This window comes from Pyxicephalus adspersus, chromosome 2 (genome assembly GCF_032062135.1).
Source record: "Pyxicephalus adspersus chromosome 2, UCB_Pads_2.0, whole genome shotgun sequence".
In the NCBI taxonomy this organism is placed as follows: Eukaryota; Metazoa; Chordata; class Amphibia; order Anura; family Pyxicephalidae; genus Pyxicephalus; species Pyxicephalus adspersus.
Genome location: NC_092859.1, coordinates 135,838,743 through 135,904,293, shown reverse-complemented (window position 1 = coordinate 135,904,293; position 65,551 = coordinate 135,838,743). Strand labels below are relative to the sequence as shown.

Genomic DNA, 65,551 nt, shown 5'->3' with positions numbered 1-65,551 from the left:
GGGGGGGGGGGGGTTATAAAATAATTTTACACTGGGGAGGATGGGGGTAGTAAAATATTCTGACACTTGGGGGGGGTAATAAAAAATCTTATAGGGGTAGGTTGCATCATAATTGCCGGAGTTGTGCATGGGGAAGGAGGGGGTTATAAAATAATCTGACACTGCAGAAGGGGCTTTAGCATTTTATTATTATCACGAACAGCTGATTTCTGGCGTTATATATGGGGGTGGGGAATAAGGGAATCTGTCACTCGATGGGGGGGAGTATGACATTAGCAGCAATACACCTGCAAGCTGTAACATTATTCAGATACAATAAAATCTGCTGCATAAAATCTGTGCAATTAAAGGGAATTTTCATTGAATATGATTTGGGATTTAAGGGGTTAATACAAACTGTACTTTTACCCCAAAGGTGAGATGCCAAAGGACCAATATGATGCCATTGCATTGCCTATGGAAATGTATACCATGCTTATCCTACTGGTGGTGATTTAGTGCACCAGCCCTAAAATTGGTGCATCATCCACCTATTGCATTATACTAACCCCTCCACCAATATGTTTGCAGTAATGATGTCATGAATGAGATGCCGCCACGTGTTGCAGTACAATTGGATATCCGCATGTAGTCTTTTTGCTGGGATATACATGTATCATGCTTGCAATAAAATGCGCCTTATATTGCTGTGTGCTGCAGATGAGTTGCTGCATAATTACCTCTCCTGCCTGTCAAGGTTATAATTGATCAGGTGTCATTTTTTAGGTGAGCCCCTACAATGACACATTTTTATTTCCTGGCACACTCATTTGCATATATGACAGGTAAAGTTCTTTAATCTTTATAAATGGGTTGCCCAGGGATGGCCCATAGCGTTGGATTGGCACATTGGCTGTGGTTGTTTGGTGGTGGTGGTGGTGGGGGGGATGCATGCTGCAGCCCCACATTTCCAGCTGATATATTCCAGAATATAGAGATTGGTGCAATGATCAGACTGAGAGACACAGCTATTTATAGAGTCTTGTCGCCTACACACTTCTAGCAAATGTCTCCCAGCATCCTCAGCACAGAGCAGCGAAGGTGGGGGCAAGTGGGAGGAAGGAGGACAGAGGCTGCTGGAGACACAAAGAAATTGTGTCTGTGTGGGTATGGATGTGTGAGTGTGAGCAGAGCACCATATAGTGCAGGTCATAGGTTCCTATACCCCCTACACCCCACACATGGAGTGAAGGATAAAACAATGTGGATTGCACCCAGGACTTTACTTGCTAAGCGTGTTCACTCAGCAAAGTCAATGCCATGGGGTGAACACTGCTGTATTCCATCACTGGCTATCTATGGGTGCTCTAAGAAACAAATGCATGCTTAATTCTGTATTATCTGCACTTTTTAGTATTCTATAAACAATATATCAGAATATGTAAAGTCCAGTTAGATTTTCTGTTTATATCTCCAAGAAAAGGCATACAAAGTTTTACAGTTCCCTTCTTACAGAGACCTCTATAGAGAGGCCACTGCTTCTATACACAGAGGAAGGGTGCTTCTCTGCAGCATGCTGGCATGAGACAAGCTTCTCTATTAGGTTTGTGGCTGCTTTAGCAGACTTTAAACACCGTTTTTCATCCACCTTGAATATATTTAGCAGATCAAACCCTGCCTATCCTTTACGGCCAAGGAGAGGGTCATCTTGGCCTGTAGATAGAGCTGCCATTCCAATAATGCTGCGCATGTGACCAGGTAAGACACCAACTATGTGAATTGAATGATTGAATGGATCCTGCATGGCTCCTGATGGCTGGCACCTTGCAAGACGCTTAGTTATTCGCACTGCAGAGTGGGATCCTAAAGAACCCGTGTCTGCACATTTGACAGCTGTAGCCAGTGAATGGTACTGGTACCACTTACTGTCGCCCCATTCAACTTCGCTGGCAGAAGGTATTGAGTGGCATGAGTAACCAGTAAATGCACTGCAACCTCATGACCGGTTTGAACATAGGCTTAAGGTTCAGTTGATAGCTGGCATAAGCACAATGGCAGCTATACCCGTTACCAGAGACTTGACATTAAGGTCACCCTTTTTTGGAGACAGTTACATCATTGAGTTTAGTTCCATTTTAAACTGAAAGTCCAGATGGGTTCATAAACATCATAGATCATAGCAGAAAAAGCAAAAAAAAATTCCTTCTATTCATATTCAGGAGCTCCAGAATTCATTGGCACCATATGGTGCCTGTAGACCATTGGCACTGACTTCATAGTACTGCACTCCAGGAGCTCTACGCAATCCAAAGCAACTTTTGCCATTAGTGAGGAGCAGCGGAGAAACAGATTGGCACTTAGAAAGGGTTCTACTGGATCCCAACATCAATAAACTAAAGCAAAATCTGGCACACAGTTATCCATCCATGTATGCAGGTAATGGAAATGTGCGCATCCAAATAAATTTACATTTAGGATGGATATGATGTGCCAGATTTTGCTTTGTCCTTAGTACATAATACCTCTGCTGTACTCCAAATCTCTGTAGGATGCTTTGAAGTCAACGATACAATGCTGGGAAAGGTAAAAGTTGCTTTGGACTGTGTAGAGCTCCTGGAGTGCAGTGGAAGTACTATAAAGTCAGTGCCAATGGTATACAGGCACCATATGGTGCCACTGTCTACTAATGGGATTAATGTTATTATACTGGTACATGTCAAAGCAGCCTTTCTCAACCTTTTTACCAATTCCAGTTCCAGACCTCAGGGAGCCCTGCTAAAACTTGTGTTGTATGTTGTGGGTGTCACTGGGAAGAATGGCCTTTACATTAGAGGTCAGTTGATAGAATGTTTCCCTTACAGTGGTGATATGAATGTCACCTTTAAAGTTAAAGGTAAACTAAAGTTCCACTTTTACAAATGCCCGATCAGACAAGTCACTATTGCAGAAAGGGACAGGCAATGTCCCTTCTGCTATCATTTGACTTACCTGCCTGATTGCTCCGGATTTCTGACAAAAAAGGTAAGCTGCGCAGGTCGTGCAAGTTTAGTTCTGCTTTAAAAATAGCTAAAATGGTCCCTGGTTCTGGCTCTGGTTCTGGTTCTCTGGCTGCTGGTTCTGCTAAATGGTGTTAGCTCTAAAATACATGCAGCAGTAAATGCAAAGTCTACCATGCACAAAAACCCCCTGACAACCTCTGGAGGAACCCTGGTAAAGAATGGCTGCTTTAAAGTGTAGGTCCAGGGTTAAAACCCATATTAGGTTATTTTGACCCCTCTATGGACATTTCATTTTTTTAGTGAAACATGCAACAACATGAAATGGTTGAAAATTTCTCCAAAGTCAACAAAATTTTCATCCCAAAAATGAAAATGTCCCCATTGGTAAATTTTTTCTGCACTGCATTGCTCTGATGATAGACACTGTCGTTGGTCACTAATGCAAATAAAATCAGGTAAATCTTCCTAGCGGGCGTGCAGATAGCAATGTAAAAAATGACTTTGTAAGAAAGGACTTTATCCAAAACTATTCCCTACCCACTCCACTCATTGCAGTAAAGCCTGGCTTTCACCGCAATACTCACCTACTCTCCTCGTTTGGTTATAGGCTGTCATGACATTGAGAATGAGTGCATAAGAGAGAGGTTAAATTCTGACAAACATTAAACTTACCAGGTCAGACCCCGCATTACACTCATAATGGACCATAAATGTGTTTTGTCTCTTTGGAAAACTGAACATATTGAAAAACTGCCAGAAAAGCTCTTTTCTTCCTGTAGGGAGCTGACAACACTGTACATGGGCGGCACTGTATTGTCAGTACTTCCATGTTCTTCCATGTCCTTCCGTCCTGGACTTCAAGTCTCCCCATTATCTCCATACCATAAGGTAAAGGTGTTCTGTAGTCCAGAAGACAAGCAACAAAACAACAATGAAAAATGATGTTTCAAGCTGAATGGATATTTAGCAAATCAACAAATAGTTTTCTTTATCACAACAATAGGAAACAAACCACAGGAGATGTGCATGTACTGGGGAAGATGTACTGAAGATTTTTTTTTTCCCATCATTTCCAACATATGTACTTCCATTCTATGAAACAATTCACAAACAGGTTGTATTTGTGTTGTGCATTATGTATACAATATTTAGAACAGGTTGAAAGCATTTATTTGCTGTGCAGTGCTTAACCATGATTGCCCATGCCAGCCAAAGCAGCCAATTTTAAATATAAATATGAAACATATACAGAATATTTCCATTATGGTTAAATTTGTTCTTGCCTCTCTCATGTCACCTGTAATGGTGGAAGTTGTACAAAACTCATCATGACAGGGGTTGTGTTATCAACTCACATTCTGCTCATCAGGTCGTATGAGTTCCACACACTAATACATCCCTAATCTGCCTTATTCTGCTTAAGCTTCAGAGGTTCTAGTGTGCGCAAGAGTGACGGATGGATGGAACTTCCACATGACTGACTGGTGATGTCACATGAATGCACAGAACTGACCCAGCTTTCACTCACAAGCATAAAAAAGTAAGCAAAGGCATGGATACATTCACACACACAAGTACTATAGGCTGTCATGACATTGAGAATGAGTGCATAAGAGAGAGGTTAAATTCTGACAAACATTAAACTTACCAGGTCAGACCCCGCATTACACTCATAATGGACCATAAATGTGTTTTGTCTCTTTGGAAAACTGAACATATTGAAAAACTGCCAGAAAAGCTCTTTTCTTCCTGTAGGGAGCTGACAACACTGTACATGGGCGGCACTGTATTGTCAGTACTTCCATGTTCTTCCATGTCCTTCCGTCCTGGACTTCAAGTCTCCCCATTATCTCCATACCATAAGGTAAAGGTGTTCTGTAGTCCAGAAGACAAGCAACAAAACAACAATGAAAAATGATGTTTCAAGCTGAATGGATATTTAGCAAATCAACAAATAGTTTTCTTTATCACAACAATAGGAAACAAACCACAGGAGATGTGCATGTACTGGGGAAGATGTACTGAAGATTTTTTTTTTCCCATCATTTCCAACATATGTACTTCCATTCTATGAAACAATTCACAAACAGGTTGTATTTGTGTTGTGCATTATGTATACAATATTTAGAACAGGTTGAAAGCATTTATTTGCTGTGCAGTGCTTAACCATGATTGCCCATGCCAGCCAAAGCAGCCAATTTTAAATATAAATATGAAACATATACAGAATATTTCCATTATGGTTAAATTTGTTCTTGCCTCTCTCATGTCACCTGTAATGGTGGAAGTTGTACAAAACTCATCATGACAGGGGTTGTGTTATCAACTCACATTCTGCTCATCGGGTCGTATGAGTTCCACACACTAATACATCCCTAATCTGCCTTATTCTGCTTAAGCTTCAGAGGTTCTAGTGTGCGCAAGAGTGACGGATGGATGGAACTTCCACATGACTGACTGGTGATGTCACATGAATGCACAGAACTGACCCAGCTTTCACTCACAAGCATAAAAAAGTAAGCAAAGGCATGGATACATTCACACACACAAGTACATTTAGACAATATTGATATTTTTATTTTTTTGGACTAGATAAATGTGTTTTTTATAGACCAAATGTAAAAAATAATTACATATACTTGGTGACAACTTGCTTGGGCACCCCTGTTTATTACAAGGTGCAAATGTTCAGCGACGATACCCAGGTATGCATGCCAAAAAATATGCGTGACACACAACTTTACCACAACCAGACTAAAGATTGACAAAGACAGGATGAACCCATGGATTCTTGATGTGTACAGTATATTGTAACTCTGCTTCTATCTACCTGTTATAGCAGGAATCAGAATTTGGCAGACCAACATGTTTCAGGTCTTTATTTGAGATTTAATGCCTACAGAAACAGCTTTTTGTGTCACCATTAGGAAGCCAATACAAAGCAGTGATATCGAACCAACACTGCATTGAATGTAGGTAGACCAGAAGTGGATAAAGATGTCCGAGATCAGCAGTACTGAGATACGAAAAATATGAATACCATTTTTGTAGAAAAACAATACAAAGGGTATAGATGTGCATTTCTGCTTTACAGTGGCCTAATGATTAGCCCTCTGGCAATGGCAAACACTAGGGTTCCAGGTTCAAATCTCATCCAGGACACTATTCTTATGGAGTTTTAATGGCCTCCTTGTGCTTGGGTGAGTTTCCTCCCACATTGTAAAAACATACTGGTGGGTTGATTGGTTTTCCCCCAAATTGGCTCTAGACTATGTAATGACATAAGGCAATGACATTAGATTGTAAGCTCCTTTGAAAACGACCATTGATTACTGAGTATTGATGTCAGCATTATTTAAACACATAATAAATAATAATGAGCTTTCACCACGGTCCTATATTTTGTTACATTGCCAATGCCGGTAATTAGAAAAATCCATGTATGTTAGAAAAATCCAGAACAACCCTTTCAAACCAATAGAACTTGAATGATCCAGCAACTCAGAAAGGATTTCTTAAAATGAATTGCTAATATTTGGCAAATGTTTTCAATCCTAGACTAATTTGTTGGATCACCCAGGTTCACCTGTGATAATCTTTCTTCCAGCACTGGAGACCTTTAACACATCAGGCCCAATGCAACTTATCATCCAGATAAACCTGAGAATGATCAATAAGGATTGAAGATGGTTGCTAGTTGTTATCTTTTCTGGGGGGTGAGTGATGAGGGTGGACTATCAAGGGTTCAGAGAGGAGGTTGGGTATGGAGAGAAGGATGAGGAGACTGGTTCTGTAATCTGGAGAAGTGGTGAGAGGACAAAAGGAAAAGCTAAAGCTATGCTATTTGGAATATCAGAGTTTATATGGTAACAGGATTTAGTGCAGAGGAGGTGGTGATCATCTAGCTAGGAGATTCTCATAGTCATTGGACAAGAATATGATACCAAAGCAAGTAATGTCCTCCATTAATGTGATATTGTTCATTTTCAGTGTAGACAGCAGAGAGTTCTGGACCAATGTGTGATAATTTTGAAGCCTGATTTTGGTACTGATTACTGATTGTTCATTTATAGGAGAGGTGGGGTGTTTAGTTCATTGTTGCATTTTTTTTCCCAGGTGCAGATTTTGTGGAGCAATTTGTTAAAGAACCCATGAGTGAAGTAAAACTTCTTGTTGCAGCTCTTTGTAGGAGGATGCAAGGGTTGTAGATTGGTATTCTTTCTCTAATAAGGTTAATGGGTGTTCAAAAAGAGCACAGGAGAAGAGAAAGAGAATTTTAAGTAGTGAGAGAATTGTCTGGATCATGTAACAGTCAGTAGTAGACATCCACACTGATTTTTTTTATTGGACACCAAGCAGGGAATAGTGCGTTCTCTATTCTAGTTAAAGAAAGGGATGGATGAGGTGAGATTCATGAATTTGTGAATATTATATGGTAGATAATGAAATCATGGAATATTTTTGGTAGGGTAGGAACCAGGGTACAAATTATAGTGGAGTAGGGTAATCTATTTGTTCCATGGGGACCTATTGCTTTTTGGATTTGTGTTTGCTCCATTTAGGTCCAAGTAGGATAAGTTGCTTTCTGATATAGTTTGATGTCTGGTAGGGACATGTCCTCTTCCTATTTTAGCTTGGAACTGGACAGTCTTAAAGAATTGGATGTGCCTGTAGGAGATAAACATAGACTATACATGCTTAGATATCTTTATTTAAGTTTTGGCTATAGTTTTCCTTTAAATCTATAGGCATTATTAGTTATAAAGATTAAAGGACAGACTGGTCTGTATGTGTTTCTTGCCTAAAGATACACATAAATTTTCAGGTAAATGAATGTTTGAATGATCAATATATTAATAGTTTTGGCTAATCCTGAAGACAGCACAAATCAATAGATCTAAATGGAAATGTGAATTTACCCAAGCCAGTGAGCCAATGTCATCTGCTGCTTCAGTCTTGAAACATCATGCAAACTCAAGGTAATGGCTTAGTAAAGGAAACCCACTAATTTGAAAACACATTCAGAAGAAAAGTAATAGCATATTTCTGAATCCCTTTTCTTCATGTGATGTAACTGTACCAATAATTTCATGCACTTTTACAGTAAACCAACCTACCCACAGTTACATTAATAGAGACACTTCACAAAGATGGAAACCTAAAGAGTGCCACTCAGAAAGTCTTTGATTACACTTAGAAACTTGTGCAAACATGCAAAAATCCTACTAGTGCACCCTTCTCACAATAGCACATAGAGTATAGTTTCTATACTACTAAAAACTTTGGTGGAGTCTTTACCAAAGCAAGGCAAAAATTGGACAGGTAAATGCAAGTGGTATTAGAGCTGTGTGGTATTGTGAAACTTTAGCTTCAGATCTAAAGGCAAGACAAACAGAAAGAGGGCAAGGAGAGATGGGTATCAAATTTCAATTTCCTCATCAAAAGAGTCTTTTGATTTCTTTAAGCATTACCTACACCAAACCTTTATTGATTGTGATGCTTGATTTACCAGAAATGGTCAGAGTACAATAAAAATAAAAAGTATAAATGTATTCCATAATGTTTATTACTTTTTTGCCCTTGACACGGGTTGGAGACACAGGTGTCTTGACCTTCTCCATGTATATGTGTGACGGGGGAGATTGCTTGACATACCAGGTTGTCCTTTTTTCATTAACATCACTTAATTTTAACATAAAGATACTTATAGCAAAAGTGTTTCCATAGATAGTAAATGGCAGCTGCAAAAAGAAGAAGCTATGGTTTTAAAAGTGGTGAGTACATGGAGGGTTGAGGGAGCGGATAGTCTATTATTATTATTAATATAATTATACAGTATTTATATAGTGGTGACATATTATGTAGTGCTTTACAAAGTCCATAGCCTTGTTACTAGCTGCAAGATCGGCAAATGTTTCCTCTTTGCGCGAAAAGGCTCCTTCAGCTTATGCCCGAGATGCTCGGACATGCACAGAAGGAGCACCCAAGAGCCTCCTGGGATGCGTGACGTAGGTATCCTCTGCTCTGCTCTCCCATCCATTCTCAATCGCCTAGGCTATCGAAATTTAGGGGGTGGTGCTGCACGCTTTTTTTTAAAGGGTTTTAAAGGGTTGTCTACCCTTTTATGTAAAGTGAAATTGCTGAGTTTAGGTATGCTTTTAGTTCTGCTGCACTGCATGGCGCTTGTAGGACTGATGCAGAGTGACCGCTGCGCCTACACAAATCCCAGCTGTCTGTCTCTGCAGAATGCGATGGAAAAGGGAGGCGTGCTAATAAAAAAAGAATTTAGCATGCTAAATTTAGCATGGCACATGTTAGATTTTACTTCACTTTGATTTTATTTAAACATGTGGCAAGGGGTCAACAAACACGGCCTTATCCCTTTCAGGCCCTGCTCCAGTGGCATCGATTGTTCAACCTTTTGAAGGTAAAATTAAGCTTTAGATTCTCAGTGTCAGCTTTTATAATGATAAAAGATCTTTTTATTAGGTTTTTACTGAATATCCAATTATCTTTTTACATTAATGACCAGCTACAGTGACAATTGTCAAATCCAGGAAAAAGAAGCCATTTTATATAAAAAGTTCCAAAAATTCCATTGAATATAAAGCGATGTAATGAATATATAGAGGTGCCAGACATATAAACATGATGCACTCTCCCGGCTTAGCAGACACAGAAATGATACTCGCATTTAAATCCAAATAAACAGCCACAAACACATACACAGCCTGCGCGGAGACACACAACACAACACAAAAGCATTGGCATCAACAAAAACACCCTGATAGATATAAACATATATATCATTCCAACAACCAGGAAATTATGAAAATAGCCTTTCTGGAATAGTCAATATAAGTTGTCATGGAAACACAGCAAGGACAAAAAATAGAAAGACATGACACAGCCAGTCTCCATAGAAACAAGCGAACCTGCCGCTAACTACGCACAGCAAAACGCCCAGATATGTCATGACATAGAATATGTGCTGACGGGTTTCTGCATGGGGTGCTACCATCTTATCGCCAGCCTGGGACTGGTATTGTGCTGGATTACAACGAGGGAATACAGACAGCTAGGAATAAATATCTACATATATATATATATATATATATATATATATATATATATAAAAATAAATATACAGTATATTATTACAGTCATATTAATCACAGCCATGCCACACCAATGATGCCACAGAGCTCACCTCTAAATAGCACAGTTATTATGTGGCCCTGTAGTCTCTATTGAAAATATGATGCATGTGCAGCCATATTAGTATCTTACATTCTTATCAAGAATATTCTTATCAAACAAACACGGTTTTTGACAAAATAGGGCCCTGAGCAAATATAAAAGAGGGCCCCAATGCACAGCAGTTCATTTTTCTGCACCTCTGCCATTCTGTTAATTCAGCGTCCAGGAAAAGGTGGGCAATTGCTCTGTTTGCCGTACTCTAATGCAGTGGTCACCAACCTTTTTGGAGCCACAGACCACTAAATTTATGCGCTCCGGATTGTGCATGTGCGGGAAGAAACCTCCCCCGGAGTGACGTCATGATGCCAGAACCCAGCCACTCCCCCATCAGAAACACAACTTGCCCACGAGGCACTTGCGGACCACCAAAATTTTCTTGTGGACCACCGGTTGGCGACTACTGCTCTAATGTACACACGCTAGCACTGGAGACGATCACAGCTTTTCAGGTTCTTGTACAGCATGGTGGCTCAGAGGTTAGCACTCTGGCCTTTGCAGTATTAGGTCACAGGTTTGAATCTTGGCCAGAACAATATGCGCAAGGAGTTTGTATGTTCTGTGTACTCCATTTCCCTCCCACATTCCAAAAGAACATGCAATTAGGATGATCAGCTTTCCCTCAAAAATTGAGATCCTTAAAATCTTTAGACTGTGGTATGATGATATCGACTATGGTAGGGACATTAGATCCTGAGCCCCTTTAAGAGACAGTTAGTGATATGAGTATGGGCTAATCATGTGCTACATTATTAAGCTAATAATGTATAGCCAACATCCTTCATCAATCTGTCTTGGTGGATCACTAACAACCCAGTGGGAATGACCACTGTACTTTCACATAAAACACCGGCCCAGGAAACAAATTTGCAGAGAGAGAGTTATTTTGGTGAATTGGTGTACAGCTGTAATAAGGGCATATTTTTTATCAGACACCATAAATAACCTGAGCCCTGTTCAGTGATGGTACAACAGTGCAGAACACATAAAAAGAATTGTTAGTTATCTGGCTCCATATAACAATTTCCCTTCTGTGTCTCTGGAACCAGTTAGCATTGGTCATTGAGGAGTTCCAAATTCTTCACGCATATGTTTCCGGAGTGTTGCAAGCACTGTTCAGATGTCTGCAATTCCTTGTGCAAATGGAATGGCTTTTCTTTTACTGAGTATTGAAAAAGTGGATCAGCAAATAACAAGGCTGAGAAGCTATACTGTTTTTTCTTCAACATTTCCAGGATTGTAGGTGAACTTTACTAGACAGGTACCTCTAAAAGCCCAACTCAGTTTTTTGTCTTTTGCTTTTGATTGGATGTGCAACAGTTAACATATCTGTGATATGTTCATTACTGTCTGTGTCCCTGCCAAGGAGAACTCTTTTCATTGCCCCAACAGCATGATAGGAAGTGAGTAGAAATCCTCCCTAACCATCAACATGATTACCAGCAAGTCACAGACAGCCATATTATAGCAAAACCAGCTTTTACTGCAATATACATCACTACTTCCCACCACTACCTATCTCCCATCCTATTGTGTGTAAATTCCCCTACCTTCTAGATTGTAAGCTCTTCGGGGCAGGGTCCTCCTCTTCCTGAATCACTGTCTGTATTCGTCTGTCATTTGCAACCGCTATTTAATGTACAGCTCTGCATAATAGGTTGTCGCTATATAAATCCTGTTTATTAATATTTATAATAATATTCATATTGAATTCAGGGATTTCCCACTGCAGTACTTCATTTTTGACACTAGATGTCCTCAGTCTGATGACCATTTGCTTTCAATCCAAAATTGTACCAGACCCATCCCAGCCTGTGAATGGACAGTAAAATGAGAAGTAGAACAATGATGAGCTTATGTCTCTGTCACCCTGCATTTTTCTCCTATCAGCATGCTTCTTGAAGGCATATGAACTGGCTGTTAGCACTGCTTGTTTGTCTCCGACTCCAGCCCTCTGCTACAAGGTTAATACCAGGTGAAAATCAGGTACTTACACTGTATTCATTTTAAATAATGAATTTGATGTATTAATAATCACAGATCTGCATTCATTTGTGTCTTATATCTGTTTAGAAATCAGCATTATCACGCTTATAGTATACTTAAATATCACAAAGCTTATTTAGGGCCCATTCATATTTTTACAATGCGTGTGCTATGGTGAGCAGTAATGTGTGTGTTGTTAAGGCAGCCTATTCATTTGAATGGGCTACCTAATGCATTAAAAAGGAGCATTTTTTGCAGTATAGTGCATATTCGTTGGCAAGGTGCTTCGAAGTGCCAATCAGCATATCTTGATTTGTAAAGGCATTTCGTGCAAACTCACTCTTGTATATGAATCAGATTCCCATTTTGAATTGTTGTTGAGTGCAGTTTAGTAATTGACAGCCAACAATTGCTTGGTGGCCCCATCATTATGACATTGACTCCTATTCTATACACCCCCCTCTAACCCATACTTTTTGCATTGTGAAAAATGATAGAGACACCTAAATTTTCCATCCAAATCTGTTCCTTGCCAGAGCTTGCACTAGGTGAGTGGGCTAATTCAGCGGTGCTGAGTGCACCCAAGCTATATAGACCCTCTATAGTCCCCTTGTGCTGATATCATTCCAGCTACACCCTCCCCCGGATCCTGAGAGCACTCCAATTCTGGATAATAAGTGTCCACATTCTGCATGGATGGCAAGGACGTCCTCAAAAGGAGCCCGCAGTGTCATGAGCAGGACTTTAGCTGAGTACAGAGGAATTCTTTTTTTAAAGGATTTCGAATTTGCCCAGGGATCATCTTTAAAAACTGTTGCCTACAGGATATTTTTTGTGTGGTTTTGCAAACATTTTTGCATTCACTGTCCACATAGTTTGAAATATTTTCCCCCAATATTATTAATAATTCTTCATTTTTTGTAGGCGTAAAATATGGTCATGTGGGATTAGTCCAATTACAAACAAATCTGTTACTATCGCTTCTGTTATGCTGTGTATGTGAAACAAATCCTACAGATGAACCCCAGCTTACATTACATGGTGCAGTTACATGTGGTAGAACTATTTTTTCATTATGGGACATAATAGAATAATAACTGAAGTGTAAGGAAAATATTTAGAAAATACATGGTATTTAAAACTGGCCTTAAAAGAAAAGCCGTAGTAAGGAGATCACTTGGGCAGCCACTGTTTATAAATGTTTATTGTCTGGCTATCTCTCTAGCCAAAACTTTCCAAATCACTTATCTGAAACAATCATGCAGTCAGTGAAGACAAGGCCCCTCAAAAGTTTTTTCTGTGCCAGCAACTATGTTTTTAAAATTATTGGACCAGCATGCCAGCCCGGCAACTAGCATTTTCTAGAGAGAGATAAGCAATGACCTGTGACACCGTGTTGGTCACTTACAGCTTTCACATGCAGTGAATCACAATCGCAAATTTTTAGAAAGGACCTCACCAGTCAGCAAATGTAAAGGAAATGGAGGTTCCTAGGTAAATTGCAATGGTGTGGAGCTGCTTAAAAAAAAGAGGCAAGCGGCAGGGTGGGACCCCACATGACAATGCCATCAACGGATGCTTAGGAAGGGGATAATAGGGGTTTGATTGGCAACAATGTTTGGAAAAATGTAGGGAAAGGGGTAAGAAAAAAAGGTGTTGGGTTAGAGGGGTTTGGAGAGGGATTATTATTTGACAAGAGATTAACTAAGTGTCAGTAAAGACAGATGATAAACATATAGTACCATGTAAGGAAAGTAAAGGTCCCATGCATCAGCTCAGTCCACTATGGAAGGTATCAAACTTTTTTTTTTTGTTTCATGGCTGACCGACCCCAGAATTAAACAGTTACAAGAGGAAGAAAATATGTGCAGCAACCAGAATGAATCCCCTCAGGCACCAATTCTGCTGCTAAACATCAAATGTTAACCCCAGATTTAGAGCAGTCTTTAAATACTAACTCTTCTAACAAATTGTCCCCCAGCAGTTGTAACAAACACTGATCTTTTATGCAGCTTTAATAAAAGTTATCCAACTTGTGTCTCTGAACAAAATTACTGGACTAACAAGTTCGCTTAAAGTTTATGTTTTGGATGACCAATATGTTTTGGACGAAGGGTTAAAAATCCCTATTAAGTAACCGTTGTGTGTCTGATTGGTGAAATGCAATTGGTGAAAAGCAATTCCCCTTTTGGACAGCTGTCAAGAACCTTTAGAAGCAGGACAGGATCTGTAACCTTCAGGTTTTAAGATTTTCAGCTTAATTACAATATAAAATCTTTTGTACGCTTATGAGGGTTTCCATTGTTAAGTTCACTAGTTACTGCCTCATAAAAAAGTTTCAAATGTTCCAACCCTTGCCCAAGCATTGGACCATGGTGTCATGGATGCTTTAAATCTTTCAGAGCCCAATAACCAATAGCCACTATTCAAGTTTTAGTTTACTGTAGTGATATCAGTGAAAAAAACATTTTTGATTGGCTGCCAAAGGTTGCTACCATTGACATTTTAAAGTCCTTTGTATTGCCCCTACTAAATAGAAGGTAGGGGATGAAGTGGTAATTTCATGGACTCAGTAAAGAATCTTGTATGTTGCATTGATTCTAGTGGAGTGCTTTTATTTTTAATATCTTGCACCAATAAATTTAGTGTTATATGTCATAAAAAAACCCATGATTTCCTTTTGGTCATCAGTCATACAATAATATTTCTATAAAATAGAATTTAGATGTAAAGTGTACAGATGTGGGAAGTATGCAGGCTACCCCATTTACAGGAATTCAGTCCAGGTGCTTGGGGCATGATTTTGTGTTTCTTATCTGTAGAGAGTCTTGTTACTTTTCCTAACAGGAATTGCACACACCCTATTTGATTCTGCAGCATGATTTGCAGCACATCTGTGCTTTGCCTATTTTGCACGGACCTATGGGGTGTCTGGTTTGCTACATCAAGCACAGGATAAAGTAGGTGGCCAGCTATGGGGTTTAGTTTCGTATTGGGATTAAGATTAAGTTAGGGATTAGATTAGTTTAGTTTTGTAGTCTGTGGTTAGAAGGTTAGGGTTAGGCATTGTAGCTATATTTAGGGTCCAGCAATGTTTTGGTATTGGTGGGATGTGTAAGGTTAATGTTATATATGTTATCAGATTGATCATGCATCAGACAAGGAGAAACCTACACAGCACAGTAATCAAGTAGCAGACCAACTCAACTAAACAGAAGCAACTCTTTTAAATCTGTTGGCATTTGGTTGAACTAAACAAACATTTTATTATTAGAATATCCGCAGTGTTTCCTGAACAGCATGGACAGAGCTGGGACTGCTTTGCTGAAAACTCTAATCTTTTTTCATCATTGTTTGGGCCAAAAGGGTCCATATCCCACCTCCAAAAATACATTTGCGTTAGTTTTCCTAAAAGTCCAAAAAAAACATAGCTGGGACAAATAATTTCAACAGTTGTACACATAACTGTGTTTAAGAAATAAGTTTTTGTATAGGTGGAGAATGTAAAACCAGGAGAAGTATTCCTACTGTGAATTTCTCAGGAAATGTTTTGCAACCTGACTCACTAATGCTTTTAATCTGCAGCAAGTTGGTTAGTTTAGTTGTGTCAAAGCGTTTTATAGAGAATGCAAAAACACATAGCAAGAAAACTTCATCCCGTGCATCATTAATCCCTGCAGCATGCTGGTAAAGAAATAATTTACAAAATACTATTTAACTAAAGCAATGGAAGGCCTGATGACTTCCAACGGGTCCAGCAGCACTGGGGGACTGGTGTTGGGTGTAAGATGATTCACTTAGACAAATATGACACTTTTATCAGATTACTATGGCTGTAATTAGTATATCACCTTATTCTCTTTAGGCAAAATCAGCAGTTAACCATAGCAGTGGGAAGGGGGACCTGCTGCAGGAGGTAAAGATTTTTCAACCGTCAAGTAAAAGACGAAAGGTAAAACACATTTTTTTTTAATTCTTTATTTAAAGTGAATCAAATCAGCAAATACAATATACAGAAATACAAAACAGAAATCAAAAATTGCATACATATTACAAAAAGAATACAGACTTTGAATGTGACCAAATAAAAACAGAAACAGTACTTAACAAAAACTTGAAAACAAATGACAAACAGAGTAGGAGTTTCATATATACCCTGATGGGCAAAATAAAGTAAAAAAGTAACAATTAGTTTTAGAAGAGATGAGAGTAGTGTATAAAACACATTATTATCCTTATCCATACTAATCTAAAACTATAGCTAGAGTTAGGCTTATATATTATCCCAACTGGAAAAAATTGCATTCCTGTTATAGTTGGGTAACAAATAACCTTAAAGTTAGACTTCCATGCACAATTTACCATAATCTGATTGTGAAAACCGACCGATAATGAAAATGCTGAAAAGGTAGTTAGGTATAGGTTTCAATTAAATCAGAAGATACTTTAAGCAATAACAAACAACAATAAAAAAGGTATAAAAGGTAATTAAGTAAAGTCTATAGAAACAAACGACAAGCAGACATTAACCTGGCAGATGTTATAATAGCCCAGGAGTAAATAAAAGTCCCATGCAAGCGGATGTTTCAGAGCAAATTAGCTCTTTTTTGAAGGAGAACCTCTCCATGTCTTGGTAGCAAATTGTCCCTGAATTTGATTTTGAACTACGATAGGACAGCCATTGCAACTCATCTACTTTATTGCTCCAAGAAGTAAATGTAAAGCCCTGAGCTGTCCACATGTTGGAAACATATTGCAGTACAGCTGAGCAAACCAGTTTATCTAAGCTCAAACAGATCTAGGCTCATCAAGCAGGAAGAGGTTCCAAAAATGAGCTCTACTAAGAGGTATTCTAGCTAATAATCTAAAATATTTGAGAAGGTAAGGCCCTGCTTCTCTGTTGCATGAGGCATGTAAAAACAATGTGTTTCTTTTATGGTTTCTATTAAGGACACATGAAAGAGCCAGAGGAATGATCGGGAACTCCCTGGGCTCTGTGTAAGTCTACGGATTGTGACATGTTAGGTCAGAGATTCTTGGGGCATATCTGACATTATCTTTCGAGGCCAAAGAACAATGAACTGGATAAAAGATTTTTCTTTTATGTTGGAAAGCATCTAATATCTATGTATCTATCTTTTAATATTTTAAATTTTACTTTTAAACATAATAGGCGGATGACTTAGAAAATCTCCTGCTCGTGCTTATTGATCCCCAAATAAAATCCCCTCTTAATGCAGAATAAGAAGTTCATTTTGGTTGCTGTTGCTCCTCCCTGTACTTATGGAACGGGGCAGAGTGTCAGTGAATTGGAATGTCACGATTCGGCAGATGACCCCAGGCAGAGTGCAGGGGCCCAGCCAATGGCAGGCAGCTGGGGGAGGGCACATGCAAGCAAGGGAGGTATGAATGGGCAGGGTGTGGAGTTGGGAGATATATTCATATCATAGCATAAGTACTAGAAATATAAAACTTGAAGGACTCAAAGGAGAGCTGCAGGGGACACAATTGGCTAATCCATAGCTGCCAGCATGCAAAGGATGTCACAGGGACATTATAAATTAGAATGTGTATGTCCTGATCCTATGCCGAAATGCCTAAATGGATTGGCAGCTGGTGCATGAAGAACATTGGAATATTTTAGAATGCCAGAGCCATGAAGATCATCATCAGATGCCAGTATCACTTCCTTATCACTTTTCCAGCCCAGCTTTCTATCATTAACTGTTGGACGGAGAACTGATAAGGCTGTGTGACTGCCACTCACATCTATAGGATGCCACCCGAGGTGAGGGCAAGGAGGACTTGACGTTGAGAAGATGGCCCAGCGTTACTGCAATGCAAGACTCAGAGAAGAAATATTCTGCCTAAAGTTCAATTTTTTAAAAGTTTTATTTTATGAAAGTATTTTGCTGGTGTCATTCTTTTTTTTACAGGAATACCAAGATCCTAAATGACTAGTCTACATTTCCTTGTCAGGTTTCTCTTGTTATCCAGATACATGTTGATTTTATATAATGTTATATAATGTCTCTGCATACCACATAACTTTTTGAAGAGCAATTGCTTTGAAGCTGACCCAGGTGATTTGAGGAATGAAAAACGCTGGCCTTTCTCCAAACAACTCTCATCCACCGTAGCAAGTCAGACATTTTACTCTATTTTAAATGTTGATCTTCTTCATACAATATACTCTTTTTTTCTTTACAATGATTTAATGTCTAGATTCATTTTCAGAATGCTGGAAGTATTTAATGCAATGTAACACACTTTAACTGCTTCTTTATGTTTCCTAAAGAGTCATTTCACTCATGTTATTGCAGATTTTGAGTAGATGCTGGTGGATCAGATTTGGAATACTGGACTCAAACACCTTCCTTCTGGATGGAGTCCAGAGTAAGAATCCCTGCATGGATTCCAGTTTGATTCAACTACTGTCCCTTACAATCAGCATTTCTTTTGCTATTGTGGAAGATACGGAATGCAGCAGGAAAGGTGAGACTCTAGCTCTGTAACAAATTTAGAAGGGCAAATTTGGGCACTTTGGAGGGGAAAGTGGTCAGCTAGAGTTCCTGAGAGATCAATAAAGCATACCAGCATGCATCTTTTACTGAAAAAGATAAAGAATTACTCTTTATAATGTGTATAGTGCAATGTTTCTCAACCTTATTAACATGGGGGAACTTTTGAAATAAATTTAAAGTCTTAACAAACCTTTTCTAAAATAACTGGATGCTCAGTAGGAAGAATGCCCTTTATATTGCTGGGCATTGGGAAACATGTCACCCTTACAGCCATAAAAATCATTGGTCATTGAGAGTCACAAATTGCTCATTGCTCAAGGAACGCCTAGCAGCCTAGGAAGGAATCCTAGGGTACCACAGAACCCATGTTGAGAAACACTGGTCTAATAAATTGCTGGTCTTAAATTGATCTCTAATTGCTAAATTTTATATTCTCAAAACTTTAGCTCAGCCACTCCATGAGCAGATTTTTATTATATATCTGTAGAGCACCAACATATTTTGAAGCATTTTATATTATTATGTAATACATTATTTATACAGTGCCAACATATTAGCCATGTTGTACAGAGTTCATAGTCAAGTCACCGACTGCCTTTCAGATGAACTGACACTCCAATGAGCCACCATAGTCATATGTCCCTAATATAATTTAAGGCCAATTTTGTAGGGTAAGCCAATACCGTACTAGTTGTTTTTTAGGGTGTAACAGGAAATTGGAGCGCCCAGAGAAAACCCACACAAACATAGGGAGGACATTCAAGCCGCATGCAGGTAGCACCCTGACTGAAAGTGCTAGCCACCAAGCCAACCATTAATGCAAAATACAGTAGAACATATGATAACAATAAATATTGAAGTTTGCTAAATTTTTTATTACATCAGCAGGATTTTTGTATGTGACAGATGGCAGAAGAGTGAGGATGCTCCACGTTGATTGCTTTGTCTGTGCTCATATATAGTCCAAAAAATGGTTCCGATCCTAGAAAGTCAGTATCTACCATTCTCTTCCTTGTAAAAAACTCATGTTTATGAACAACAAATAAACTACTCATTTATCACATATATTTCTTTCTGTTTCTTTCTCTTCTAAACTGAAATATATTTAACATGTTTAAATGGTAAAGGAAACATGTGCTAAGAACATATCAGGCTGCTACTACTAGGGGTTTCTTAGGAAATGCTAGAAAGTTTTCTGTTTTGCTAATTCAATGGCTTTTTTATTCATTATTGGATATATGCTTGTTCCAAAGTACTGAGACCAAGGGCAACCAGACAGCTAGCATTTTCAAAGAAAAAATGATTGGGTAACCTTAGCAGAAAATGATCAACCTGCAACTTATCATGCACTTTACAACAACATGGCCTCCACTTTACAAAGCAAGTCAGTCCTCTCTCTTGCTGCATTCCCCATAACGTGAATAAAAACAGCAGCAATAGTGAGAATCCCCTGACAGGTAAGCAGACATGGTCTGAGAGATCTCATTCAGATCCTAATACTTGAGCAATGGGAAAAGTAAGTAGTTCAAACAAGTTTCATCTGAAAATACTACTTTGGGAATAACTTTAAATATGCTGGTCGCAGAGCAAGTGGAGGATCTATCTGAACTTTATAAAATACATTAAATCTGTACATCTGTGATTCCTATTGTCCAAAAAAGCCTCAGGTGAGGGAAGCAGGCTTTATAAAGAGGTCAATATTTTATTCATGAAGGATGACAAAGCAAAGACAGCGCTGTTACATTTAAGGAACACAGTGACTGAAGACACAGTAAAGAAATTATACTTTATTCAGACATACAAACTTTCACTGCACACATTCCACAGCCAAAATAAAGGTTATATTTGTCCAATGCTGCAAAATAGTGAACAGTGTAACCTGTTAAGATGTTCACTTATGTACAATAAATAAATAAATAATACAATTTTAAAAAACTGACAACTGAACCTGAGGATGTTGTAAAAACTGAGAACACAATGACAAATATGTCTAAAGCGAACTGATCAAAAATAATTAGCAATATAATATACAAAAAAAGGAAGTGTTTTTTTGCCAAAAAAAAAAACAAACAAAAAAATCTAAACTAGTTATGTAATTGTATTGTATTGTATTTATGTACAGTTAGGGTGATCGCTACAGTGCTATGTGCTGATAAACAGTTATATCTTCTCACATTCCATATGGCTGTTTTTGAACCCGTAAATTATTCAGGGGCGGTCCATAGTTGCCACCATCATGCCTGGTGCTTTAATGTCCCCATGGGTTCACTCAATTTTATTTCCCTTTCCATTTTGTCAAAATCTCCAACGATAGTGTCTTAATGGATCAAATCTAATGCCATAAAGCTGACAGTCAAGGTGTCAGTATGCTTGCTATGATGGTGGTTTTCTGGGGGAAATTTCATTAGAGGAAGTCATTCTGGGGCTTTTGTAAGTTGCATGAATGTATCTGGATTCACCAATGAAATAGTTACCACTCTGCTAGCACTAAAAGAACAAGTTATTATCATATGATAAGACACTTAAAGGAACTCTTTTTAAGGTAAGTACTTTTAGGTTAATGTTAGTATTACAAATCATGGGTATGCTGGGTGTTACTATACAAAATACTTTCTGGAGATAATACTTTGATTTCCCCAATTTTTGGTTAAGCAACATTTTGTAAGACTAATATTAAATAAGGATTGATAATAATTAGAATTTTAAATCAAATGAATACATTATAATTATAAATATATAATATAAAATTTTAGTAACATAACAAAGGACGTGCTGAGTAATGAGTCATCTCTATATAAAGTTAAAGTTAAGTTACTTTTATAATGTTTAAAGTAAAAACTTTGGCCCTGGGAGACTCTTCACTCCTCTGCACCCCCTCTTGCGTTTTTAAAGTGGTGTTTGAACTAGTGTCCAGCTGATGAAGTGTGAAGAATACACAAAGTAAAGATGTAAGCGTAAATTTGCTATAATGTAGTTCAAAAATTAAAGCAGTGAAAACCTGGGATCAGACAGGGCTGTATTGCAAAAAGGGTCAGGGGATGTCCTTTCTGCAAAAATCATCCTTAGCTGCCTGATTACCAATCAGTCAGGAGAAAGAAGAAGATAGCGATACCAATAGAGGTTACGGGATCAGGTGGTGTTGCGGGGTTTAGTTTTTCTTTAAGGCTACTATTACCTTATTATCTGATCTAATATCTGGGAAATGTATCAAGTAGATGCCTCAGCCCTCTGTAAATATTGGCGTCAAGGATAGAGATGCCTTCATTTGCAAATCATGTTACTATGAACTACAGCTATGAGATGAAGTTCTGCTAATTTGACCATCCAAATTTTTTTTTTTAATTTTCCCTGCATGTAATTGGTTATTCTTTGCAAAGTTACTATCACCACATTCACTACGCTAAATGAATTATCTCTTGCAAAGTGAAATTTTCTCTCAATAAGGTTTGCCTGTTCTATTAAAAAATATATGCTGATCTCCACAGTAGAAAAAACTAGCTGTCTGGTTGCCATGCTAATGTTAGTGCTTTCCAGGACATTGACCTGGAGTGAATATAAAAATTAGGAGTTCTGATTTTATTCTTCGTGATTGTGGTCTTGGACAGTTATAACGTTTAGAGGATTGCCAGGAATCTACCATTTTAATAAGAAGGTCATACATAGAAACCACCATCAGATGAGCGTCAAACCTCCTGATCAACCACCACCACGTGGTTAGGAACCATTTTATGCATGCTTGTACTCAGTTCTGCTTTTGATGCAATTGCAGAGCTTTGCAGTGCAGTTCCTGCATGAACATCTAGCTTCCTGCCACTCTTGTGTGTACAACCAATTCCACTGACTAAAATGGGGATGCATTCTATCTGCATGTTGAGTTGTGGTTGTGTTGCTGTTGTTACCGGAGGACTGTAGATGTTCAATCATCCCTTGCATTTCAGTAAACCACACTCCAACTGCACTCAAACATACAACAAAGCATTATGGTTGACTGTAAAAACTGCTTCTGGGCACATACAGGGGCACTGAGGAGCAGCCAATAACTTTGATTTAGACTGCCCGTCTGAAAGGGGCCTACGTACTTTTTGTTAACTTTAAGACCCCCTTTAAACCTGTCCATTCCATCATTCCATTGTATACTGCATGGACATTTGGCATGCTTGCACATCAAAGTGTTAAGGCAGACCATTCATTAAGGGTGAGCTGCCAACACATTTGTGCAGTGTATTGAAGTGCATTGCAGGCCCATCATCACCAGGACTAGAATAAACTTTTGGCTCCCCTAGGCCAGGAGCTGGTGCGTATCATCCCCTCCCCTTCTCCCCAGCATAAAAGAAGCAAAATTATAGCTATCATACAGTGCTGGCCAGTCAAATATTGCTCCCTACTCATCATTACTAACCCAAAAGCAGAAACTAGTGTACCAAACAATGTTTCCTGTAAGTTATGGGTAGCTGCTACCCTTCTTTGCGCCCCAATGGCTACTTCTAGAGAAATACAATTCATGTGACACAGCCAGTGGATTCTTCATACTGCTACATCTTCAGGTCTCCACATCTCCCCATTCCTGAGAAATTGGGGTTGTGTAGGCCAGCTTTTGGGGTTCATGGAAGGGAAGCTAACAGTTATATGTAACAGGGCAGTACGTTTTGATGGGTAGAGTTAGGGCTAGGTGGGCTTATTGGAAATCTGTCCCTGATTAGCACCTACTGTACATGTGTATTGTTTTAATATATAATAAATAGGTGACAAACAAAGAGTGTAATGCATTATTGTGTATTACAGTAAGATGGGACAACACATATTTTACTATGAGCTATCACCAACACCAACTTAAATGTTTTGAGTGGCAAAAGCGTTCAGTAACCCACCATCATCAACAAAAAATATTATTATTGGCTAAAACTGACTTTTTCTTTGATACCCACTGATAATTTGTCTAATAAAAATTGAATTTATTAGTTAGACGTGACTTTAACACATTTAATGCATTTAAACATTGCCAAAAACTCAAACAATTCTGCTTAGTCTCAGGTGTGCAGCACATCTGCATTGTTCTTGGTTAGAAGGCATTGCCAAGATATGGGAGAGGACCTTCATGCACTTAGCTATGCTTCCCACAGGTGTTGCCATCAAAAAGCACTGAGCATCTGACTGTGACACGAGCTAAAGATTGTGTCATGTGCAAAAGCCGGATTGTGCTTACAGCACACATTCCCTTCCTTTTTTACATATTAGCCTGTCACACCTGGTTTATAGACAAAGACAAGACAAGTTCAGTCACTTGGATGACAAAGGTCAATAGATTTCCAAATGAATGAATTGAGCTTCAGAAAAAAATGCAAACATGTATAGAGGTTACGGGCATTTTCAAATCTACCACACACACATTAGTTTATCATGATAAATACATTCAGCCAAGATAGAATTCTTCAGCAAACTTGTTTTACAATCAAAGTGTGAGGGATGGTTTTAGACAAAATGGTGCCCTGAGAAAATATTAAGTGGGGGCAAATATTAAGTACACCATTCCAGCTTCCTGCACTCCCTGCCGTTCTCTCACTTGGGGCTCTAGAGAAGTTGGGTGTCCTGGGCTATTGTCTGGTTTGCCTCCCCCCTTCAAAAGTAACTTTGGGGTAAGTGTGACGGTGGGAGTTGCAGGAAGAGTTAGTGTTAAGTGGAGTTTAGTCTTAAGGATGGGTCACAAGAAGGGTTAGCTGGAGGATGGGTTAATGTTATGGCTGGGATTACAGGGAGCATTGTTGTATATGTTGGGGCTACAGGGTAGGATAGGTTTTGGTTTGCATTGAATTGGAATATTACTGAAAAGGTTGGGGTTGCAGATAAAGGTAGTGTTGGGGTTGAAGGTACAAGGAGGATTAGTGTGAGTGTTAAGTTGTTAAGTGAGTTGCAAGGAGGCTTAATGTAAAATAGTGTTAAGGTTGGGTTTACAGAGTAACAGGAATATTGTGTGTGTTGGACCTACAGGGAGGGTTAGGTTCATAGTTGGGGGGTACAGGCAGGATTATTGTTTGTGTTGGGCATACAGGGATGGTTAGATTTATGGTTGGGGTACAAGCAGGATTATAATGTCTGTTTGGCCTACAGGGAGAGTTAGGTTTATGGTTGGGGTACAAGCAGGATTATTATGTGTGTTGGGACTACTGGGAGAATAAGGTTTATGGTTGGCGTACAAACAGGAATTGTTATGTGTGTTGGGACTACTGGGAGAATTAGGTTTATGGCTGGGGTACAAGCAGGATTATTATGTGTGTTGGGACTACAGGGAGGGTTAGGTTTATGGTTGGGGTACAAGCAGGATTAATGTGAGAGTTGTGGTTAAGGAAAGTGATTGTGTAAAAGTTGTTGTTGCAGGTTAGTGAGCTGGTTTTAGGGGCATTTCAGACTTGTGGTTGACTGTAGCATTCTACAGTACCATAGGCTCAACCACAACCCCGAATAGTTGGCAATTTTGGACTTAATCACTTTGCAGTTCCTGCAAGCGTCACATTGCATGTGCCCACGAGGTTGCTTTTCCTTATCTTGAAGGAAGAACTGCACCTTAACCTCACTCATGGCAAAGGGGTTGTCAAACTCTTGCCAACATAGTACTAGGAATGGGGTGGGTGGGGGTGGTTAACAGCACATGTATACAAATTAATTTAGGGTTACAAGGGGGATTAATTTGTGGGGAAGGTAAGTTTTAGGGTTACAAGGTGGATCACTGATAGAGTTGGGGATCAACTATGGGTTAGCGTAAGGATGGGGATTTTCAAGAACAGTCCTATCTAACATATGGTTTTGGTTAAAAAAAATACCTACAAATAAATTCACTCAGCTCCTTACCCAGAGTTTTGGTGGACACCATATTCTTGCCATGTTTTAAATGAAATTAATTTGCATATAGTCTTGGGAATCTTCCAGTCTGACCCTTGAGGTCTAGTGATTTTCCAAACCTTTACCAAGTAAAGCTGCACATAGTCAGAGCTGGGGTGCTTTTGCCTTGCACAGCAGTGTCCCACACAGAAAATGTGTGATCTAATGGCAGACAGACTGTTGTTTATACAAAGATCCTGCTGCATTTAGATTTGCAAGCTTAGATAACTCTGGTAACAAATTAAACAATGCTTATTCATGTTGATGGGATGCTCTGTGACAGATGTGTGAAAGTTTAATCCTGCATGTACCACAATCATGGGAAAGGCTACGCCGATGTTATAGATCCCCAGTGACCGAACAGCAAAATTTTATGTCTGTTCATGCAAGTGGGTGCTGTTGTCTTTGTTTGCACCCTGCTTGTAACCTTAGCTCCGGACAGCCCCCCATAGGGTGACAGAGAAGAATAAAATTCCCAATCTGCTAGAGCTGGTTATAACAACAGATGATTAACAGTTCACTTTTGTAAATTTAGAATTCTATAAAAGTCAGAGGTTGTAAACTAGAATGCTATATTATGTAATATGTATTTTAGACTAAAATTGGTATGATTGTATTCCCCAATGGTTATAAAGCAGAAACTACTAACGGGTCAAGCAACCCAAAACTGGTGTTTTGTCAGGTTAAGAAGCTAGAACTGCATATTGAATCACTCACATACTCCCTATTTGCTTTGGGTCGATCAGAACTCTTGGTTTTCCAGTTCTGAGTTTCTGAGGAAGCTCACTCCTGTGAGTGTTGATCATTCCTCCATGTATACTCTTTATGATATAAAATAAAACTTCCAACAGGAAGGACAATAGAAATCCCTGTCATATGGTCATACTAAGAATGTAAACCTGGGTGCCATTTTTAAAAGAATGAACAGACTGTTTGCTAAAAATTTCATTAACAATTATTTTTCTGTCGAACTGTCTGTTCTCTGCTTTTCTTGGAAATAGGATATGAACAGTTTTATCAAGGTATAGCATTTCCATAAGACAATGAAGATCAGACTATAGGGCATAAAATAGTCTATATATGCAAAAGATGTATACATGAAAAGGAGAGTCCCCCAATTTTGAAGATCATTATAAGGGGTCCAGGAAGGTCAACCTTTCTCTAAAGTCAAACAACATAATACAATACCATATATCAGTGCATTTGCAAGAAGGTGATTAAGTGGTGGGTCCATGTAGCATTTATACTCTGGTATATATAAGAATCGGTGCCAATAAAACCACATGGTAAGATATTTATTTTGAGTTCCATGTATATCAACAGAGAGTTCTTCCATTATATCATGAACTCTCAACAAGCACAACCTAACAGATAGGAGATCTTGCTTTTCCAATGCAGGAGAATTCAGGATATAGCTGCATTTACTAAACTGTTCCTCTAAATTTTGAAGATACAAAATCACCGCTTTCTAAGTTTCCTGGCAAACTATAAAGTGACAATAAGCCTGATCAGCAACTTTTATAAATATGGCAATTATCATCTTACAATAGTCAAAGTGTAAATTCAATACATATTTAATATTTTTATAATTATTTTCCAGTCTATGTAATAGGGTGAAAAGCTTTTAGTTCTGTAGCAAAAATTCTGAATGAAGTGTGTACTGGTATAAGCACCCATAGAGAGTCTTGTGGTTTAACCCAATCATTGAAACTTGCTGGACAGGTTGGCCCATAGTTACACTTTATTGGTTCTACTTGTAGATATAAATGTTTTTACATAATTTTCACATTTTCATAAATGAATAAAATATAAATCTGTGAAAGTTGTGTGAACTTTGGGAACATTTATAAACAGATCCCTAAGTGTTCCTAGTAAAAGGTAGCTAGTCCAACGAACATGATAATGTAAAATATTGTTTGAAGAGATTTCTTTTAATACGTTCTCAATTCTATCCACTGATTTGTAGAAGAAATTCCTCCTACTTCAGGCAGCTGCCATAACACTTCCCTGTAGATCATTTATTGGTATGTTGATGTGTTTATTACCAAGCATCTTTTTAAAAATGCCTCCTCACCCAAGTCCAACCACCCTGCTACACAATAAAAAACAAAAATGCATAGCTAGCTTTATTAAATGAAAACTTTGGAAACACTGAAAAAGAAAGGGACATTAGGTTCACATCAAAGGGTAGAAGTTGACTGACTTATTTTCTACTGATAATAAAATATTCACTACTAATGAATAATTGCTCCATCCAATTTCTGCCTGTTCCTGCCCACCTACCTCTCCCTGGTGATATCCACCAGTAACACTGCACCAACACCTACACATGCCTGCCCACTCTTCATTTTTTAACACTAATGCTGTGCTATTCCACAAGCTACCTGCCTATGCCCACCCACCTTACCCTGGAGGACTCTAGGACACATGGCAAAAGAAGGGAAATGTCCTTTTGGATATATGTACAGTACAGTATATTGGCTTTAGATATACTTTTAAGAATGATTATTGCTGTGGTAGGACAGAAGAGAAGAGAACTTCTGTGTTCATCTCTGGCTTCCAATAGGCTCCCATGTGTTGTGTTAAGTGATTCTCTTTTTTCCAACAAAAAAAAATTTAAAAAGCAAATAAAAACAAAGACCCAACAAAAAATCCAGAAAGGGGCAAACTTAATACAGCAAATGGTCTTTTTACCCCCAAAATTCTTCTATGTTTGAATATCCCCTAGCAAAGAGAATTCCTATTTCTTGATGGGGTACAACCTTTTAAAAATTGACAGATGTGACTTTTTGTATTTGTGGAAAATATAAATAAATTGACAAGTTCTAGTGGTGTAGTATCTGGCCACTGACAAATAATTGATATAGGACAGGGGTGCCCACTTTTTTTGGTTTGTGAGTTACTTTTAAAGTGACCAAGTCAAAATGATCTACCAACAATAAAAACTTGGAATTAATAACTTGGAATTGAAAGACAGGGCTCCGCAATCTACTTGCGTTGTCTTTGGGATCTATGTGTACATTGCGATCCACCTGTTGGGCACCCCTGATATAGAGGGTCATGTTTGGAGACTGCAGGTGACAGATGCTCTTTGCTGGCCTCTGCTCTTGCTACTCCTGTCTTTTCTCTCTCTCTCATTCCATTCCAGACTTCTGCTCTTGTTTTATTAGCTCTGAATGGATGGATTTAGGTCCCGACACACAGGAATGTCAGTGGCAGCGCAATTTCCAGGAGGAATAATCACTTGCTCATCCCAGCAAATCCCCAAACCCAACACAGCTTCGTCTGGTATGTAAGGCTGGGATCAAAGGCTGGGCAGCCTCTGCCACCCTGCAATGCTCTGCAGACCGTGCTCCTTCCTGCTCCTGACATGCAGGCCGAGGACAGGAAATACCAGCATTAAGCGAAAGCATACGGCCTGCATACAGACGCCAATCCCAAGAGCACTTCTTCCCATGGGCAAGGCCATTGCTGCACACTCTGCAGACACCTAGCCTTGTCCATCACCTTCTCAGTGTCACCTGGCATAATGATACCACATGAGAAAGCGTTATCATTCTATTCTCTCTTGACCTGTGTACAATACCATCAACCTGACATACAATGGAATGCTTGTAGAGCGAGCAAATACATTATATGATGGAAGTGCCATCCATTTCTTTTTTTATCTGTTTTTTTATATCTCATCATTTACATTGTTATATAGAGCTAATGTACATATGTTCAAATATTTAAATCTGCATTAACCAAATGTTTTAAATTATGCTTTTTATTTATTTCATCATATTTTCACTTATGTAGGCTCGAGGATATAGTATAATAATGATTTAATGTGGAAAGTTTAAAGACTTCTTCATACTGTGTGCTGTGTTGCAATGCATTAATGAACTTGCATTTTGAATGTGCTGCCAATGCACCACAAAGCAACCAAAACTGGATAATTCCTATTTTTTTAACACCATCATAAGGTGCAGCATGCTTTGTGCTGAAGTATAACGTTTCTGCAATGTTATTAGTGTATTTGAGGGTATTTCCAAGTAAAATTCCCAGCACCTTCATGCAATACAGGTAGTCCCCGGGTTACATACAAGATAGGGACTGTAGGTTTGTTCTTAAGTTGACTTTGTATGTAAGTTGGAACAGGTACATTTTTTAAATAAATGCAATTAGGACAGATGTTTGTCTCAAAATATTATTAGGCAGCATGGTGTCAGGTACTGTATAAAATCCTCACTGTTAACTAATCACAAACAACGGAGCCCAGATATTCATTAACTTTCTGAGCAAGCTGTGCTTTGCAAAAAGAAAACTGCAAAGTTTGTCTTGGTCATTAAAGATTTACAAGATGTTACAGATCAGCTCCACTCTTAAGATCACCCACAACCTCAGCTGTGTTTAGCAAAATATTTCTTTTGAAAGTCATGCAAACCGCCCCTCCCCCCTATCAAGCCTCCGTCCTGCATGCAAGCGAGCAGGGAACCCCTGTTCGTATCTAGGAGTCGTCCGTGTGTCAGATTTCCTTAACATGGGGACTACCTGTATGGGATAATACACAACAAATGATTGCATATAACAAAATACCAAATATTTGCACTTCTGCAAAGACAGCAGAAAAGAGCTGACACATTGCTTATAAGAAATAGAAAAACAGAAATGTCTACTCTCAGGAAAAGAACTTTGTACAGCATTCGGATATAACATATTGGTGCAAAAGTTGGAAAATTCAAAATGGAAAATGCATACAAGGGATGCTGAAAACTACATTCCAGCCATTTCTTCAGTTTTGCACAGTTGTCCTCTCTTGTTACTGATACTGCATATCCTAAATTATTTGTACACTGTGAACTTCTCACAGTGTTTATTAAATCTGCAGCAAGTCAGAGCCTGGCTCATTTCCTTGCTGGCTGGAGGACTTCCGGCATCATCTGGTCCTTTTCTTTCCAGTGACTCACTGGCCTGTCCTTTTCACTTACATGTGAGCATTACCTAGGGTTGTATGCATGCAAAACCAGCCTACATGAATGCTCCCTCTTCCAGATGACTTTCAACCATTATGGCATTGTAATATTTGAATTATTTTTTCCCGGAGGTAGCTCAGTTACATCTGTGTTGATGGCTCTTGAGAGGAGTTCAAAGGCAAAGTGCTGTAATGTATTCAGAAAGCTATGTACAGCACACTTTGCATGATCTGCCTGCCTTGCATACTAAAGCACAGAGGTGACATAACATTTGTATTTATTATGTAATATTATGTTTTATCATTTATTAGTATGCTGGTAAAGCATAAAGAAGAAATGAGGACCACTGGCTAAATATAAGCTAAATAAGCTTTAGCTTTAAGGCATATTCAGACACAATGTTTTGAAAAATGCAAACCCTGGTATTTTTTTATATTGTGTCCCAATAGGGACTTCCTTCTGGTCAAAGCAATGGAGCAGGTAGGTAGATCCTCCTCCCCCCAAAAAAATATGGCTATGTTCACACTGGCCAATTAATGTTGCAGTGCAGGCTTCCTCATGCCAGTGAAACGCTGCCTAGGGCGACATGCTACTTGTAGTTTCTCCCAGCAGCATCTCTTTAGAGAATGAATAGGGGTGACAGTTAGCGGTACCAGTATCTCTTTCTTTTTTCAGCTGTCAAATGTGCAGAAGCTGTTTTTGAAAGTTTGCTAGGCACCAGGAGCTGTGCAAAATTGCTCAACCCCAAGGCAGGTCTGAAATTACCCCAATTTGATTTCTGCTGTGACTACAGGTAACACCATCGGTGGTCTGGCATCTGCAGTCAGTAGAATCTGGCTTATGGTGAGGATTGATCCCTTAGTATGACACTGCGCTAGATATTGAAGAGTCCCAGGAGTTTTAGGGACTAGAAGTGTTCAGAACATTCTGGCTTTGATCAATCTGGAATCTGATTGAATTCTGAAATTCTAATTTAGAAATTGTTTGTTTTTAACGAGAAATTTCTATACTTGTCAATACCAGGTACAATACAGATCAGCCAATCCAAACAGGTATGGTAATGGTAAATCAGAACTGAGAATGCTCAAATTCTGAATTGTGATTAGTCGAAATGGACTTTTAGTTGAACTACCAGCATTAGGGACTGACTATTGTTACACTGAAATAGCAAAGATAATGGTGAAAAGGAGCCTATTGCAATATACATTGTATTCTGTGGGTAATATATAGTAATTATAGTATTTTGTATATTTGTTTTTTAAATTTCCTTTTTCTTTGTTTTTCCCACTTTTACTTGCCAAACAAGCTGAACAGGATTAGTAGAAATGAAAACAATGCTAGGGGGTGTTTGAGTAATTGTAACAAAAGCTACAAAAACAATCCAAAACATTTAAACCATGGCAGTGTTGTCCCAGACTCTATAATTACCACTCCTGCTGGACACCTTGATTGGACAAGAAATATAATTTGTCCATGATTGCTATTCTTGTGCTCGAGAAGCAAATAAGATTTAGTAGATATAATGACATTGCAGGGTCAGTAACTGATTATCCGTGTCTTACTTTTTCACAAATAGGACTGTTTCATTATATTATATTATAAATATTATTAATAAATAGTATTTATATAGCACCAACATATTACGTAGAACTGTACAATAAATAGGGGTTGCAAATGGCAGACAGGTACAACAGTGACACAGGAGGAGGAGAGGACCCTGCCAAGAAGAGCTTACAATCTAAAAGGTGGGGAAAGTATCACACATTAGGAGGGGGGATATGTATTGGTAGTGTAACTTTCATAAGGATTATTATATATGAGGTCCAGCCAAATTGTTTATTACTTATCCCTGTTTGAACAAACTCTAACCACTTGCAATTTCTCAAGAACCAGCGCCTGCACCTTTGACATGGGATGACAGGTACTGGTAATGCTCACTGCTCCTCCTATTCATTCCCTATGGGGCTGCTGCAGGGAGATGCTACCCTGTAATGTCTCCCAAGAGGCAGTGGTTCCTGGTGTGAGGTAGCCGTAAATGCACCACAACATCACCACAGGTGCCACATAGCCTTCCAGCAGGTCTGGAAGGTAAAATGAATAAGCAGCACAAGGAGCCAACCAGTTCATGTGTTGCGTAGAAGGATACTAATAGGAAATAGAAAGCGGAGTGACAGAGAGAGGAGCTTATCGCTATGTAGCAAAATCTTGGTTAAACTAAATTTGTAGCAATCTTGGTACATTTTGTTGCAGTTGACTAGCCTAAATATGTTTGCAATAAATTATTATTATTATTAATATTATTAATAAACAGGATTTATATAGCGCCAACATAATACACAGCGCTGTACATAAATAGGCGTTGCAAATGACAGACAGATACCGACAGTGATACAGGAGGAGGAGAGGACACTGCCCAGAAGAGCTTACAATCTAGGAAAATAAATGTATAGAGGGTAGGTCAGTATATTCAGTGTTGGCATGCAGACATGACCCTTTAGCATTCAATGTGATGCCAATCAAATTCTGTTACAGATGCTGGCCATAAGACTGGGGACATCTAGCGGCAGAAAGAAATACTGCAGGAAAAAAAATCTGAATTGGAGGAAAATATGTATTACAGGCTGTTTTTGTTATTTTATTAATTAGATGTCCTTTCGTTTTTATGTATTTGCTTTTGCAAAAACATAAATAACTGCTCATGCCACAGGTAAACAAGGACAGTTTCAAAGAGACACCGACAAATTTCACTGGGTGGGCCCTTTGCAGAAGCAATTGGATTCATTTACTGATGGAATTTAGTGTTTTCACTTAGCAAAGTAAACTATTGGTCTGCAAGGAATATTTCACTTAGCTTAGTAAATGAGATAAAACTTTGCTGACTTCAACCATCTATTTATGTGCAAGGAAAAATACTTTTAGATATCTTTGCTCACAAGTGGGTATCTTTAGCAAAGTGAATTTTCACTACATTCACTAAGCTAAGTGAATGATCCCTTTCACTTGCCAAAGTAACAGTATATCCTACAATTAAGGTGACCTTCTAATTAATAGGCCATCATGTCATTATTTAAAGGACCAATTTATTTAAAAAAAAGTATTGCATTCTTAAAATGATATGTGTTGAAAATATGTAACAATAATAGTTGATATATGATTTTCTTGTTTTATTTCATATGCCATTTTTATATATTTATGCATTGCAGCAAACTAATTATATTTCTAGGTACTGAACATCAAAAGCACTACATTAAGGATCTGGGATCCATGGGATGCCTTCTACGCACGATTGCACGTTTAGGGATTAGTTGTGCTCACCTTGCTCTGGAATACCTCACTAATAATGACCACCCGCCTTCCCTCTACCCTTCCTCCTATTGTTCATAGTGGTTACTATTTTGACTTCCTATATGCTCCTGTTTTTTTTCTTTTTTCTTTTTGTATGTTTCCCCCCCCCCCCCCCCTCCTTTCTCTTTTTTGTTTTTCTTTTATTGTGATTTGTTTCCAGCAATACCGGATGGGATTCTACTTGGAGTTTGGACTTAATATTACTCGACAGTAACATTACTACCTTGGATGAGGACTTGTACTTTGATTGTTGGGTATTCCGCTTCACCCAATGTTTATTTGTACTACCGTATGTATATTGCTCCTATACCTGTATTGCTGTGCTTCTTGTTTATATTTACAAAAATTCAATAAAAACTCAATTTCAAAAAAAAAAAAAAAAAAGCGCTACATTGACTCTAATGTTAATTATGTTATGATTAATTGTCTTTCCTTTTATAGGTTCCTTCTATTCATTACTTACTGGACCTATAATACAGATTTATATCATAGTACCATTTAAAGCTAACAGAGTTTGGATGAGCATCAGATATCCATAGAGAATGAGGGAGCTGGTGCATCCTTAGTTTAGGGGCCAACAATATCAATCTGTAAAAAAACTCCACCCCTTGGTCTGTCAGCTACAGATCTACCCAAAGACAAATGATAGTTTTCAATTCTGACCATAGCCTGTATTATCTTTATAGGAGTCCTGACCATTTATTGAACACTATTCTAATCATCTCAAAAGTTGAAATTTTGCTTTGAACTATTTGAAAGTAGCTAAAGTGTATAAAAGAATGGACAATGTGTGCCAAGCGATATCCTGCAGATCTAGCCAACAGTAAGGACAGACATGGAGGTCCTGTGAAGATAAAGATTTTATTACAGTGGAAAACTTGTGCTTGTTTTTGGTCAGTATATTGTTCATATAGTTATTTATTGTAATAGTTTGTTTTTCCTTAAAAAATGGTAACTTGTGTTCTTGTACATATACTTGTGTATATATGTCTGTTTTTGTACATATAAAGTTGCATGGATTGATCATCACTAAATTTCCAGTTAAGAGGAGTGAGATTAAATGGATCTATTTGTATCACTGCATTGCTTTTATTCTATCACAGTGAGATTGCGCCCTCTGCAGGCTTTATCCGGGAATTGAGCACTGTAATCCTGCTTTAGGCTATCCATGGAATAGTAGGAAATGACAGGGCAAAGATTCCATTCTTTTGATATTATATTATTGGCAAATAACTCACAATAATGGCTGTGTACAGAATGAGATGTGTTTCCAGAAATCTGCTTACAGCCTTTCTGATGTTATATCCTAAACCCATTTGCAGCAATAGAAATCAAAACATCTGCAGAAATCACATGCTAACATGTGCAGACGATTTGAAAAACCATATGTTATTAAAAAGGAGTGATAAATGACCAGTAGTAAATTGGACCTTAAGGTTCTCCTTCATGATCTGCAACTGCATGGCGCACCTTGATTGGACTTGGAAGGTACATGATGTACACACCATATACATGACCAATGGTGACCAGGCAGGTATTTTATTGCAGGGGGGAGGGGGGGGGGGGTGATGACTTTATAGGTGGTACCTACCTGATTGAAATTTTTTAAATGCTCTATTTATTTGTCCCCATTTAATTGCGGATGCTGTCATCTTTACTAGGTTCTCTTCCAGGTTCCTGATCCTTGTCCATCTTGATTGGCCTGGCAGAATGATGTGTATTGCACCTGCATGCACACGGTAGTTTATTTAGTACTGGCAGCTCCAAGAGATGCTGGGATACACATATATACATATATACACACATATACATCATACATGGAGCTGCACATGTGCAACTCTTAATTTTTTAAAACAGTTAGCAAACAGACAGATAAGTAATGTTTTAATGCAGAAGGAATATCGCCTGTCCCTTATGCAATACAAATCCTGCCAAATGATAACTTTTCATAGTGGAACTAATGTTCCCTTTATCATTTTTTCTCCCTGACATGTTTTTATCCATTTGCTAGTTTGGCTGCTCAAAAAGGAAATTTGGCATAAATGTATGCACGAAAATTCTGCATGACACTATTTCCATAGGCTTTTATATCTGGGATATTTTTTTTCCCTAGTGGTTAAACATGATGGACTTATGTCTTTTTTCAACCTGACTTACTATGTACCTTTGCAGTGGCGCACATGCAGGGGACCGGCCAAGGGCTGCAGGGCTGCGGAAAAAAAGAAAATGTAGTTTTCTGCAGTAAGGCTTTAATTTAACCTATTCAAAATATATTTACCATTGGCTATTGCTGAGGTCTTTGGGTTGATCTACATTTATGACTATTAACTGCTTCTTCTGTGGTCTTTCTCATATTTCCCACAGGTCGTACAGCCAATCCTCCAGTGGTTACAAGCCATAAATGGAGCTAAAAAGAACTAACCTGAGAACACATAGAGCACAAGCAGCCAGCTCTATACAGACACCGCAGGGCCTAATTACCCTCCAAAGGCAAAGTGTGGATTGAAATATTGCAGATCCTTATAAAAAATCATAGTAACCAGTATACACAAGCTATCCTGAAGATCTGATACTGGAAATTATTCATTGATTTTTTTAAACTGAAATTATTTAAAGAAAAATTATTGCAATTCTCCAAATATATCATTTTAAATCACCAAAACTGTTAAAACATGATAACCGTAACGTGTACAGTGCAAGGCATTTCTTATAAATGGAAATCCTGCCATCTGCTGGACTCACTAAAAAATTACCAAAATCCATAACAATGGATTTTTAATAAATGTCTGATTTGTGTAATTATCTGCAATCTGTTGACATCATCCCATGCAAACCATCAGAAATCAGAAATAAACACTTCCTCCTTAAATTGGATCGAAAAGAGGAAAGCTTTGTGGCTGATATAAAATTATTGCTGATTGTTCCACTTACTGCAGCGTTTAATGCAGAGAGGGTGGTGGAGGAAGTTGACAAGGTGCCACAGCCTGGAGCTGGCTCTATGGCCTGGAGCTTAAATAGACCATTTTCATTTTTTGACAGGAGCCCCCAAACTAGAGCTGGGTTGGTGAAGATGAAATGGATCCAGAATCAGAATAAAACCTTTATAAGTAGATGATATTCTCCAGCTGTTCCTCTTAATGCTACTTCACATAAATGTGTAGGTTGTGTAGGTCTAGGTATAGAATAAAAAAAGGTAATTGTCTACAAAAGATCCTAATATATACCTTGTATGTTCTAGAATCATTTCCCAATGGGCATGAGCCCACAGGTGTTGCTGCCTGGACCTGTTGTAAGTCTACCATCCCCGGTCGTGATATGTTCCACCAGGTTGGAATAGGGGACTGCAAGCTGCAGGATTATTTCATTAAAAAATTGGGTCCAGGTAATTGTATCCTATTGGGTCCCTGAGTCATGGATGGCTGCATGTCACTTGATTTTGACTCATTTATATTGAGGCCAAACTTTTTGCAGAACCATAGGAACCAGGACGATCACTGCTGCCAGAGTAGCTGCAGCTCTGGGGTGCTTCCAGAGCCTTGTTGGGGGTATAATTCTTTCTAGTTACACCCCTGGCTGTAAGTTATGGCTGGTGTAATGTTGACAGTGCTTGTTAACAAATATAGATTCTATATTCCTTAACTGTAGCTGTTAGGAAACTATAACTACAATGTAACTACTTTTGTTTATACATAAGTTGCTGGAAACTGAACTCCAGGCAGATATAAAATACACAAACTAAATCAGCTCTGCATCTGCTATACATCTATAAATGAATTTTTTTTTAATGTGTAAGAACCTCGAAATTACCTAGTATCTGACTTTTGCAGCCCATGTTGATGTTTCTATCTATCAGAGAGAGAGATAGAAGCAGTACAAGGAGCAAATCAGGTGTGTTGCAGACATCTCTTGTGTGTGTACATACATGTGAAATATGTCCGAATAGGGTTCTAGTAGATATCATGAATATAAAAAATGTTTGAAACACACAATCATGTAAAAAAAAAAAAAAAACTTTTAATAAAATAAAGGAAAAACACAAAAATCAGCTTAAACAAGAACACATAAATAAATGAAAAATACTGAAAATGCGATAATTCGGTATAATGTATAGTAATATATTTTTCTAAAACACCTCCCTAGTGTCCGTCACATACCTATAGACAAAACCACATAAATATATTTTCTATTATTTTGTATTGGATTGGATACAGGACTTTGTATTAAATCCAATACAAAAAATTTGAATTTTCCGCTACGACCCTCATCGACGGGCGCACGCACGCGCATCATCAGGAATCGCCGAGGGACGCGTACGCAAATGCCGGGTATTCTAATTCTTTCCAAACTTCCATGCAAAAAGTGTTACATTTTTTGCATGGAAATTTATTTTGGATTGTAGGCTCTAATTCACCGAATTACCGCATAACTCACCAAAATATGTCCAAAATTTTATAAATTTAATAATTAAATTTTTTTTTTATAAAACATAAAAAAAACATAAAAAAAAAAAAATCTTTAAAAAAAACTAAAAAAAGTTAAAAAAAAAAAAAAAGTGTAAAATGTAATGTACAGTAGCTTATATAATATATATATAATACAATTATATATATATTATATAAGGATTTCTTTGTATTGAACTCAATACAGCTTTTTTGTATTGAGTTCAATACAAAGGAACTCAAAGCAAAATTTTGAATTTGCCGCCCCGCCTCCCTCCCGCGCCAACGCACGCAGCGACGTCACCGGGAAACCCCGGTGATCGTCTCTGCACTCGCCGGCTGAACACAGAAGACACAAGACGTGTCCGGAGGAGCGGAGGAAGAAGATGAGTTTTTTTTTTTTTTTTTTTGTCCAGCGATCGACGCTGGACAGTGACAGTGACAGGGATAGGGACAGGGACAGGGAGAGGAGGGAGAGGAAGCCGGCTGGCTTAGAAAAGAAAGCCAGCTGGCTTTCTCCTCTAAGCCGGCCGGCTTTTTCTTTTAAGGAGAGGGACACCCGACGCTGGAGGACGACGCTGGAACATGGACCCGACGCTGGAACACGGAACCGACGCTGGATTAGCACAGCGGGACCAGGTAAGTGGGGATTTTAGTGTAGGCGAAAAAATACGGGGTTAACCAAAAGAGCAAAAATATTTAGTGCGAGAAATTACGGGCTTGGCGGTCATTGTTTTTATTGTTGTTTTCTAAGGATTAGAGTTTTTGTCCAGAGATGTACTCTATACTGATTATATATATTATTACATATATAACAACAGTATTTTTGGACATAACCCCATTCAGTCAAGGCATCAGTCAGGATTTTGGCCAAATAAGTTCCCCAGTGGTTTGGCTTCCACTTAGACATATCAAACTTTTCACTAAAAAAAATATTCATGCCACTTTCATTTAGAGCAAGTCTGAATTTCACTTTAGTTACTGCCCATAGACTCCACAAGATAACATATTAGAGTGTATGTCTTCCCTGGCCTAAAGCTTCCCTCAGAAGCTTCTCAAATAAATCATTATCACATGGACCTGTAATAAAATCTCACAGACCGGAGCTGGCAGACTTTGTCAGAACCAGTATTAAAAATCTGCAGACATTACATGCCAGCTTCCTGATCTGGGCATTTTTGATTTTCACAATCCAGGGCTAATTCATTAAAACTGATAAAAGGAAAATTGGCCAATGGTGACCAATTAGGATTCCTGGGTATTTGATTAACCTTTTTGGCAACAACTTTTGTTTCCGTTTTGTTTTCACCAGGCATATACACTGAAAATCTAGGTGGGGGAAAGAATAAAGTGATTGGATACATCAGAAGAATTTTATACTTTATGCATGTGCCTCCTCTCTTCAATGTTTGTGTATGCAAATCTGAATATTCTGTTAATCTCTTTGGTCAGGTTTAGTGATTTGATGAATATGTTTCCTCTTAGAATGTAATGGAGGTAATTTACTAATTAATAATTACTAGCGTAGGACTTGCTTCTATAGGAGCAGCTGTTTGCACTCTGGTTCTTCCTTGTGGGCTGACTTCAAGAAGCTTACACTGGCTTGCAAAACTATTGTTTTTAAATTTTATTGTAAATGTCCAATACATAGAGGAGAAAGGTTAAAGAAGAACTACTCCTAGAGTATACCCACCTGTCCCCAAACCATCACATTTGCCGCCATCTTATTTCTTCTTCTCATCCTCATTCCATCCTTCCCCCATCTTGATTGGCCGGCCTTACACAGCTCCAGGACTATTCACCCCATAATGGGGTCCTTTTAGGAGAAAGGACGATTGCTGCTCCAATACACTTCACCCCAGAGTAGGGCCTCTTATGGAGCCAGGCCTAATGCTGCTTCAGCAATGCTCATACCGGGACAGGTCCTCTTCAGGAGCTAGGTCTAAACCTGCACCACTACTGCTCTCCTCAGAACTGGAACTCTTCCAGCACTAATGCTACTGCAGTACCACTCTTTAGGAGCCAGGCATAACAATGTGTGAGAAACACTCACCACAGGAATGGGCCTCTTCATGAGCTAGGCCTAATGCTCCATTACTACTCACAGGACATAGGACAGAGCCTTCTCAAGAGCCAGACCTAATGCTGCTCCAGTATTGCTCACCCTGGGACAGCACTCTTCTGCTGCATCTCTTTGTAGTTCTCTCCATTGGCTTCCATTTCACCTTAGAATCAAATTCAAGCTCCTGTGCTTTGTCTTCAAATCCTTCCACAGTTCTTGTTCCACTTACATTTCTGACCTGAGAAAATAGAAAAATACTCCCCCAGCCGCTCTCTCTGCTCCTCCAATGACCTACTAATGACTTCCTCACGCATAACCTCATCACACACACGGCAAGACTTTTCTAGAGCCGCTCCATTTCCCTAGAATGGTCTTCCTCGTCCTATTTGGCTTGCTCCTACTTTCTGCTCATTTAAAGGAGCACTCAAAACCCATTTTTTCAAACTTGTCTACCCGGCTTCTTCTGTCATTTGAAACCATCACTACTTCCCCACTACATATCTCCCATCCTATTGTGTGTGAAATTCCCCCACCTACTAGGTTGGAGTCCTCTTCACCAGTGTCACTGTCTGTATTTGTTTTGTCATTTGCAACCCCTATTTAATGTACAGCGCTGCGTAATATGTTGGCGCTATATAAATCCTGTTTATTAATAATAATACTACTACTAATAATAATAATATAATACTAATATTAATAGGTGAAACTGTGTTTAATTGGAATACCCAATCATAAGCAAACAAAATACCTGCATATTAAGTATATGCAGGTTCACTGTATTTACAAACATTCATCTTGCTAAAGAAACAGCCTTTACTACTTTAGCAAATCAATCAGGCTTTCATTATATCACTGGGACTTGATTTACCAAAGTGTAAGGTGAAGTGCACTTTTCAATCACATACAGGAAATATCTTGTTTGGATATACAAAGACAATACAGTTTTCATAATAGATACTGCCTATTATTCAAATAGGCTTCAAATTTCCCCATATATACCAAATCTTATACACCTATACAGTTCCATTTTAATGGCATGTCAGCTTTTGAAATGCTAAAATACTGTGGATTTATTTTAGAGGTATGTGAGATTCGGAGCAATAATAAGGGGTCCCATCATCCCATGGTCACCATTCTTATGACAACTGCAGAGTCGCTGTTCACTCAACATTCATGTCATTAGGTTTATCCCTATCTGAACTGAACATTTTTCTTTTTGTCTCTTACACTCTGCGGTTTTACTGTGATTAGGATATTACTTACAAATTAGTGAAAAAGGCTGCTCACTGTCAAATACTAAGACAGAAAAATGCAGAGGGCCAGACCACAAATCTCAGTGGAAGCATATGAGAATGTCCTAGTTGTTTTAAAATTTAATAATCTAAAAAGCATAGGGATTTTATATGAACATTGGTCACTGTATGTGTAATGTCCAGTGGAATACAAATGTGATGTTACTTGTATGTGACCTCATTACACATATTGAGGAACAAGTACAAACTGTTGGCTAGAATCGGCAACCCAACTAATACATGTGAAAACATTGTTTTAGAGCCATGCTGCATTTATGAAAAAGTACAAACTGCTTTCAGTAAAAACATCAATATTTACACTTGGTTTACACGTACTATCTATATATATATATTGTTTTAATTAATCGATAAATGTCCTAATAATGTGAGAAACATAAAAAACATGATTTAAACCAATATTTGGTGTAACCAACTCTTTGCCTGGTGTAGTAGGTTTTTCCAAGCATAAAGGAGAACTCACAACAGTTCTACCATAGACTTTGGCTGGCTTGCTTGCGTCTGTCTCCAAAAGCAGTTCTAGACTTGCTTTTAGAAGTTAAGGTATATAAGATCATACCTCTTTTATCAAATTTTTATGTGAACTTTCTAAAGTACCTAAGACTTTTCTACATAACGGTATGTTATAGTGGGGCAAGACTCCCATCAATATCAGATAAAGTACGAATTCAAAGTTATTCCTGTTAGATATATTTTTAATATACCAACCATCATTTGCAGAAGTGTGCAGAACGACATAACCTAACTATGGAAACAATGGCTGCTGTAGCATGAAACATGGGATAACACCTCTGGGCAAATTCTAACTTACCATAATGTTGCATGAATGCTTGTTTCCTGCTTGCCTAATATTCAGAGCTACTGGATATCCCAGTGCAAATAGAAAACACAAAAACCATTGCTGCTATATGAATGGACTCCTCTTCTTCTCGGCACCTTCCTTTGGCCACTTGGGTTGCCCAATACATATGCCATCCACAAGAAAAGCATTCAGGGGAAGAATGAAGGTGATGGCTACCATTTACATAAAACGCGTCTGGGTTTTAGGGATAGAGAAAATAAAAAAAGTACATCAGGAAAAAACAAAGTTACTTACTATGTGTAACTAACATCAGAAGAGAGAAAGATCACAGGTACACCTAATTAATGACATTTTTATCCCAAACACAACCAGTTTTATGTAATTCTGTGGTTCATCTGCTCAGAAATGCCCTGGGCTTTGTAGAATCTGTGCAAAATAAATCTGAAAATACTTAAATTTTGCAAACAGTATTTAAAAAAAATCTCTTGAGTAATAAAGGGCAAAAAATAAAAAATAAAATATTAAAGTATATTAAATATTATAAATATTTCATGTTTTGTCCAAGGAGAACCAATTAAGAGACTTTGCATATTATGGAGTATTGAATGTACATCCACCTCCTCTTATATCCCCAAATGGCAGTGGGTGAAGGACCCACTGTCATTGACAGCAGGACCCCAGTGTTGGGTCTCAGTAGCTAGCCGGTACTGGTTAGGAACTGGCACTGAACATTCTGATTTCTGCACCTTTTTTAATTGATAATTGTACCAAAACAATGAAGCCACCATCAAGTGGAGATCAATCCATCAAATGAGCAGAAAGTTGGCAAAGGTCCTTTCATTTACTTAACATGATCCTGTCTGCCATCTAATCTCTGAGATTCTGGAGCTTGTTACTGACAGGAGCAACCCCAGTATCTTAAAGACCCCTATATGGCTGTATAGCAATATGTCTGTTTAAGGCCCTATAGCAAATGGTAATTGTAAGATTGAATTTAATGCCCCAACTATGTCATATTATTAATCATCATATATAGATAGATGAGCCGTGGGAGTAAAAAAAAATTGCCTTGTCTGCTGTGTCAAAATTTGTAGTATGATATTTTATACATACACTGGATTTCATTACAACACTAGCCATTTTTCAAATCTAATTAGTAGTCAATCAGAAGCCATGTTGGGTCATTAGGCAGCCTGTTCTGCTAAACATTGCTGCCTTTGGTATTTATTAGTTTACCTACATACATATAGAGAATTACTGCTGCTCTTCTTATGGGATGTCAATATTGTACTCTCTGCAATATAACTGAGGTTTAGTTAAAAGATAACATATAATTATACAAAGTATTCATGGAAGTACATACTTTTACTGGTTTCTTTAAATCATCAGGTATAATGCTTGTTTCCTGCTTGCCCAATCTTTAGAGTATTCTGGGGCACCCACATGCAAACAGGAAACAAAACAACCATCATTGAAATTTGACGCTCCAAGAACCTTCCTTTGGCCGGTTGGTCTGCCCATTGCATATGGCAGCCAGCAGGAAAGCATTCTAGGGGAAGAAGGCAGGCAAAGTTTGTCAATGAATGCCATGAATAACATTTGCCTGGGATTTAGAGATAGTGAAGATAAAGAAATGATGTCAAGGTTATCCTAAAGTTACTTGCTAAATGGAGATAGAAGATAGTTCATGGAAGTGATGGTTCTCATTTATATATAAAAATGTCTGGGTTTTAGGGATAAGATAAAGTACATCAGGAAAAAATGAAGTTACTTACTATGTGGACCTAAGGACATCTTACAAAAAAGAACAGACCCCCGGTACACTTAACTAATGAAAGTCTTATTCCAAAACCACACATGTTTTATGTATGAAAGCTTTTATGTCTAAGATGGCACTTTAAATATAAGTAGCCCACTGTGACTAGCCTGGGCTTAATGGAAAATGTGCATTCTGAAATGACTTGCACACAAAGTTATATAGTAAGTCAGATTGAAAAAAGATAAGTCCATTAAGTTTAACCACTAGTGAAATAAACATATCCCAGATATAAATACATAGTTGGTCCAGAGGAAGGCAAAAAAAACCTGGTACAATTTGCTCCAAAAGGGGAAAAACAGTCTGTAGTCCTTCCTTAATAAGTAATAATAAATGTCATAATAATGTAATCTGAATAATAAAGGGCAAAATAAAAGCTACATATTGTCCAAGGTCTTCTCTAACAGGAGGAATGACCAAGAGACTTTTCATATCATGGAGCATGGAATGTACTGCCACTACCTGTAATAGCTCCAGGTATTAATGGCTGAATGATCCACTATTGTTGATAGAAATGGGAAAAAGACCCCGATCTTGGTGTTCAGTGGTTGGGTGCATCTTGCAGGAACTCCTTTGAACATGCTGAATCTCATACCCCTAACTCTTCTAAGTTGTGTTTTGGCAACAAAGCTATGCAGGTACCATCAAGTGGAGATCACAGAACAAGAGGTTTGCAAAGGTACTTTCATTCACTGAAAATATGTCAGCCATCAAATCCCTGAGGTTCTAGGAACTATTGACAGGCTGGAGCAGCCCCAGTATATCAGAGTCCCCTATGTGCCTACGTAGGCAATCTAACCGCCACTGTTTGAAGAATTATCTCAAATGGCTCATATGATTGAAATAAATGTCCCAATCATTTCATATGATTAATCGTCATATATAGATCAGCTGTGGGAGTAAAAAAATGGTCTTGTTTGCTGTGTCAGAATTTGTAGCCTGGTGTTTAATTAAGTAGTCAATGCAATGAAGGATCATTATGGGGGCTGCTCTTCCCACCCTGCTGCATTTGGCACTTGACTAAGGTAGTTTGGATCTCCCCTCCCACCCCCTTTAAAGAAAAACCCCAATCAAAATTTTCTCATCAAAACATTTTCTGCAGCTAACTTCCATTTTGCTTTCCCGCACTTCCTCCGCCCATTCCTACCAGCCAATACTCTTCACCCCCCTTAAAAACTCACAGACACCTTCCTTGGGTTTAAATTGGCTGGCAAGCAGCCGTTTATTACAACAACATAAATAACAATAGATAACCATAAATACCATAAATAACTATTAATTATAACCATATTTACATAACATATACATATTATTACCATTAACATAAATTAATATATATAAGGACATAAAACCTTATTATACTCTTTACATATACTTTACATTTTATTATTAAAAACTATTTTTCCAAACAATAAACTATAACCCAATAAACTATAACACAACCCCATTTTACTGTGCACGATTGCACTATAACCACCAAACAACTCCGGTTTACTCCACCAAGCTGCAGGTCTAGGAACAAGGTAAAGTCTGTTCCACCAAAAATTGTTTTTCCATACACTGGCCCCTAGCCGCCCAGCGCCACCTCAGGGGCCCCACCATAATACTATTTAAATGGGCACCCTACCAATGGGTTGCCCTTCCCAATTACCAACAGGACTCTTACCCTCCTAAACCCCAACGGCCACATGGCTTCAGGGGGGAACCCTCACGCCTGAGCGCCCCTCCACACCCGAAGAGCTCTCTGAATGCCATCCTGCAGTCCCAGGAACCACATATCGATGCCCACTGCATTTAAATGCACACCATCTGAACGCAAAAACTTGCTGTTGTCCTCCTCCAGCTCCCTATGGTGGACCACCACTCCACCATTTCGGGCCACAAACCTGCCGACCTCTTTATAAATTTTTATCCTAGCCTTATTCACCCTTTCCACTGATCTCGCTCCTCGTCACGTAGCTCTGGCCACTATATCAGACCACACAATCACCAACCCCGGGAACTCCACCTGTAACCTCAAATAATCCAGCTTCACATCCCTAATTAACTCCCGCATGGACCTGCGTCCTAAATCATTGCCCCCCAAATGTATAACTACCACATCCGGCGGGCGGTCCCACGACGCAAATCTCCTGAAATCCGGCACAACTCTACTCCACAATATTCCTGGAATTCCCAGCCAAAGCACTGTAGCCACTTCTCTGGGAAACCCCAACTGCCGACCATCCGGCCGAACTTCGGCCCGCTTGGCGCCCCACCAGACAAAGGAATGTCCCAATATCCAAATCAAGCCGGGCCGTGCACCTAGAACACAAAATAAACATGAACAGCCACTCAAACCTCCTGCAATTAGAGGCTCCCCCCCCCCCAGGCCACCTCACAACAGGTGAGGCCGTACATACAATTGAAAACGCCTTGATTCCCAACGCCCAATCTGCCTGATTATCCTTTCCCCCAATCCCCATCTAGCAGCCTCAGTGGCCGCCCCAATCCGAAAGGAATGGGACGAGTAGACCCCAGGGTCTAACCCCATGATCCCCAAGCATTTTCTGAACACAGCAATAAATTGAAAACGGGACAGGCAGGCCCCATCTTCATGAATCAGCAGTGGATCGTCCATGTGCGGCCTTCACCTAAGAAAATCCCTCACTACCGAGACCGGGCAGACCGGGGATCCCACCATCTGGAATAGCCGCACCCTAAAACCTTTTCCCTCTTGATCAGTTTTCGATCGCCGTATAATTACACTTACCTCACCCGGAGCCCATGTCACATCCTGGAACATCACACCCCCAGCCTTGCTTCTGGCCGGACTGACCAACTCCCCAATTCTCATAGCCCCAAAGAAGGCCAAGACAAAAGCCGCCCTAAACAGTAAGCTCTCATACCCACCTGTGCACACTCTCCCCAACACTGGCAGCAAACCCTGCAACAGCTCAAATGATACTGGTCTTCTAAGATCGGCCGTCCGCCTCCCCTTCCTGTAACCCTTAACCGCCTGCCTTACCAAAAACGTTTTTGTGAAATCCTGCCCCCTTTTCAATTTACAATAAAAGGCCATCCCGGCTAATTTCTTATTGATGGCCGCCAGCGACACTCCTCTTGAGAAGTCCTGTGCTAACCAGAACAACAACAAATGAACTGGCTCCACCCCTGACCTCCAACCCCCCAACTGCTCACATAACTGTTCCCATTCCGACCAAACTGCTGAATAAGCCCCCCATGTCTGCTCACTTACCCACCTACGAATCATATTACCAATCAATCCAGTGTAAGCTTCCACAACTCCTCCGGACAGCGTTCTCCGTGCAGATCTGCTTCCGGCGCCAGCATGCGAAACCTGTCCCACTGAAAACGAGACAATGCGTCAGCTATGACATTGCGCACCCCTGGAATGTGACTCGCAAACAAATAAATATTATGCTGCAGACATTTCAGCACCAGCAGCCGCACCGCTGGAGTTGATGAAACAGACAGGCTATTAATGGCTTGCACTACACCTAGGTTATCACAATGAAACCTCACCTTCTTATCTGCCAGAGCCACCCCCACAATTCAACTGCCACAACTATAGGGAACAGTTCCAGCACCACTAGGTTCCGCACCAACTCAGCTGCCACCCACTCCTGTGGCCATGCCCCCACGCACCATTTACCTTGAAAATACGCCCCAAACCCCGTAGAGCCCGCCGCATCGGTAAACAGCTCCAAATCCATGGCCGACACCGGCCCTTCCAGCCACATAGCCTTCCCGTTAAAAGCTTCCAATAAAACTTTCCACACCTGCAAATCAGCCCGCACTTCTTTAGACAAACGCACAAAGTGTCCTGGCCGCTGAACCCCCACCGTGGCTGCCACCAACCGCCTGCAAAAAATCCTCCCCATCCTAACCCCTCTACACTCAAAATTCAACTTACCCAACAAAGACTGCACCTCCCGCAGCCTCATCTTCCTGCGTCCACCTCCTCTCGGAACGCCAGCAGTTTATCCAGCGGCAACCTACTTTCCATGGCCTGGGAATCCAATTCAATCCCCAAGAAGTTGATGCTGGTCCCTGGACCCTCCGTCTTATCCTCCGCTAGCGGCACTCCGAACCTCTCCGCCACATGTTGCATGTCCCCAGCAACACCCTACATACCGAACCACCCCAATCAACAAGAAGTCATCCAAACAGTGGATGACCGAATCCACACCAGCAACCGTTCTAACCACCCACTCTAAAAATGAACTAAACATTTCAAACAATGAGCAGGAGATAGAACATCCCATAGGCAAGCATCTGTCCACAAAATACTCCCCCTGCCACTTGCAACCCAAAAACTGAACGTCCGCCGGATCTACTGGCAGCAAGCGAAAAGCAGCCTCTATGTCTGCCTTGGTCAACAACGCCCCTTTACCATAGCGCCGCACCCACTTGATTGCCGCATCCAGAGACGTGTAAGCCACTGAACACAACTCAGGATCAATGCCATCATTCACCCATCCCCCCGGCGGGAATGATAAATGGTGTATCATCCTAAACTTACCCGGCTCCTTTTTGGGCACCAAACCCAATGGGGAAATCACCAAACCTTCCAGCGGTGGTTCCCGAAAAGGCCCACTCATCCTCCCAAACTCACCTCCTTTGCCAATTTTTCGGAAACTACCGCCGGGTAGTCCAACGCCGATCTCAAATTCCTGGGTTCTGCCAGGATCACTGCCAAGGTGCAAGGGATGCGGAACCCCTCCGAGAAACCAACCTCCAATATCTGTGCCGCCACTCTATTGGGATACCTACCGAGGAAAGGGCGCATCCTTGCGATGATCACCGGAGTCCTGCCCTTTTCCACTACTGTCACCTCCTTTCCCAGCACCTTGCTTGAAACACCTCGCCAGTCCATGGTTCCCTCCACACCCCGAGCATTCATGACGAAAACGGCAGGTTCCACCGAACTTGCAAGACCCTTCATTGTACAACCAGCAAATTTCCTTTTTCTTTCCGGCCGGCGATGCCCCTCCTTGTGGCCCACCGCCCCCCCCCCTGAAAAAACTGCGCACCCCCTGACCTCCCTAAAGACATAATCCGCATCCATAGACCTATGTCTTTGTGATCCCACCTCAGGAAAGGCCGCACTGCTTTGCGCTGACGAAATTGTTCATCATACCGCAGCCACGCCGTTCCCCCATAAAGCCCGTACGCTTCCCTGATAGTATCCAGGTAGCAAAACAAACTTGCACACAACTCAGGTTGCCGTTCCCCCAAAACACTTGCCAAAATACCAAATGCCTGCAACCAATTAAAAAATGTGCGCGGGATCAAACGGTATCTGCGCTGTTCACTCTCCTCCTTGCGCCCTTCCCCTGACTGTTTTTCCACATTAAAACACTCCAAAGGCAACAGGGAGAAAACATCTATGTATTCCTCCTTTAAGATGCGCTCACGCATTTCTTCCTTCAAGTGGGCTCCCAGGGGTCCCTCGAAGCATACGTAGACCTCTCCTCTGGCCGCATCTCCCACGCTGTCCGCCAACTTCTCTGATGCGCCCCGACTACCTATCTGCCCCCCCTCCCGCTCCACCACCCCTTCCTCCGCTAGAGAACAAAACGACCCCTCATGCGACCCCTCCGCCCCCCTTACCTGCCCCCCATACACTGCACTCACATCTCTGTTGACACCCCCCCTCGGTTCTTTTCAATGACTGCACCACCTCCCGCAGCCCTTCCAACACCTCCTGCTGTACTCCACCCCCCCTTTCCCCCCCACCCCAGCAAGAATACAATTGTTCCCCATACCCTATACCCCCACCCCCCCCATCGCACCTACCTGGTAGATCCGCGGCCATGGATCCCACCGATCTCCTGGGGCCCCGAACCGCCACCGGCTCCTGACCTACGTCCTCGGCCTCCTCCTTTCCGGATGAAGTGAGTTCCCCTTCCGAGCGGGGAACTTCGGGAGACGAAGCCGGCTCGGCGTCACTTCCAGGAGTTCCCGGAAGTATGTCACAGCTCCTCCCCGCATCTTCCACCGCCGCCATCTTGACATTCGGCCTGCGTGATGCCGGGCGCCTGGAGGTCCTCCCGAGCCCAGAGCGGCTCTCCCCGCAACCGGAGCAGCAGCCCCAGTCGCAGAAGGAGCCCCCCCAGGCCCAGGACCCTCCGTGGCCGCGCCCCGGACTGGGCCTACCGGGTCACACGCTTCCGCCGGTGCCCCACAGTATGCGAGGCCCCGGCTTCAGGTGAGGCCTCCACCCGCGCCGACCGGCCTGCAGACACGCAGGGGCTGGGCTCCCTGCCAGCCACAGCCCCCCTTCTGGACATCCTGGAACGGGTCCCTGCAGAACGCAGGGGCCCGGCTTCAGGTGAGGCCTTCCCTTCTCAAGGCCTCACCTGCTGGGATGAGAGGGCTGTGCTCCCTGGCAGCCGCCGCCCCCTCACCAGAGCTTCGCTGACGAAGGGTATTCCTCCCTACCCTCTGCCCGGCCTGAACCAAGCGTTGCCCAGCCTGCATGGTAGCAGGATCCCTCTGGGGGCTCCCACTGTGACACTGAGCTCTGGTAAAAGGCTCTGGGCTCAAGCGCACCGGAGGCCTATGCCTCCGAGGCCGTAGCCCCCCTAATCTAGCTACCTGGGGCCCGCTAGCAGCCCCCCCAAGTACTTCTGCCACTCTCTCCTGCAACCAGGCCTCACCTTCTGAGGCGGCTGCAGCCCTAAGCTGGGCCATCAAGGCGTCACAAGACTCCATGATGCTGACCTACCTCTAATTTTCCTTTCCAGAAAAAACTGTCCCTCCTTTCTGATGGACCCTCTTACTTAAACCTTTCTATTCTCCTCCCCTTAGCTTCTGACCAAACCTCTAGCTAATCCCACCCCCCCGAACTCTTTTTCACACCTTATCCCCTGCATGACTCTTTTAGCAGAACAAAGAACAAGGGGGGTGGGGGCTGCCCAAACACCCAGTCATGCAGGCCCTCTGCTCAGTCCCCTGCTGCAAGCCTCCCTTTCTATTTTACCTACATATATACCAAACATAGCCGTTGCCCTTCTTCCTTTGGGATATGAAAATATTTTGTTCTCTCCACAAAATATCTGAGATTTAGTTAGGCAGTAATAAAAGCTGAGATTGTTTAATTAATGTAAAGTACTGTGAATAATACCTTGCTCCTTCCTGTAGGAATATTAAAAGATGAATTTATGTACCAAGTATGCCAATTCCAAGAAAGTGCAAGATATAATTCTTGCTGTGAGGAATAGATCTGTGCTAAATTCAGAGCAGGATATAAAAATAACTTTTCTCAGTAGTCATTTGCATGTTATTTCTTGCAAATGACATGGCAAATGAAAGAGTGATAAGTACATATAGTTACCATTCCTGAGGTTACCAAAGGCCATCAACTGAAACGTTCTCTAGTACATAGCCATTACATATATATCGTCAGATGCTATTCACCTAAAAATGTTAAAGTATGAGATGGGGAGGAAAATATTAGAACCCCTGTTGGGTTCCTGTAACACTCTGAGTGCCTGTTCAGAACATTTCCTTTTCTTCATCTGACATTGACCTTTCTTACTCTACTAAAAGAATGCTTTTCTATTGATAAGTCATTGGGCAAGGTTTATTAAAGCTCTCTAAGGCTGCAGCGGATACACTTTCATCAGTGAAACTGGGTGATCCAGCAAACCTGGAAAGGATTTAATAAAGACATTTGCTATTTGCTAGCAAATGTTTTCAATCCTGGACCAGATCTATTCCAGGTTTGCTGGATCACCCAGCTTCACTGATGAAAATGTATCCTCTCTAGTCTTGGAGAGGTTTATTAAATCAGGCCTATTACTGCAGAGATTTCCTAACTTGTTACAGTGGTGCTACTGATCACCGGGTCTAAAACTAAGGGTAATTGCCCCCATGAAAAGCCTGAAACAAAACCTAAAAGATACTTGCAAGACTAGTCAGAGAAACAGCAATTCCTGCAGGAAAATCATTAAAACATGAAAGGGTCCAAATGAGAGAATTTAAATCCTACCTAAACTCAGAAGTTTCTCTTCACATAAAAGGATAGACAACCATTTTATGTAAAGTAAAAGTTCCGTTGTTTGTTTTTTTTTTTTTATAAGGGGAACACCTTTTTTAAAAAAAAAAGGGGTGCAGCACCACTTCCCTAATTCACAGAGCCCCCTAGGAGCACAGAGCCTCCCGGGATGCGTGACGTAGGTATGGGCATGCACAGAAGGAGACTTTACATTAGAAGAGAGAAATTTGCCGATCTCACGCATGCGCAGTGAGATCGGCAATTTTTTTTTTCAAACCTAGGTCACCCGATCTTGTGCCTGGGTCGGGTGATGTAGGAAGAATAAGCCATAAAAAGAGAAGATGGCGGCGCCCGGAGCATCGTCCCAAAGTTGGATGCCGGAACAACGTGGGACCTGATAGAGGAGACCTCTGGATGGATCGGACTGCCCTGCGGGATTGAAGGGAAGTGTATTTTTGTTGTTATGGGGATTTTTGAGTTTAGTTCCTCTTTAAGATTAAAATTGAGAGTGAATTTAATGAGAGCACAATTGATGTTCCTATACAGCCAATTACATTGCAGAAAATAAAACAATATATTTATCAGAAATTTCCTTCCCAAATATATAGATTTTTTAAATAGGAACAAATCACCTTTTATTAATGATTCAGAACATAGTCAATTAATTTAGATTCCCTTTCAAATCCTCTGATGGGTCTGCATTTCATAAGAGATGAAAAAATGTCAAACAAACCCTGTATGCATTCTCAGAAGCAGCATCTCTGCAATACGGTAATAGAAAAAAAAAGTGTTAGACTGACCTACTGCAGAGAGCTGCTATGGGACAGAGGCTGTTTGAAGTATTTTTTTAGTTCTCTATCTCAGATGAATCGGAACAGTGTTCCCAATTCATGCCTGAACTGATGTCATAATACAGTAATTGCTCGGTAAAAAGAAAAAAATATAATTATTTTTAAAGTTGCAATGTCAAAGACTTCTGACATCGTCCTACTACAAGGTGTCTTTGACTGGGACCATGTTCATTTGTACAAAGGGCTGCTCCTTGATCCATTTTAGAGCTTTTAGGATGTAATTGTTCCTCAAACTGGTGTATTCACCCTGCCCTGCTGTTACATAGAATGAATCTCTCAAATTAAAAATTAAAGGGTGGGCTCCATTGTAAAATATTACGTGGATCCATCATCGAGTAAAGGACTTGAGTTGTAACAGTGGCAATGCATGAGATTTAAGCTCCCATCCAAAGTGATTTATATGTATAAATCTCAGATTGTCTAATATAGAACACAGGGTTTTAAATTTATATGTATACTGTAAACCAGAGGTAGGAAAACTCCGATGATATCGATAGATGTATCCGGCCTAGTCAGTACTTCGGCCTAACGCCTCCCTAGTTATTTATTGTTGGATCCAGCCTAATTGAATTGTCGTGTTATTGTGAGTTCCCACAATATCATCGATATCATCGAGTTCCCACACAGTAAACCCAATTACTATGTTTAAAGAGCAGAAGCAACGCGCAGCTACCAGTCTCTGGAAGGTTGACCTCGAATGTTGTGTCTTCAACTCCGAATGGACTGACGAGTTATTCTTCATCCAACACGACAACAAAGCCCTGTGTTTAGTGTGCAATGACACCAACAACACTTTGAAGCGGTCGAATCTCAAGGGGCATTTCAATGCCAAGCACGCGCACATGTACAGAGACTACACAGCAGATAAGCGGAAGACTGAGGCTGCTTGCTTGCAGTCACAATTGGAAAAACCTTTCTTTGGACACCTTGTTTCTTCTGGCCTAGTGTGCCTTCTTGACCTCTTGAAATGGCCTAGTAGTCCAAAAAGTTTGCCGACCCCTGCTGTAAACAGTCAAATGTCATTGAGTGCAAAGCAATTGGCAAAATGTAATTATTTCTTTTTAAAGGTGGCCTACACACAGATATGAGATGCAAATTATTGTCTACTAACTAATATGTTATACATGCAATTTGTACATGAAAGCAGAGTAAGTACCTGATTATGACTAGATTAAATCTAGGCCCCGGCCATCTGCAGGTTGTTATGCAAGCGGGTGTGGACCCACTGTGCCACTGACTGGGTACACTCCAGAGGGGCGTGACTAAGCCGCGACCTGGTCTTCACTAGCGCCTCTGATGGTGAGGATAGGCTTGGGCTGCAGGGTAGCTGCCAGGTGCCACTCCAGAGCAATCCCCAAGACAGTGGCAGCTGACCACAGGAGTCAGGAAACCCGGTGCAAGCACCGAGGGGCTTGCGTGGCCAAGAAGTCCAGAAACAAAGATCCAAGGTCAGGGTCAGGCGGCAATCAGGCAAAGTCCAAAAACGTAATCCGAGGTCAGGGTCAGGCAGCAAACAGGCAAAGTCCAAAAACGTAAGCAAGGTCCGGTACACAGCAAGGCAAAACAGAGAAAACACCTTAGCACTGAGAGTTACACAAGGTAAACCTAGAGATTGCTCAGGCAACTTCCTGTAGTAGGAGGTGCCTTTAAATACCTGCAGGAAACCAGCCATAGGCTGTAGAAAACAGAGGGCGTGTATGTGTTACCTCATAGATTAAGAGAGACACACCCACGCCAGCTCAAACACCGGAGCAAGTCTCAGCATGAAGGAAACACAGGCATGGAACACAGGTAGTGGGGTTACCTGAAAGATAGGGCCCGGGCCCGTGCCTGCAATTAGGAGCAGCGGTGCCGGCACGACCTGCAGTACTAACACAGGTGGCACACAGTCACCAACACATCTTGTTGATTTCTGAGTCCATACACCTAAAACCAAATTGCCAGACGAATAGGGAGATGGTTTGTCTTACTCTTTCAGTTCTAGGTATAGAAAAGGTTGCAATGCAGAGTGAGCAGACTCGCTTTAGTATTCTCTGCTCTAAGCCATGGGGTACCTTATGTGTCAATGGCACCTTATTCTACTGATGTGTGTAAGGCCCTGGTTCAGCCAGTCCCCCAATCTAACTCAGTACTTTTCACCTATAGCTGTGGTCTACTAAATTTCCAGGCTCCAGACCGTGCATGCCCAGGGAGGCGTGTGTCACTCAAAGGGGAAGAAACTTCCCCCAGAGTAATGTCATGATGCCAGAACCTGCCCACTCCAGATCCTGCGATCCATACGAGGGACAAGGTCCACGGCTCTGGCCGGTGCGTCCCCCCAGCGGGGTCTATCTTCTGACCCTGCTAGGGGGTGCACTGGGCAGAGCCTCAGGCCACCAAAATTTTCTATAGCTAGTCAAAAACAGGCAGAATCAGCAACAGTAAATCAGAGAAATGCATAAACCAGCAGCAAGTTAGCCCAGTTTAACAGTACAACAGGCACTGGTAACTGGGAGCAGAGAGGCTATAAAGTCCTAGCAGCCAATGGCAGCACAGGATAGAGTTAGGAACTGATCAGCCTCTATAATACCCTTCAGCTGTGCACAGTCCCAGAGTGTGTGCTGGGGATGCCAATAAAATACATCAGGCTGCATGGCTAAAGGGAAGAAGGGGCTGCTGCTATTTCTTTATTCTTCTTGCTGCTGCAAGTGACAAATTATGCGGGGTTGAATATTGCAGAGGCACTCAGCACATAATCATTGGCCCTATAAGCATTTCCTAACAACGTGGCACTAAGACAAGCTTGTCCACTGGAATAAAATGGGGTGGGGGCAAAAGACAATGGGCCTGGGGGAAACAGAATTAACAAATGGAAAGAAAGCAAAAATCCTGATCCATCTCATAGAGAAAAGATATATCTCAATTCTCCATTCACAAAACTATAAAGTCTTCTCATACTCTGCATACAGTGCAAACACCACAAAAAATAAAGTTAACAGCCACTTACATTTGGCTTAAAATAATTGTCCCATAAACAAGGATAGTTTCCATAAAAAAATATTCTTTATAAAATAACTTTTAATATATATCTTTAAATATAATCTTTAATATTGTTTTTCATTTTTAGGAGGATACAGTACTAACTAATACTAATAGCAAAATAAATCTTCTATTGCTGTTTTCACATTGCTGTGTTCCGTTAATTTTTTTCCAGCAAATAAGTCTGGATTTTCTTGCTTTTTTGGAGCCCTTTCAAGTTAATACTTAAAAGGATAGCTGTGCCAATCTGAGTATCTGTGTATACCGCAGAACAGATTTCTACAGTTCCATTCAATTACTGGTACAAAATAGACAGCACCAGTCGGTGCCAATAAAAAAATTCCATCCGATGTAAATGAATGTTAAAGAAAACTGACATCAAGGTAAAAAGATTGATCATACTGTTCACTAATTAAATATACTAACATTTATTTGCTAAATCTGAATTAATATTACAATATACCAGCAAATTAATCTAAATATATTTAGTTATATATAATTACAATTCCACAGGCTGACCTAGGAAAGAATTATATTGATTACCTTTTTTTTAGCATCACTTAGTGTTATGCCTTTTGCAGCAGTCAGAAGTGAGAGGTCCCCTGAGGTCTAGCAGTTGCTGCCTTGTCAGCTGCTGATAACACACATGAGGCTCAGGTCACAAAAGTATACCATATGCAGTATTGTCATTACCATGAGTTATTTGCCTTTTTTTACTACAGATAATAGATTTTACAGTTCACTGAAGCCATTACCTTGTGCATAAAACAAATGTACAACATGTGTCTTCATGGTATTTTTAAAGTTTTTTTCATTTTATTGTGAGTTCAGTATAATATCAGTTCAAAATATGCCCTAAACTTATGTACCTAAAATAAAAAAGAGCACTGCTTTCAAATACAAATTACAGGTACCTAGTTTGTATTTCACATGCCCTGGTACCATGCCCCAGTATCCAAAACTCCAGTGAGATTGGCACTCTACCATGTTTACTCCCCTTTATCCTAACAATAGGCCTGATGTATTAAAGCTCTCCAAGGCTGGAGAGGATACACTTTCATCAGTGAAGCTGGGTGATCCAGCAAAACTGGATTTGATCTGGTCCAAGACTGAAAACATTCGCTAACAAACAGCAAATTACTTTTAAGTAATCAATTCCAGGTTTGCTGGATCACCCAGCTTCACAGATGAAAATGTAACCTCCCCAGTCTTGGAGGGCTTTAATAAATCAGGCCCATTCAGTGAAGAATACATTCCAGTACACAAAGCACATCTCCCAGTATCCATGCCATGGGTGGGATTACCACCAAGCACACGCAGCTCATTTTCAATATCCGCACCACGAGTTAGCTCTTCCTAGTATCTACACAACCACCACTATACAGTAATAAATACACCAAAGTGCACAAATCTCATCTCCCTGTATCCAAATCACCAGTGAGATCTGCATTCCGGAACAAAAAGCTCATCTTCCAGTATCCATACCATGACTGGGGTCTTCCTTTGGAAACAAGATCAAGAAGAGATACAATTAGGTTCAACCTTTATCAGCCTTTATTTGGCATTATTTATTATTATTATTATTATTATTATTGTTATACAAAAAATTAGGCACTATTCTTTCCATTGACAACAATCACTGGTCAATATTTCTTCCATTGATATTACCCATGGGATGGAATTTCTTCCGATGAAACCATAGATAGGGCATTTTTATCCCACTGATACAACTATTCCCTCCGCTGACAACAATGATGGGGCATCATTCTGCCCCATCACTGACATCAACCACTGGGCACTATTCCTTCCATTGACATCAACCTTTGGGGACAATTTTTCCGGCTAAAACCAAGGATAGGGTATTTTTTCTCACAATGATACAACAATCTGGTACTATTCTGTCCACAAACAACAATGATAGAGCACCATATTTCCCACTGACATCACTATTCCACTAACATGAATCATTGGGTACTATAATGTCAAAATAACACCAAGGATGGGGCACAATAACTCCAAATGACACAACAATGGGATATATTCTTGCTATTGGTACCAATGATGGTACAATGCTGTTCCTTTCATGGACACCAATGATTAGGCATTATTCTTCACATTGTCCACAAGCAAAAGCAATGTCTTTTTTTTCCACTGGCCATCAAACCTGGGGTTTTTACACCCACTCCACACCAAGTCTGGAAAACTAACCAATGACGCTACTTAGTTTTCTTTTCATACTGCCCCATTCTGGATCTTAAAAAAGATGAACTGGTGCTTTGCCTATAAAGTTTGCTGAACAACCATCCTAAAAATGTAATTCTGACTTTTTGTGACAGTATTTAAAATTAATAACTAGGCTCAAATATGCAGATAAACATTTCTGATGCTGTTTAGACCTATACAGTGTCAACATAACAATCAAACAAGGAGCTTTTTTTGAATGACATCATCAATTAATATATATTTCAATTAATAGGAGGATCCATATTTTAATAATGGCCGTTTTAGTTGGTGTGCACTGCCAACTTGGTTGTGCTGATTATTTTTCACACATACCAATGACAATTTCTAGGGAAGTCAGTTAACCTAACTGTATGTTTTAGAAGTGTAAAGGAAACGGGAATGGGCGGAGGAAACCCATGAGAACATAGGGAGAACATTCAAACTCCTTGCACATAGTGAAGCCAGCGCTCCAGAGGTAACAGTGCTAGCCAATGAGCTAGCTAAATTTTTAAAACTTACGTTTTGTTTAAAAAAACAAAAAAAACAAAACAATTTATTTAGAGGGTGGATTACAAGTTTAGTATAAAAAGCAATTTTTCTAAGTAAATAGTAGATTTTTAAATAGAGGTATTTCCTTTGGAGAATAAAGCTATGGTTTCTGTAGGAATGGCAGAGCTTTATCTTCTGTTTAAACAAGAATATATTCAACTGGAGTAATGATATTCATTAAAATGCACAGTAATATTTTCTCATTAGGAAATAGGAGGCAGTGAATTTCTTATTAGCCTCTCTAATAAGGGCAATTAGGGCAGCCTAGTCACACAAAGCCCTGCTGACCTTTATCTCCCTGTCAGTGTTTTCTTTTCATCTAATGTAAAACTATTTCAGTGCATTAATTACTGAAGAAAGCACTGGGTTCATTCAGTCTTCTGAACTGTAAAAACAAATTATATTCATTGGCAATTAAAATATGGGGCCACCCAGTCCATGTCTCATTACAAAAGAAAAAGTGTGTGGTGTGGGAAACTAGAATGAACCCACCTATCTGACAAACTTCCCCTCTCGGCCATGTTTTCACCACTAAGCCAAAAAACAAAAAGTGAAAACTGAATGTTTAATTTTAAAAATTTGCAACTAGGCAGGGAATTATTGCAGGAAGGTGATATCAACTGTGCAATAAATATTCCTAACTGCCTGATTGTTCCTTGGAACTGGGAATCCCAGCTAAGCCTGTGCTTGCCGGGACTTAATGACCTCCGCATGGTCGCTCCAAATGGCCAAACATTGCATGCAGGAGGAGAAAAAGGAAGAAGATGTCTGAACCCCTTGATGAAACCAGGACCGGTGAGTATACCCGGGCCTAATTCTGCTTTAAACCCTGCAGGGCTGTTATTATTATTCTCCTCTATTTCAATAAATAAGAAGCCTCTGCAATTGGACCAGGGAGGAATCTGCTTCCCATTCTAGTCTACACTCCCACCCAGATCAGCACACTACAACTCCAGTAACCCACACAATGCCTAAAGCCTAAAATAATCTTTCATTTTAAAACAACAAAATCCGTTGCTGGTGTATCAAAACAAAAGGTATACAAAGATAGACAATTTTTTCTTTTTTTAGAAAGAAGCCACAGTCTAGTTGAAATATCTCTTCTCTGCCATATGGTGTAGAGGAGAACCCTTGTTTTCTGTGTTGGAGCATCTCTGCAGAGGTACCCCCTGCTGATTTATTGTTGGCCAATTAGTGGGCTACATAAGATTTGCTGATTGCAAGTCAAAGATCTAACTCAATAGGAGGCAAGTCAGACCTCTATAATGTCACTTTTTTCCCAATTAGGTATAAAAATGTCCATTTCAGTACAATATGGAAAAGCATGGATAAGATGTCATCAGGTAATCCACAATGAGAAAAAAACATGCAGCAGCGTTGTAGGAGCAATAGGAGCAGAGTTGTATCAACAATACTGAATAAAAAAGGCCAAATCAATACTTTAAAAGTAAAAAAAAAAAAAAACAAGCTGCATGTTACATTGCAGAACATTGACAAGGTGAATTTGGGTATGGGAACAAGCCCTAAGGCTCTAAGTAACATTTCTGGATAAAACAACAATATGCCAAGTAGAACCTTTTAGTTAGACAAGGAATGTTTTCAGAGCTGGCATTGGTCTTATTTTAGGCACCATCTGATGATCATGTTTTATCTAATGTCTATAGTATATTTGGAGTTCTGGAGATTAAATAATATACAGTCATCTGTCCAGTAGTTCTATATTTTAAAATATGCAATTATCCATCACAGTTCTCATGAAGAGCTTCTCTGCCGCAATATAAATATTAATTTAGCATCAGATATTTCTGATATAAGTTAACATGCTGAAATATAAAAAAAGTTGCAAAGCCCGATCTTAGTTTTCTGTCACTGAGATTTACATTTTATAGTACAAAGCCTGTCAGTCAGGGTAGCAGACTACCTTCGTGTAAGTTCTACCTTTTAATGATGTACAGTATTACTTTAAGCCTGATTTATTAAAGCTCTCCAAGACTGGAGAAGATAGACTATTATTGGAGAACCTGGGTGATCCATTAAACCTGAAATATATTTAGTCTAGTACTGAAAATACTGAAAACAGAATTACCCACATGTGTCCTGGATGCCGATTCTTTAAAAAGGATATATGTAATATTTTTTGTACTATATTAAAAAAACGTTTTTATTTTATTTACATTTTGTAAACTGTCAATATTACATCTGACACAAATCATTCATTTTTTTTTTCATAAATCAGTGTTCTGTAATGAGAATGTAGATTACATATTCAATAAAGCTCCATTCTAACTATACACATTGCAATCTGACTGTACAATCTTTTTTGGTATACTCATAAGATTTTAAAAAAAGATGATAATCTTTTTATAAGGACCTAATACATTTTTGTTATATCTAGAGGACATGGTAAAGTTTGACTGAAGATTGTGCAAAGAGCTGTAGATCCCGGTAATAATTCATTTATGAATTCTCTTAGAGAACAAGACAAATTATCTTTCCTTTAAAAAAAAACAAATGCAGCATAAGATATTGTGACGTTATAATTACTATTCTAATTACAAACAATTACTACATTAAATCGGTACAATTTCTTACAGGTTTGTTTTGCTTTAACTTATGATTGCCATATTAATATTTTTAAAAATGTATGTAATAACTTTTCCACCTTTGAGAAAATATGTTTTTATCTGCAGATGCAGAAAAGGTATTTGATAAGGTTGAATAAAACTTATTTTGTCTTACTCACACTTTCAGTCCTTCACCTGTCTCCTATTTTGTGACACCCACAGTTCCCATCCAATACATTGGTCAGCACACATTTTGGTGCTTGAAATGTTAGACCTGTTTCTGGCTATATTTGACCTGCTGATTTAGAAAAATCCAGTTTTCCCCTATTAGTTTAGTGTTTGTGATACAGCCCATATGCCATATACCAATCTTCACCACTCTCAACTAAAAAAATCAGGATATTTAAATGAATATCTTTTAATCATGAAAAACATATTAAAAATTAAAAGAATAGTGTACTACATGAAAATAAACCTATTTCATACCAAATGCACAGGATTTTGATACAAACATTTCAGTAATTTCAAGCTCCTTTTGTAGGACTCTCCACCCCTGGATGTTTGGAGATCATTTTAATGTTGTTATTTGATTTTATTTATTTTCTTGACAAGCGGCACTTCAGAAGTTCCCAAAGACCATAAACATCTAGAAGCAAATTGCTCCACTCTTGATACTATTCCAGGCACTCTCTTCTTTGCCTACCAACTTTTCCTCTCAGTCCCCCTTCACTCCTTCTTTTGTTCAGAAAAGGAAACACAACCTTAGGTTGACTGATTAACAACAAGAAGGCCTTCTCCCTTTTGGCCATAAGGTATCTATCAGCAACAAGTTGGTAACCGTATGGTACAGAACTCTTCCAACTTTGACAAAACTGTACACCCATGTTAGCCCTGTTTTTGGTTTGCACCAGTGCCGCAGGTACGTTGCTTCACATTTTTTGGAACTGTCCTGCTCTATCATCCTTCTGATCGACTGTGGCTGAGATTATTATTAATATTATTATTAAAAATATTATACAAGATTTATATAGTGCCAACATATTACGCATCCCTGTACAGTTAAAATCTGTAAGATTAAGGGGGTGCATCTGTTCTAAACCTAAATTGTCCCTGCTATTTCTATCTGGGATGTCAGATAAGTATGAATAACCTTTGGTGCATCGTCAACTTAATGCTGCTAAAGTGTGTATCTCAGTGGGGTGAAAATATCTTCACCACCTACACTTATCCAATGGTTTTCTTGATTTAATGACATTATTGCTATGGGGCATTTAATGTCCTCTGGGAAACAGAGTAGGGAGAAATTAATGAATATATGGTTCTATTGATTCCAATTTTGTCATTCTAGTGATGACCTGTCACTTTATCACTCAATTTGACTATGTCTCCCTCCTCTACACAATCTGACCTGTCATGGCCTGGAGAGAGAATGCAGCCACTTTCCCTTCCTACATGCTCTGTCTTTCTCCCCTGTTTCCACCTATTTTTTCTGTTTTCCCTTTCCTCTCCAATTCCATAACTCCATATGAAAAAATCACTTTAGGCATTCAGTTTGTCCTCCACATCACGATCTTACAAATTGTCTGTCATGTTGTGTTTCCTTTTCTTTATTGACATACCGGTCTGCACACATATATATGTAGAGGATATTTTATGTGCAATTGTTTCAATTAACCCTGCACACTGCCAAATAATTTTGTTAAAATTGACCTACGCTGATGCTTTATTCTGTTCTGTTGCCTTCTAGAATGCATTTGAAAAAAAAAATGTATTTAGTTGTATCTACAATCAAATATATGCATTTTGTACCATTGTACATTTTAAATTGATTTTAAAACATATATAGCAAATTGTTTGTGAAACATTTATATATATTTTAAAGCATTAGATTATGATAAATGTATTTTTTGTGCACATATACCGTATTTTTCGCCGTATAAGACGCTCCGGAATATAAGACGCACCCAATTTTAAAGGAGGAAAATCTAGAAAAAAAAGATTCTGAAAGATTATTCCCCTTCTGATCAACAGCAGGTGGCGCTGTGCCGGCTTCTTTCGCTCTGCTTTACAGACAGGAGAAGACACGCGCTGCCAGAGGAGAGAAGAGACACACGCTGCATGCAGCCATCGAGGAGAAGAGACACACGCAGGATCGGGTATCGGGTGAGTATATTATTTTAATTATTTTATAACACATTTGTCGTATAAGACGCACTAACTTTTCCCCTCCAGTTTTGGGGAAGAAAAAGTGCGTCTTATACGGCAAAAAATACGGTAGTTACATAGTTACATAATAGGTCAGGTTGAAAAAAGACATAAGTCCATCAAGTTCAATCACTAGGGAAATAAACATATCCCAGATATAAAACCCTATAGACATAACTGGTAAAGAGGAAGGCAAAAAAGACCCTGCTTCAACAGGGGAAAAAAATTCCTTCCTGATTCAATAAGGTAATCAGATGTTCCCTGGATCAGCAGTCACTGTTATTTTTACTTTAAAGCCTTAATACCCAGTTATATTCTGTGCTTCTAGAAAGCATCCAGCTTTTTCTTAAAGCAATCTATAGTAGTTGCTGAAACTATTCCCTGAGGGAGCCGACTCCACATTTTCACAGACCTTACAGTGAAGAATCCCTTCCTTATCCGGAGCTTAAACTTCCTTTCCTCCTTACGCAAAGAGTGCCCTCTTGTTCTTTGTAATGATCTCACAGTGAATAATGGGGAAGAGAGTTCTCTATATGGACCATTTATATATTTATACAGGGTGATCATATTCCTCTTTAAATATATCTTCTCAAGGGAGAACAGATTCAGTTCAGCTAATCTCTCCTCATAGCTGAGCTCCTCCATTCCTTTTATTAGTTTAGTTGCGGTTCTCTGCACTCTCTCCAGTTCCACAATGTCTTCTCATGTGGTCTGTCTAATGCTTTGTACAGGGGCAGGATTATGTCTCCATCTCTGCAGTCTATTCCTCTTTTAATACAAGAAAATACTTTGCTAGCTTTAGATATTGCAGCTTGGCATTGCATGCTGTTATTAAGTTTATGATCTACTACAACCCCCAGATCCTTTTCCATTTCTGACTCCCCCAAATGTATTCCCCCTAGACAGTAGTAAAGCAAGCATGTTAGCCCCCAAGTGCAAAATTTTACATTTATCTATAATAAATGTAATTTACCACTTGGCTGCCCAATCAAACAGTACATCCAGGTCTGCTTGTAGATTATAGACATCCTGTATGGACATAATTCCATTACATAGTTTGGTGTCATCTGCAAACACAGAAATGGTACTTTTAATCCCAAACTCTATATCATATATAAAGATGTTAAACAGTAAAGGTCCCAACACTGAACCCTGGGGTACACCACTAATAACCTTAGACCATTCAGAGTATGACTCATTAATTACAACTCTCTGGATGCGATCTTTAAGCCAGTTCTCAATCCATTTACAGACTGACTTTTCTAAACCTATCGACCCTAACTTGCATATTAACCGTCTGTGGGGTACAGTGTCAAATGCTTTAGCAATGTCCAAGTACACTATATCAACTGCTATTTCACTGTCTACCTGTTTACTTACTTCCTCATAAAAAGAGAGTAAATTTGTTTGACAACTTCTGTCTTTCTTGAAGCCATGCTGACTACCACTTATAATATTATTTTCTAGCAGAAACTGCTCTTTATCAAACTCTCTAAGATCTTTCCAACTATGGACATTAAACTAACAGGTCTGTAGTTACCTGGTAATGACTTTGCTCCCTTTTTGAAGATAGGAACCACATTGGCCGTAGGCCAATCTATCGGTACCTTGCCAGTGATTAGAGAGTCTCTAAAAATTAGAAATAATGGCTTTAAAATAACTGAGCTCAGCTCTTTGAGGACATATATGTTAAAAACACACACACACATATATATATATATGTTTAAAATTGTATTTTTAAAAATGACTGATTAAATATAGTCATGTATTCAGGAATGCTACAATA

At 39.7% G+C, this 65,551-nt stretch overlaps 1 long non-coding RNA gene across 1 annotated transcript; it reads left to right on the top strand.

Annotated features, from left to right (window-relative positions):
* The first annotated feature begins 15,115 nt into the window (after positions 1-15,115).
* Positions 15,116-19,810, top strand: LOC140322198 (uncharacterized). Its single transcript, XR_011919167.1, has 3 exons — positions 15,116-15,181; positions 16,087-16,173; positions 18,545-19,810. It is a non-coding gene; the product is annotated as an uncharacterized lncRNA (long non-coding RNA).
* Positions 19,811-65,551: the final 45,741 nt, after the last annotated feature.